The sequence below is a fragment of the Oncorhynchus tshawytscha genome, linkage group LG30 (genome assembly GCF_018296145.1).
Source record: "Oncorhynchus tshawytscha isolate Ot180627B linkage group LG30, Otsh_v2.0, whole genome shotgun sequence".
NCBI classification, from domain to species: domain Eukaryota; kingdom Metazoa; phylum Chordata; class Actinopteri; order Salmoniformes; family Salmonidae; genus Oncorhynchus; species Oncorhynchus tshawytscha.
In genome coordinates this window covers 20,028,535-20,100,623 of record NC_056458.1, presented here as the reverse complement: position 1 = coordinate 20,100,623, position 72,089 = coordinate 20,028,535, and the positions used below count along the sequence as shown (strand labels likewise).

The 72,089-nt window shown below is 41.8% G+C and overlaps 1 protein-coding gene across 1 annotated transcript; it reads right to left on the bottom strand.

Moving 5' to 3' along the window:
* Positions 1–40,537: 40,537 nt before the first annotated feature.
* Positions 40,538–67,006, bottom strand: LOC112245093 (protein Wnt-11-like). The gene is made up of 6 exons (XM_024413038.2): positions 66,786–67,006; positions 64,308–64,503; positions 61,749–61,993; positions 59,401–59,678; positions 55,997–56,289; positions 40,538–41,240 (listed from the first exon to the last, which is right to left on the bottom strand). The coding sequence occupies exons 2-6, from the start codon at positions 64,388–64,390 to the stop codon at positions 41,066–41,068; spliced, it is 1,074 nt and encodes a 357-aa protein (XP_024268806.1). The 5' UTR covers positions 64,391–64,503; positions 66,786–67,006; the 3' UTR covers positions 40,538–41,065.
* Positions 67,007–72,089: the final 5,083 nt, after the last annotated feature.

Below are 72,089 nucleotides of genomic sequence, written 5' to 3'. Positions count from 1 at the left end.
CACCTTGGGGCGACCCGTCAGGAAGTCCAGGACCCAGTTGCACAGGGCGGGGTTCAGACTCAGGGCCTCATTCTTGATGATGAGCTTGGAGGATACTATGGTGTTGAGCTATAGTCAATGAACAGCATTCTTACATGGGTATCCCTCTTGTCCAGATCGGACAGGGCAGTGTGGTGGCGATTACCTCATCTGTGGATCTATTGGGGCGGTAAGAAAATTGAAGTGGGTCTAAGGTGGCAGGTAAAGTGGAGGTGATATGACCCTTGACTAGTTTCTCAAAGGACTTCATGATGACAGAGGTGAGTGCTACAGGGCGATAGTAATTTAGTTAAATTATCTTTGCTTTCTTAGTTACAGGGACAATGGTGGCCATCTTGAAGCATGTGGGGACAACAGACTGAGATGGGGAGAGATTGAATATATCTGTAAACACACCAGCCAGCTGGCCTAGATAGTATCCCTAGGATGTGGCTAGGGATACCATCTAGGCCGGCAGCCTTGCGAGGGTTAACACACTTAAATGTCTTACTCACGTCGGCCACGGAGAAGGAGAGCCCACAGACCTTGATAGCAGGCCACGTCTGTGGCACTGTATTATCCTCAAAGCGAGTGAAGAAGGTGTTCAGCTTGTCAGGAAGCAAGATGTCAGTGTCCGTGACGCGGCTGGTTTTCCTTTTCTAATCCGTGATTTTATGTAGACCCTGCCACATACGTCTCGTGTCTGAGCTGTTGAACTGGGACTCAACTTTGTCCCTATACCGACGTTTAGCCTGCTTGATTGCTTTGCGGAGGGAATAACTTCACTGTTTGTATTCTTCCATATTCCCAGTCTTTTTGCCCTGGTTAAATGCGATGGTTCACACTTTCAGTTTCGCTTGAATGCTCCCATCTATCCATCTATCTGGTTGGGGTACGTTTTAATAGTCACAGTGGGTACATCAACCCCTATGCACTTCCTGATAAACTCATTCGCCCTATCGGTATATGTGTAGATATTATTTTCTGAAGCTACTCTGAACATATCCCAGTCCGCATGATCAAAAAAATCTTGAAGTTTGGATTCCGATTGGTCAGACCAACGTTGAATAGTGCTTACTACGGGTGCTTCCTGTTTGAGTTTCTGCCTATAGCAACATCATGCTATGGGGATGCTTTTCAGCGGCAGGGACTGGGAGACAGGTAAGGATCCATACCGGTTCCCCCACACATTGACTCTGTACTGGTAACCCCCTGTATATAGCCTCACTATTGTTATTTAACTGCTGGTCTTTAATTATTTGTTACTTTCATTTCTTACTTTTTTAGGTTTTTCTTAAAACTGCATTGTTGGTTAAGGGCTTGTAAGTAAGCCTTTCACTGTAAGATCTATACCTGTTGTATTCTGCGCATGTGACAAATAACATTTGATTTGATAGATTGAACAATGAGTGGAGCCAAATATAGGCAAATACTTGATAAGAACATGCTTCAAAGTGCAAAAGACCTTGGACTGGGGGCTTTGGAAAGACTTGAAGATTGCTGTTCCCTGCCACTCCCCATAATCCCCAAATCCAGATGTGTAAAGTTTATACAGACATACCCAAGATGCTATAATCACAGCCAAAGGTGCTTCTACAAAGTATTGACTCAGTGGTGTGAATAGTTACGTACTTTCTGTATTGAATTTTCAATCAATTAGCAAACATTTCTAAAAACATGTTTTCACCTTGTCATTATAGGGTATTGTTTGTGAGAAAAAATATATATATTTAGTCCATTTTGAATTTAGGCTGTACTCAACGAAGTATGGAATAAGTCTTAGTTCATGATTACTTTCTTAAGGCACTGTACATAGGATGAGCCATGACTAGAATACAGTTTAAACATATTAAGTGGGTAACCATTATTAAAGTGACCAGTGTTTTAATGGCTCTATGTACATTGGACAGCAGTCTCTAAGGTGCAGGGTAGAGTACTGAGTGGAAGCCTGCTAGTGATGACTGTTTAACAGTGTGATGGTCTGGAGATAGACGCTGTTTATCAGTCTCTCAGTCCCAGCTTTGATGCACCTGCACTGTCTCCGCCCGGTAGGAGGATGAACAGACCGTGGCTCGAGTGGCTGAGGTCCATGATGATATTCTTGGCCTTCTTGTGACAATGGTATGTGTAGATGTCCTGGAAGGTAGGCAGTATGCCCCCAATGAGGCGTTGGGCTGATCGCACCACCCTTTGAATAGCCCTACGGTTGCGGGCGGTGGGAAGGGTCAACCTAGGGGAGTTTACAGGGAATTTACCCTTGGTGCAGTTTTAGCCAACCTAGCTAGCACAGCCAATGGGAAATTTGAGTATAACAAATGATCTGATAGTGTTTTGGCTGTTCATGTTGATTATAGGTTTGCCAGTATCTGTGTGCTACCACAGGAGGCTAGAACTATTGAAATGCAACTATTCAGCCCCACTGGCTCTCCATCTGATCATTAGGTCAACCTAGCAACCTAGCCTCTGTGCCCAGACACCAAGGGTCTGCTGAGTTTTCCCAGGCCCTGTGGATGGACACACAGCCCCCATCCCCTGGCCTGTTGATGTTGAGGGAGGTAATTCAAAGTGACTGATAGAAAACAGAACTCTGGTGTGGTTTGGGCATCCTCCACACAGAACAGGGCTGCAGAGGGGATGGGCCTTCAGCAACCATCCTGACTGGCTGCCTCTGGCTGCCTCTGACCCACACAAAAAATCCTTGAGATGTTTGTGTTTGTAACCACCTTCACAAGCACATGACCGCTGTTCATTCTAGAAGAGATATAGTTAAAACACCTGTTCTTACTACTGAATACCACATGTGGGTACTTCCGTGTTTCAATGTATTGTGTATGCGGGATGGCCTTGATGTGACCCTCTGTGATCAGAGTTAACCACAGAGGCTACAGCTAAATTTCAGGGCTGAATGTGGCTGTCTGTCTGACTCTGACACCAGGTCACCTCCCTTTGCAAGTAAAAATAAGTCACTAATTCACCGTGTATGATGTAACAGTGCAGTCAAGTGCTGCTAGAGAGACTGAAATTCTAGCCCCATTTATACTTGGTGCTAACATGAGTCCTTTGTTCTGATCTTGTGGGCACATTCAGAATGTGCCCACATTTTCAGAAATGTGTCTACAGATGGTATTAAAATGTGTCTGTTAACCATCCACTGTGTCTGCATTGTTTACCTCCCTTTTGTATGTTATATCACAGCAATTCTTTCAAAATAATATTTAATTATTGTAAAACACATATTGATGTAATCAGTCAATGGTGCCACCTGTCAATTATTTTAGAGAATGGAATAATTATGATTTACACTTGTAAGATATCCAAACACAATGCGTGTCTGACTACCTCCAGAGGTGGGCACGATAATCTGATCACAATCAGATCACAATGTATCTTTTGATTGTTTACACCTGTCTAAAAATGTGGACACAATCAGAATGTGTACAAGATCAGGACAAAAGACGCAAGTTAGAACCAGGTATGAATGGGGCTTAAATGAATGATTTTCTTAATGCCATTGACCAAAATGTCGAGGAGTTGCTGATATGTTGCTTGTTCCATTGTCTGGCAGAGTCTCTCTCTCTCTCGCTCTCTCTCTCTCACACACACAGACACACGCATACATACACATACACACCCTGACACACACACACTCAACCCCTGACATATACACACATACACACACACATATATGCTGTGTTTGTTTCAAGTAAATCTGTATTCAGCTGACAAACTCACACCTGGGTTTTTCTGAGCGTCTCAATGTGACTCTGCTGCCTCTCTCATGCTGTGTGCCATGGACAGGCCTGACTGGGGACCAGACCTGACTTTGATCAGTAACCAGAGATGGTTACTCTCAGCCACAACCCCAGCCAATAGAACCCAACTAAGAGGAATGTGTTGGCCTACCACTGTGCCACCCTGCTGGGTAGGACTGACCCCTCAGAGCCTGTTGGGTTAGGGTTAGGTTAGCAGAGCAGCCCTCACCTTGTAACTACAACAGGACAAAAGGACAGTGGCCAGACCAGCTAATCTCAACTCTCCCAATATAAAAGGAGAAACTCCCTGCAGGGAGGTGACTCCAATAAAGCCTCTTTGTTGTGAGGGGAGTTGACCACTAGGCTAAGGCTACATCTCAGGCCAACATTAAAGGCTATGACTCTTGGTCACAGGGAAACAATCCCCCCTGTGGCTGGCTGTCCTCGAATTGCTGTTAGGAAAGAAAAGAGGAAATGGGCGAGACAAATTGGGAAATATTTAGTCGATTTAAAATGATTTTGTGAACTCCCTATGAAATGAGGCCTTATTCTTTATTCCAGTGAAGTGTACAAACACTTGAAAGGAAACTATTTAGAAGAAGAAGTGTTATGGAGTTGAAGTGTTATGTTTTGCTCAGAAGTAGATGAGATCTCTGTTTGTTTTGTTCAGAATGGTCCCACCAGTATAATTCTTCCTGGCATTTAATGATCCCATTGCACTCTTTACAATCATTGATGCAATCGCAAAGAAAAAATAGAAACCAAATTCTTCTAGATTTGACTTGAGTTGAGTCCAGAATTGAGTGCAGGCATTTTAGAATAGGGTTCATGTAAATGTTTCTCGAGCAATTGACACATCTGAAAATGCCAGAATAGTCTGTGTATTTCCTGTGTTCGCTGCAATATTTGGTGGCAGTAATGTCCTCTGATGTGCCCAGCTTTCAGAGCACTCTTCAGGATGAGGGTCTTTGAGGAGAGGTGGTCATGGCAGGTCATGTAATTATGAATTCTCCTTACTGAATGGCCATCTTGAAATGTTTCAGTTGCCATGGAGATGACATGTTTTATACATCCCTACCAACAGTCTGGGTTTTTCTATCAATTCTATGTCTCTTTTCGGAAAACCCTTCCAATTAGCATTTCTGCAATACTTGGAAACAGATTTGATACTTGGAAACTGGAGAATAATTAGTTTAGTGAAGATAAATTATGCTATAACATTTCTCCTCTCGGTTAAGCTGTTTTCTTCTATTATGCCAACTCTCTCAAACATAGTGGTATCTATGTATGAATGTATGAATATTTTGAACTGGATAACAACAGCAATACACAGTTTTAACATCAACACCATTGAACTGGAAGTACAGTTATAAGAGGGGTTATGACGTAAAGTGAATAAAAACACAAGGAAAGGAGTCGAGCAAGCACTCTTGCTGATGATTCCCGAAATAAACCTATGATTCCCTCCTGCTGAGAGAGAGTCAGAGGAGAGGAGGAGGAGGCCACCACAAGGAACAATAAGGAGAGTAAATATTTGGTCCATCTTTTTGCGGCGCTGAGTTTAGCTGTCACAGCAGATGGATGAAGAGACGGGGAAGATTGCATGGATTGGTGTGTGACTCCAGCATTACCCACCATAAACAAATCGTGTGTGAAGTGAAGTATGGTTTTAATTGGCGGTTTAAATGTTTACAGCATAGGCTATATCAAAGCCTCTATCGAATCTCTCTGTGTACATTACGTGGATGCTATTAGAAAAAAGGACAAGGTTTACATTAAAACATGGATACAGATGTAGGATCTTAATTTGATCACTATTTTGTTGCTGAGCATAGCAGGAAATGCGAACTTGTAGTTTATTCAAGGTTTAAAAAGGCCTCAAGTTGGCAATTTCCACTTTAAAATGTCAGTCGTGATTTGCCCTAACATAAAATGTATCAACTCCTACAAAAAATGTTGATTAATTATAATCCACATAATAATTAACATTTCCTGTTACTGCAGGATTATTTTCCTGCTGTAGCAAACTGGCTCAAATTAAGATCCTGCGTGTGTACTTCAATAATTCATTGTTGTATTTCGAACACAAACAAACACATTTCTTTGACCTTGCCATCTGTCAGCGTTCAGAGGCCCAACGTCCTTATTTCATTGATCAACTACCCAAAGTAAACAAACAAGCTCATCTAGAATAGCCATGTGTTGGCTCTAGGCACCTGACACCAGCCTAATGCATTACAGTAGGGGAACTCTGCCACTGCTGACCAGTGTCAGTGTTCTCTTAGATGAAGAGAGAGAGTGAGGAGAAGAAGAGGAAAGGGGAACAGGGTTAGGGTGCATCCCAGGCCCGCCTTGAGTCTCTCTTTGAGCTCTGCTCCACATTAGGGTGGCAGTAAATCAGGCATTGTACCGCACCCTGCCGCCCCATGCTGGGGAAACCCTCTCTCACTGAGAGGGAAGGGAGCTGCTGTAGCATTAACATGTCACTGTAGATTAGCCTATACAGAGTGCATGTGTTTCTGTACCAGGTTGTACTGTTTGCGTATACTAGTTAACTGTGAATCAGATCACATTTTTTAGGGGTGGTGTTCATGGGCTAAGAGAGGAGATCTCCCTCTGGGAGATGTTGTGTCTTGCTCACCTAGAAAACAGGAGGATTCCATGTTCTTTAGCAGATCCATACACTTTTTCAGTTGAACCTAAGTGACCGAAGAGGCAAAGAGGGCTGTACAGAGACGAGAGTACAATGGAATGTGCAGACCCTGATTCTCTTTAGTTTAACCCTCTCTCTCTTTCTCTCTCTTTCACCCACACATACATACACATACACAGATAACAGAACCACATCCTAATGGGTACATTTTTCCTGCTCACCCACTGTTAGTGTTACATCTGCTTCTGCCACGCCCTCTACTGCTCATCCTGTGTCTCCTTGACCTTCCGCCACTCCCCCAGTGCTCTCTCCCTCTCCCTCTCTCTGTGTGTGTGTGTGTGTGTGTGTGTGTGTGTGTGTGTGTGTGTGTGTGTGTGTGTGTGTGTGATTGTGTGGGCGGAGACCGGTGTGCTGAGTTAGAGCAGATCCCCCGCCAGCTGTAATCTGTTCCATAATCAAGACCTGGTTAAAGCTACACAACCCACAGATTGACTGGACTGCTGGAAAGGTAAGCGCTTGGAGTTCATTTCGTTACTCTGCCCCTGCCTTGTTTGTTCTCCAGTTCATTCCAGAATCTCCAGACCTGTCATCAGTTCCTCCCGAGTATCACGATCTAGCTCCTGTGTTCAACAAGCACCGCGCCCCATCGCTGCCACCTCATCAGCCGTATGACTGCGCCATTGACCTCCAGCCTGGAGCTCCTTTTTCCAGTAGCCGGTTATTAAACCTCTCTATCCCCGCGCAAGAGGCTATGGAGAGGTACATCCAAGGATTCTCTGGCTGCAGGACTTATCAAGCCATCTTCCTCCTCGGTGGGTGCTGGGTTTTTCTTTGTGAAGAAAAAGGATGGGTCACTGAGGCCGTGCATAGACTTCTGTGCGCTGAATAATATCACAGTAAAGAACAAGTACCCCTTGCCACTCATCAGCTCTGCTTTTGCCCCCCTCAATGGTGCCACGGTGTTCACCAAACTCGACCTCCAGAATGCCTATCACCTTGTCCGGATAAGAGAGGGGGACGCGTGGAAGACTGTGTTCAACACACCACTGAGTATTTGGTCATGCCTTTTGGTCTTACTAACACCCCTGCTGTTTTCCAGAACCTAGTCAATGATGTGCTGAGGGATGTGATTGGACGCTTTGTTTTTGTCTATTTAGATTTTTTTCCAAGGACCCTGAGGTTCATCAGCAACACGTTCACCAAGTTCTTCAATTGCTTTTGGAGAAAAGGCTTTTTTTTTTAAAGCTGAAAAGTGTGAGTTCCATGCTGCCACTGTCTTTCCTGGGTTATATTATTGCTCAGGGACAGTTACATATGGACCCCGCCAAGGTCATGGCAGTCACAGAGTGGCCTGCGCCCTTCAACCTGAAGCAGCTACAGCGTTTCCTGGGGTTTGCACATTTTTATAGATGTTTCATCCACAACTACAACCGTCTGGCTACACCTCTCACCACTGTCACCTCCACCTCCGTTCCACTGGACTCCTGAGGCAGAGGCAGCATTCTTGGAACTCAAGTGTCAAGCTTCACCTCCGCTCCGGTCCTTAATCAGCCCAACCCAGGACTCCAGTTCACCGTGGAGGTGGATGCCTCTGACACCGGGGTAGGTGCTGTTCTGTCTCAACGTTCCCCCTCTACATCCAGACCACCAAACATCTGAACTCCCAGCGAGCCAGGTGGGTCTTGTTCTTCGGTAGATTCAATTTAACACTCACTTATTGCCCCGGTTCTAAGAATCCCAAGCCTGATGCCCTCGCCCGCCAGTTCACCACGACAACACAGGAACCAAGCCAGAAACCATTGTGCCATCCACCTGCATCATTGCCGCCATCGCCTGGGAGATCAATTCCTGTATCCGCCAGGCTCAGCAGAACCAGCCTGACTGGTGTAATGGTCCTAGGAATGCTCTGTTTGTTCCAGATTGTGTTGTCTCTGAGGTTCTTCAGTGGGGCCATTCTACTCACCTCACCTGTCACACTGGTATGAACCGGACCCTCACCTTCCTGCATCAGCGCCACTGGTGGTCCACCATAGAGGGATGTCCTGGAGTTTGTCTCAGCCTGCTTGGTTTGTTCTTGGAACAAAACCTCCACTAAACCCACTTCCGGACTGCTGTGCCCTCTTCCATACCAGTCGCCCCTGGCCACACATAGCTCTGGACTTCGTCACAGGCCTTCCCCATCTAACGGTAACTCTGTAATCCTCACCATTATTGACAGGTTTTCCAAAGTGTCTCACTTCATTCCCCTCTCCAAGCTCCCGTCCTTCAGGGAGACTGCGGACCTGCTAGTATGCCATGTGTTTCGTCGGCATGGCATTCCCACTGACATCGTTTCCGACAGGGGACCCCAGGTAAGGAGATCCTTCTGTTCAGCTCTTGGTATCAATGTCAGTCTTTCTTCTGGATATCACCCCCAGACCAACGGCCAGACCAAATGGGCCAACCAAGAGATTGAGACTGCCATACGCTGCGTGACTTCTGCTAACCTTTCCTCCTGGAGCGCTCAGCTACCCTGGGTTGAATATGCCCACAACACCCTCACCAATGCCTCGTCAGGTATGTCACCATTCGAGTGTGCTCTGAGTTATCTACCCCTCTTGTTCCCTGCCAAATAGGTTGCGGTTCCCTCTGTCCAGGACCATCTGCGCCGTTGTCATCGTACCTGGAGGAAGGCTCGGGCTGCCCTTTGCGCCTCCGGCAGGACCCAGTCCCAAGCCAACTGTTGCCGGGTCTCAGCCCCAGTCTACACCCCAGGTCAAAAGGTATGGCTCTCATTAAAGGACCTGCCATTGAAGGTGGCATCGAAGAAACCTTCCCTCCGATTTCATTGGTCCCTTTGAAAGTGTCATTAACCCCTCTGCTGTGAGCCTGAAACTCCCAGCCTCTCTCAGGATCCATCCTACCTTTCATGTATCCCTGATTAAACCTGTCTGCTCCAGTCCCCTGTCTCATCCTGCAGCAGCTCCTCCACCCCCTCAGCTCATTGATGACCATCCTGCCTATACCATTCGGCGGATTTTGGATGTGCACCGTCGGGGTCGTGGCTGGCAGAAGGATACGGACCGGAGGAGCGCTGCTGGGTGCGTGATTTCTATACCTCACACCCAGATAAGCCAAGTGGCGCTGGTAGAAGGGGGTTACTGTTACATCTGCTCCTGTCATGCCCTCAACTGCTCATCCTGTGTCTCCTTGACCTGCTGCCACTCCCCCAGTGCTCTCTCCCTCCCTCTGATTGTGTGGGCGGAGACAGGTGTGCTCAGTCAGAGCAGATCCCCACCAGCTACAACCTGTCCATAATCAAGACCTCTACAAATACTCAGTCCTGCCACTTCCACACGGCCAGATCGTAATCTCTGCTCAGTCAGTCTACATTTCTAGCCGTTTGTTACTATTAGATCTGGTTGTGCCTGTTTTCCTTGCCTGACACGGTTTTCCTCTCTGCTACAGTTCTGCCTGCTCTGACTCTTGTCCCTGTCTCCAGTCCCACGTCTCCTCATCCTGCTACTCTGCCCTGGATTCCCCACTCTACTGCTCCCTTGGATTCCCCTCCGGACCTGCTTACCATGTCCCAACTCCTCTCACTCCAGCCTCAGCCTCCGCACCTGGTTTCCTGCAACCCGCCCGAGCTTCCCCTGGCCTGCACTCCATCTTCCCCCTGTGTTTCAATACATGTCTTGATTACTTCATTACTTCATCTCCATCCCACTTCATCCCTCGTCTGAGTCTGCTCTTGGGTTTCCCTGTTCCACTCCACATAACAGTTGGGTTGACGGGGGCTGGGTCCGGGTGTAGGCAGTGGTTATTTCCAGCTGGAAATAAATGTGGATACCTGGCAAAGGGGGTTGGGGCTGGGGCAGAGTGATAGGGCCGGCACTGGAGCTGCAGTATGTAGCCAAGGGGATTAGAGGCACTGTCAGACAAAGGGCCGAGAGGTCCACAGGAAATGATCTATGTGCATAAAGGCAGGAGGCAGTGCAGCGAGTCCAGCTCCAATACCAACCCAGCACTGGGGGAAAAAAGGAAAGTGCAAGGTCAGTAGAGCGTAAGTGAGAGCACAAAGGAACAATAGAAAAAGATCTAGCAGAGGCCATCACATGGAGAGGAAGGGAAACAACTGCTCTAGGTAAAAATATATATTTGAAAAAAATAAATGGATTGCTTCCTTGTTCCCTACAGTACCTTTTGAATGACCAAGCTCAGTTGTCTTCCCTCTAGGGTATTTTCATTGAGAGACTTGGAATGCCTGTGGATTTGATGTCTGTCAGACATTTCCTCTTGGCTGTGTTTGGCAGGCAGGAGGTGGGGGCATTTGGTGGGTGGAGGGGAGCTGCGCATGAATGGTTCTTAGCAATATGTGCTGGCGGAGGAAAGACATTGCTCAGGCATGTGTTGTAGGAAATGCGGCAGTTTGGCGATGAGGCCCATCCTGTGAAGTCAGTTTTAAAAAGGTGTTTTCCGAGTCATTGCTCTTTCTATTAGCAACAACAATCATAAGTCTGGTAATTGGTTCTGGCAGAAGAGATTTGCCTCACAATTAGACCAAGCTTTTAACCAAAACAAATGGAGTGCCAGTGCTTGCTGACCATCAGTAATACTTACCTGATAATGTTATGAAAAGGATCAGTGCCACTCCAATAATAGAGATCATAAGAGGTGGCAGGGTAGCCTAGTGGTTAGAGAGTTGGACTAGTAACCGGAAGGTTGCGAGTTCAAACCCCCGAGCTGACAAGGTACAAATCTGTCCCTGAACAGACCAAGCTTTGAACCAAAACAAACTGTTCCTAGGCCGTCATTGAAAATAAGAATTTGTTCTTAACTGACTTGCCTAGTTAAATAAAGTTGAAATAAAAAAGAGACTCCTGTATTTTCTTCTTCTTCCAATCTAAACACTCCATTCAAGCACGTCATGTCGGAGGAGAGATGAGAAATAACAGCCACAAGCAAACTCGAGCCAAAAATCAAACAAATAAACACGGCATATCAAAAGTGATATTCAGAAAGAGCTGACGATGATAGAACAACTAGATCCTTTCATGTGGGACAAGGACCATCATGTGCCCTCTGCAGCTTTCTCTCTCTCTCTCTGATGGCAGAGGATCAAATGCCCAATGCTCTTCCCTTTCTTTCCACTGGTGTGCGTGGCCAAAGAGCTCTATTTTCATGTCATCAAACGAATGCAAACGCCTACCGTTGGCTAAACGGCGTTGGCACTTGGATTAGAAATAGTGCTTTGGTCAGATTTCATGAAAATAGATATCTTTGGCCACACACACCAGTGGTGGGTTTGGCGTCAAAATTAGAATGCATAAGCAGAAAAGAATCCCATACCTTCTGTAAAATGTAGTGGTGGATCATTGATGCTATGTGGCTATTTTGCTTCCATTGGTCCTGGGGCCCTTGTTAAGGTCAACAGCTTAATGAACTTTACCCAGTACCTAGGACATTTTAGCCAGAAACCGGGTTGCCTCTACCAGAAGGCTGATACTTGATCTTCCAGCAAGACAATAACCCCAAGAAAAAATCGAAATTAATTGTTAATTGGCCACAAAAATCAACATTTTGCAATGGCCATCTCAGTTTCGACTTGAAACCCATTGAAAATCTATGGTTTGAATTGAAGAGGGCAGTCCATATGCGCAGATGAAGGATATTAAGGATCTGGAAGCATTCTGTATGGAGGAATGGTCCTTCATCCCTCCCAATGTGTTCTCCAGGAAAATGCTCAGTGCCGCTATCCTTGCAAGGTATTGAAACAGGGGTGTCAATAATTTTGACCCCTACTTTTTGAGAAATAAATATATTACTTGTTGAAACATTAGTATAAAATAATATAATTTCAGAATTTATTTGATCGAACAAATAGCTCAGTATTTAAATGATTTATTTTATATAGTAATTTTTGCTCATCTTTATCAAGGGTGTCAATCATTTCCGACCCCACTGTACATATACAGTAAGTAAACAACAGTATATTAACAGTATATGAAGTGACCAGTGTTCAATGTCTTTATATACATTGGGCATTAGTCTCAAGGTGCAGGGCAGAGTACCGGGCAGGTAGCCGGCTAGTGATGGCTGTTCAACAGTCTGATAGCCTCTCACTCTCTTGGTCCCGGCTCTGATGCACCTCTGTCTGATAGATGGTAGCAGAGTGAACAGACCGTGGCTTGGGTGACTTAGGCCCTTAATGATCTTCTTGGCCTACCTTCGACACCAGATGCTGCAAATGTCCTGAAGGGCAGGCAGCGTGCCCCCGGTGATGTGTTGGGCTGACCGTACCACCCTATGGAGAGCCAAGCGGTCGATGGGCGGTGCAGTTGCCGTACCAGGCAGGGATGCAGGCTGACAGAATGTTCTCAATGGTGCATCTGTAGAAGTTTGTGCGTCTTCTTCACCACGGTGTTGGTGTGGTGTGGTGAGAAGATTTCATGTCCTCGGTGATGTGTGCACCTAGGAACTTGAAGCTTTTTACCCTCTCCACTGCGACCCCAATGATGTAGCCATGTGCCATCAGTCTCTCGCAGTGCGCTCAATAACCTGCCTGCACTCCTCTGGGAGGTTGGGGAGAGAAAACATTCTGTGAGCAATTGAACCCTTGGCGCTAACAGTACTATTAACAGGGAGGACATTAGTTTGGCTTGATTTTATTTGCCTCCAGGCTGAAGGTCTTGATTTCTCTGGCATTGCTAAACAAAATGAACCGTAGTCACACATTTACCAAATCTGAATAATCTCTTATTCTTAAAATGTAAAACAAAATGCACATTGACACAGCACGAGCTGAGAGTCGAATGTGGATATATTCCAAGAACAACAGAGCAACTACAAATTCATTAGCTATCTCATATGGAAGACGGTACCATTGAAAAGGCTTGGAAATGTATGCATGAATGCAGCCCAGGATTCTCCCCCTCGTTCTATCAACAGGGTCCAAATCATCTCCAGACCCCTTTTTTGTTCGCTGCTAATCAGGCTTTCTTAAGGCCATTTAACTGGCATCTGTGCTCTGACACCCATCCAATGCAAACCAGGTGACAGAATAGAGAGAGAGAGGGGATAGAGAGAAGTGTGTGAGTGTACATAGCACATTCCACCACCCTCCTCCAAAATGCCATAGAGGTCAACAACACAAGCAAACCATTTGAGATGTCTGGCAGAGAGCTCTTATCTTTGTCTGGCTGATAATAACATATCTGAAACCTATTTCTGCTGTAGTTTCATTATTTCTGATCACACATTACTTCGCTAAAAAAATAGATGGGGCATTGAAGTCTTTCTTAGGAATCTGTCCTCAATATTTGGATAGAATCCTACCCTAGATATTCTCTGTCAGTCTATGTTGCCTTCCCTTAAACAGGTCCCTTGTAGAAGCAGCACTACATCTCCCTCATAGATCATCCTGACCTGAGCAGCAGCCGGTCATTACCAGAGCTGTCTCCCTGTCCTCTCAGATAACCCAGTCTGATTCCCAGTCAGGTTAAAGGCCCGGACACGCAGCTACACTTCATTGTGGAGTTGATGTAGACTGTTCTAAACATGAACTCATTTCCTAATGAGGCCCTTGTTTCAGACGATCATACTTATCTCAAAGCTTTGGCCCTGACGTACCTAACAGGGCGGACAAAGACATCTCCAAGTGTTGCTTAATGTAATTGATTGATAGCCGTGATCTCAATTTGTTATATAGACTAGAGTGAACTGGCTGTGGAGCCAGGCCCAACGGGAGTCCTGATCCTAAGCATCCTGTCTAGTCAGTGAAGTCTGTTCTTGTCCCTCCGAATGTTCAAATCAAAGTTTATTGGTCACGTACACAGATTTGCAGGTGCTGAGAAATGGTTGTGTTTCTAGCTCCAACAGTGTAATAATACCAATCAAACATAAAAACATATTCAATACCATTGTAGCTAGATCACTGAGATCTTTATCTGCTATCCCTTACTACTTGATAGGGCCAAAATGTATCCAACATAAATCATTTAACCAAAGGTTTGCCAAGAAGACGTAGCGGACGAGTGGAGTGGTATCTGAAAGCCAGGTTAGAACAGCTATTGTTTGCGGGGTCCATTGCTGTAATTCCCCTGGTCTGTTGCACCTGTCATAGGTAGTGATTGCAGAGGCAGAGCAGCAGTGATTGCGGATCACAAGTGCCACGCTGGCATGAAAGCCTTCAGGAAATCCCTCCAACAAAACGCCCGACAGGCACCAGCCACGGGGCCCCCGAATCCCTCTGCCCAGAACAGAACCATCAGAGGGGCTGGGAGGCATGGGATGCAGAGCGGATTGTTGTAGGCTGAAGCCGAAGCTGTAGTGGTAATCCCCAATTGGCAGGCTGAAGAGATGTGAGTGACTACGTTCTGAGGCCTTCCATCACAGGCTGAAGTGGTATGGGTCTGCTCTGTCAATCTCATGTCAAAGGGCCATGGAACCTTGGTTCCAGTCTCAAGGATATTTAACGAGCGCTTTATGGTCGAGCTAGTTTATCACCCTCCAAACCACTGATACCACGGCAACCCTCTCTCCCCCATCCTCCCTCCAAACCGAACATGCTACCTCAACTATTGCCCCTTTGATGTTGCTGACCCGATCCTCAGATTTTTTTCCCTAAGTGTTAGTTTTAATGGAAGCTGTCCTCCAAAGAGGAGAACCGTGCACTTGATACCAGTCCTTGCTTGAATATAATTTTACAGGTTGGCAGTGATGAAGTCAAAACACTAAAACTGAGTTATTTCTTTATCAGTAACAATGCCAAAAATAATATTCCAGTAAGCATTAATCATATCATAAAGCTGTTGTTTCAGATCTTCGTACACAAGTCAAGACACTTCTCTGGCCTGTGGGAATGCAGTTCATTTCTTGAGTCTCTCTGCATGCAGCAAAGCTATGAATCTTATATCGAACATGACACTAATGATTCTGTGAGTATCCATGTAAATTCCAAAGGGGAAAGGAGTTCATGTTGGAATGTCCTGTGCACCAGGATCAAAACTCATTGTCAATGGGCTACAACAGCTTGCAAAAATCTGGTTCCACCACAGAAGAGGAAAGATAAGGAAGAGAAAGTGGGAAAGAAAAGATGGAGGGATGCAAAGGAAAAACAGAGGGAACGAAAAGCAGTCCTTGGTCTAAAGTGATTAATCATCTGTTTAAATCTTCATCTGTCTAACTTAACTGCAGTCAAGGGAAAAAAGAGCAGTGTCTCAGAGCGTGGTAATACACACAACACAACTCCCTCACCCTGCCCCGTCAGGACCGTACCTGGATCCTCCATGCAGCTTTTACAACTGAGGACCACTTTGGAAAGAAGTGTTTAATGTGTTATCATCTTAGATCAAATATCTTCTTGATGTATGAATTCTTTTTTACCCAATATGAAGTCCAATCCAATCTAACAGCCTCTGTAGAGAGTGGCCTTCTGCTGCTTTACCATCGATCAGACTACTCTGACCTTTGGAAAAAAGCAAATGTATTTTGTATTGCCTGTGTTTATTTAATAGCCATTGGACACAGTCAAACAGCCTTGGCTGCAGCTGACAGCCCAGCATTTTGGAGACTAGAGCTTTCTTTAATCATTGACTATCTTTAATTAAACAAAGCTTGTGTGTGACCAAATGCCACACACACACAAACTGGGTCAATGGTCAACAAAACAAAGGAGATGATTGTGGACCTCAGGAAACAGCAGAGGGAGCACCCCCCCTATCCACATCGACGGGACAATAGTGGAGAGGGTAGTACGTTTTAAGTTCCTCGGTGTACACATCACGGACAAACTGAATTGGTCCACCCACACAGATAGTGTTGTGAAGAAGGCGCAGCAGCGCCTCTTCAACCTCAGAAGGCTGAAGAAATTTGGCTTGTCACCAAAAGCACTCACAAACTTCTACAGATGCACAATCAAGAGAATCTTGTCGGGCTGTATCACCGCCTGGTACGGCAACTGCTCCGCCCACAACCGTAAGGATCTCCAGAGGGTAGTGAGGTCTGCACAACGCATGTCCTGGAGGGCAAACCACCTGCCCTCCAGGACACCTACACCACCCGATGTCACAGGAAGGCCATAAAGATCATCAAGGACAACAACCACCCAAGCCACTGCCTGTTCACCCCGCTATCACCCAGGAGGCGAGGTCAGTACAGGTGCATCAAAGCAGGGACCGAGAGACAGAAGCTGTTTTTCAATCTCAAGGCCATCAGACTGTTAAAAAGCCACAACTAACATCGAGTGGCTGCTGCCAACATACTGACTCAACTCCAGCCACTTTAATAATGGAAATTGATGTAAAAATGTATCACTAGCCACTTAATATAATGTTTACATACCCTACTCATCTCATATACTGTACTCCATATCATCTACTGCATCTTGCCATCTTTATGTAATACATGTATTTATTTTACTAGGAAAGTCAGTTAAGAACCAATTCTTATTTTCAATGACGGCCCAGGAACAGGTTAACTGCCTGTTCAGGGGTAGAACGACAGATTTGTACCTTGTCAGCCCAGGGACTCAAACTTGCAACCTTTCGGTTACTAGTCCAACGCTCTAACCACTAGGCTACCCTGCCACCACATGTATCACTAGCCACTTTAAACTATGCCACTTTTATGTTTACATACCCTACATTACTCACCTCATATGTATATACTGTACTCGATACCATCTACTGCATCTTACCTATGCCGTTCTGTACCATCACTCATTCATATATCTTTATGTACATATTCTTTATCCCTTTACACTTGTGTGTGTAAGGTAGTAGTTGTGGAATTGTTAGGTTACTCATTGGTTATTACTGCATTGTCGGAACTAGAAGCACGAGCATTTCGCTACACTCGCATTAACATCTGCTAACCATGTGTATGTGACAAATAGAATGTGATTTGATTTGGTTGTTGGTGTTAGGATCAGATCCAAATTATTTAGAGGGCTTCCACTCAGATATGTCAATACCATCAACAGCATGTAAAGTATGTGATCAGTATTCACAAACATACACATATCTGTACATGTACTGCTAAGAAGTATTCTATGCATGCATGCCAAGCTATACGGAGGGTTCCCAAGCTATACGGAGGACACTCTTGCCAACAAACAGCAGAGATTTGAGGACACCGTTCCAACCTGAAACTGAGTGAGTAGTGTTTGGTCTGATGCTATTTTGAAAGCCAAGAAGAAAAATTTAAATTAAAAAAATTAAAAATAAAGTACATTACAATGATATATTTTACTTTATGGGGTCTGAATGCTGAGTTAAGGCTCCCAGGCTTACAAGGACAGACCAGATACAAATGCAATTAGCACTAAAAGGCCTTTGGGCCCAACAAGTGTCAGGAGTCTTTGAAGTGTCCTCTGAACCCCCCCACTGCTGTTCAAAGACCATTCACTGGCATTTTATACTAGAAATCTGCCTCCAGAAATATAAGCTTCTCCCAAGTGGCTGTGACATCTACTGCCATTGCCTGCTGCACTGCTGCTTGGATCTGTTCACTGTCTGCCCTGTCCTGTCTCCACATGTCTGGTACAGGTACCTCCACCACACTCACCCCTCTCTCCCAAGCTTTCGCTCTGTTGGGGCGAGTGGCTCTGAACTTACAATGGCTAGCCCCAAGTCGTTATATATTTCATTTTTTTCTTGTGCGTTTTGCTATTTGGCTATTTGCCTCATGACTCCTGTATATTTTGTTGAATGCAAACTTTCTTTACCCAACCGTGGGACAGACTATCTGGACAAGAGGAATACCTATGTGAGAATGCTGTTCATCGACTACAGCTCGGCATTCAACACCATAGTACCCTCCAAGCTCGTCATCAAGCTCGAGACCCTGGGTCTCGACCCCGCCCTGTGCAACTGGGTACTGGACTTCCTGACGGGCCGCCCCCAGGTGGTGAGGGTAGGTAACAACATCTCCTCCCCGCTGATCCTCAACACTGGGGCCCCACAAGGGTGCGTTCTGAGCCCTCTCCTGTACTCCCTGTTCACCCACAACTGCGTGGCCACGCACGCCTCCAACTCAATCATCAAGTTTGCGGACGACACAACAGTGGTAGGCTTGATTACCAACAACGACGAGACGGCCTACAGGGAGGAGGTGAGGGCCCTCGGAGTGTGGTGTCAGGAAAATAACCTCACACTCAACGTCAACAAAACTAAGGAGATGATTGTGGACTTCAGGAAACAGCAGAGGGAACACCCCCATCCACATCGATGGAACAGTAGTGGAGAGGGTAGCAAGTTTTAAGTTCCTCGGCATACACATCACAGACAAACTGAATTGGTCCACTCACACAGACAGCATCGTGAGGAAGGCGCAGCAGCGCCTCTTCAACCTCAGGAGGCTGAAGAAATTCGGCTTGTCACCAAAAGCACTCACAAACTTCTACAGATGCACAATCGAGAGCATCCTGGCGGGCTGTATCACCGCCTGGTATGGCAACTGCACCGCCCTCAACCGTAAGGCTCTCCAGAGGGTAGTGAGGTCTGCACAATGCATCACCGGGGGCAAACTACCTGCCCTCCAGGACACCTACACCACCCGATGCTACAGGAAGGCCATAAAGATCATCAAGGACATCAACCACCCGAGCCACTGCCTGTTCACCCCGCTGTCATCCAGAAGGCGAGGTCAGTACAGGTGCATCAAAGCTGGGACCGAGAGACTGAAAAACAGCTTCTATCTCAAGGCCATCAGACTGTTAAACAGCCACCACTAACATTGAGTGGCTACTGCCAACACACTGTCAATGACACTGACTCTACTCCAGCCACTTTAATAATGGGAATTGATGGGAAATGATGTAAATATATCACTAGCCACTTTAAACAATGCTACCTTATATAATGTTACTTACCCTACATTATTCATCTCATATGCATACGTAGATACTGTACTCTATATCATCGACTGCATCCTTATGTAATACATGTATCACTAGCCACTTTAACTATGCCACTTGGTTTACATACTCATCTCATATGTATATACTCTACTCAATATCATCTTCTGTATCTTGCCTATGCTGCTCTGTACCATCACTCATTCATATATCCTTATGTACATATTCTTTATCCCCTTACACTGTGTATAAGACAGTAGTTTTTTGTAATTGTTAGTTAGATTACTTGTTCGTTATTACTGCATTGTCGGAACTAGAAGCACAAGCATTTCGCTACACTCGCATTAACATCTGCTAACCATGTGTATGTGACAAATAAAATTTGATTTGATTTGACTATGTTTGTTCCCACACTTGGGACTCTATTGGTTACACATACTTTTGGCCTCCCATCCTATTCTAACCACCTCTCACCTGCTTTTTATTCATGTTACGTGATGTAATTGCTGTACAATATGATCTTGTTGCCATATAATGCACATTCAGATGTAATAAATCAGCACTGCAGAGCTCTCCCTGTACTATGCCATGCCTTGATTGTATTACTGTTGATGACATCTGGAAATGTGTATGTAGACCATGGCCCACCTACTGTTGCTAGCCCCAATTCTGACTTGTGCTCTGATATCTGCTTCACTGATTTCTGCTCTCGTAAAAGCCTGTTTTTTTTGCACATTAACACTAGAAGCTTATTACCTAAAACGGATCAATTGAAAGGGTGTATCCTGTATCCTACCTGCCTTAAGCTCCCTCCTGGCTCCTTACACTAAGTCTGAATTTGTCCTGCTAGGTGATCTAAACTGGGAGATGCTTAAACCACCTGACCAGGTCCTATAGCAATGGGACTCCCTAAATCTTTCTCAGATTATCACCAATCCCACAAGGTATGACTCCAAACACCCAGAAAAGGCTACTCTCCTCGATGTTATCCTCACAAATAATTGTGATAGGTATCAGTCTGGTGTTTTCTGTAATGACCTTAGTGATCACTGTTTTCCAGCCTGTGTCTGTAATGGCTGCTCAGTGAAACGACCTGTACTGATTTGTCATAGACTATTGCTAAAAAACTTTAATGAGCAAGCCTTCCTTCATGAACTGGCCTCTGTAAAATGGTATAGAATCAGCTTGATCCCCTCTGTTGAAGACAAACAGGCCCCCATAAAGAAAATGTGAATTATAAACAGGTTCAGCCCCTGGTTCGACCGTGATCTGGCAGAGTTACTCCACCTCAAAAATTGCATTTGGCGAAAGGCTCGGCACGCGCATACTCAGGCTGACTGGCTATCGTTCAGGCAAATGAGAAATAAGTGCACTCAGTCTATCTGGTAGGCCAAATTTAGTAACTTTAAGGAGCAGTTCTCTCTCTTTGGGTCAAACCCCAAGAAGTTCTGGAAAATTATTAAAGACCTGGAGAATAATCCCTCCTCCTCACAGCTGCCCATGTCCCTTAATGTTGATGATGTGGTTGTTACTGACAAGAAGCACATGGCTCAGCTCTTTAATCACCACTTCATTAAGTCAGGATTCCAATTTGACTCAGCCATGCCTCCCATCTCCCACCCCTTCTAATGCAACTATCCCTGGTGCTTCTCCCTCTTTTTCCTCTGACCCGCTACAACGTTTCTCCATGCAGGCAGTCACTGAGTTCGAGGTGCTAAAGGAGCTCCTTAAACTTGACCTCAAAAAACAATCTGGGTCAGATGGTTTAGACCCTTTCTTCTTTAAGTTTGCTGCCCCATAATCGCCAAGCCTATCTCCAACCTTTTAACCTGTATCTCCGTTCTGGGAGGTTCCCATTGCTTGGAAGGCAGCCATAGTTCGTTCTTTATTTAAAGGGGAGATCAAGCTGATCCTAACTGTTATAGGCCTATTTCTGTTTTGCCCTGATTATCAAAAGTGTTGGAAAAACTTGTCAATTATCAACTGACTGGCTTTCTTGATGCCATTCTTGTGGGCCAGCTAAGGAGTATTGGTGTCTCTAAGGGGTCTTTGGTCTGGTTTGCTAACTACCTCTCTCAAAGAGTTCAGTGTATAAAGTCATACAATCTGCTGTCTCAGCCACTGCCTGTCACCAAGGGAGTACCCCAAGGCTCAATCCTAGGCCCCACGCTCTTCTCAATTTACATCAACAGTATAGCTCAGGCAGTAGGAAGCTCTCTCATCCATTTGTATGCAGATTATACAGTCTTATACTCAGCTGGCCACTCCCCGGATTTTGTGTTAAATGCTCTACAACAAAGCTTTCTTAGTGTCCAAAAAGCTTTCTCTGCCATTAACCCTGTTCTGAACACCTCCAAAACAAAGGTAATGTGGTTTGGTAAGAAGAATGCCCCTCTTCCACAGGTGTTTTTACTCCCTCTGAGGGTTTAGAGCTTGAGGTAGTCACCTCATACAAGTACTTGGGAGTATGGCTAGATGGTGCACTGTCGTTCTCTCAGTACATATCAAAGCTGCAGGCTAAAGTTAAATCTAGACTTGCTTTCCTCTATCATAATCGCTCCTTTTTCACCCCAGCTTCCAAACTAACCCTGATTCAGATGACCATCCTACCTATGCTGGATTACGGAGGCATAATTTATAGATCGGCAGGTAAGGGTGCTCTCGAGCGGCTAGATGTTCTTTACCATTCGGTCATCAGATTTGCCACCAATGCTCCTTATAGGACACATCACTGCACTCTATACTCCTCTGTAAACTGGTCATCTCTGTATACCCGTCACAAGACCCATTGGTTGATGCTTATTTATAAAACCCTCTACTGCAGCCGTCATCCTGCACATACAACACCCGTTCTGCCAGTCACATTCTTTTAAAGGTCCCCAAAGCACACACATCCCTAAGTTGCTCCTCTTTTCAGTTCTCTGCAGCTAGCGACTGGAACGAGCTGCAACAAACACTCCAACTGGACAGTTTGATCTCAATCTCTTCATTCAAAGACTCAATCATGGACACTCTTACTGACAGTTGTGGCTGCTTTGTATGATGTATTGTTGTCTCTACCTTCTTGACCTTTGTGCTGTTGTCTGTGCCCAATAATGTTTGTACCATGTTTTGTGCTGCTACCATGTTGTGTTTCTACCATGTTGTTGTTATGTTGTGTTGCTACCATGCTGTGTTGTCATGTGTTGCTGCCTTGCTATGTTGTTGTCTTTAGGTCTCTCTTTATGTTGTGTTGTGTTGTGTCTCTTGTTGCGATATGTGTTTTGTCCTTATATTGTATTTATTTTTTATTTTTAATCCCAGGCCCCCGTCCCCGCAGGAACCCTTTTGCCTTTTGGTAGACCGTCATTGTAAATAATAATTCGTTCTTAACTGACATGCCTAGTTAAATCTAGGCTAAATTTAAAATAAAGATATATAATATTGAGGTTGGTCTCCCACCACTGGCGTTACAGCTATCTCTTTGTAAGCACAGAGCTGAGGGTACTCAATCACGCACTGTGCTTCATAACATAAACAAAAACCTGGCCAATAAGCCTGCTGCTGTTAATCCACAGCTTCTCCCTTCTCCTCCTCCCTTCCCTCCCTTCCCCTCATCAAAGTCACACAGGCTTTGAAAAGACAGATGTTTGTTTCCGTCAGCAGAATTAATGAGAACATCAATTGCTCCCCCCAACAGACTGACTTCACCAGGCCAGCTCCTACTCTGCCTGGCCTGGAAAAGGGAAGTAAATATTAGGACGTACTATTTAGAAGGGGCAGGAAACATTCAGGCCATGATCGGGGCAGATAACGTTCAGGGCAGGGTGGAGACATGAGGCTGGATAGGGGGGTCAGGGAAGGCAAGCAGAATCCAGACCTCTTGCACCTCAGGATGATTAGACACTGATGGTGGGTTATGGGCATGACCGTTTGGGGGGAAATATTTGCTTGTCGTAATGAGAGGTCGATCCAAAATGAGGGAAATATTTGCTTGTCGTAATGAGAGGTCGATCCAAAATGAGGGAAATATTTGCTTATTGTAATGAGAGGTTGAGCCCAAAATGGCTTCCATGCCTCCCTGGGGGCACTGAGTAGCTGGGTAATATAGGAGCATAGAACAGAGAGGGTTGGTAAAGTCTAATCAGCCAAGGACTGGGGATGGAAACAAAGAGACACACTCAAAAGGAAGACCCTGATTTCATCTCACCATCTCCCCTTAAGCACTCTGGCCTGTACCGTCCCCTCCCCCGTCTCTCTTCAGTATCCTCTGTTCCACCCCCACCACTACACAGTAACACCCCCCCGCCTCAGCAAACACAGACCCTCTCTAGAATAACATATAGGGCCAAATTAAGATGGTGCACCGCATTCGTCATCTAGGCCTGTTATCCTCCGAAATAAAGACAAATACTCCTGCATTACATATCATGTTGCACATTATACATACCCAACCTTACAGGAAAAAACACATGAATTGCACATGTGAACCGGTGTGAAGTCTTCCAAAAACAAATGTTTTCAAGTGAACACGTGATCTTATGTGAAGTTGATGTGTTTTCCTAATGTGAACTCGTTGTTTTTCTTTAAGGGCATTCTCACCAGAGGAAAAAATGCATTTTTGTTACATTGGCCGATTCATTGCAGTGTTCAGACTCAGAAAACAGAGGGGGTTGCTGTGCGATCATAGGCACCTCTCTTTTAGGGCAGCTTAAAGGATCTGCCTTCAGTAGACAAGGAGCCAGTGTTTGGTTGGACCCTAACAAGATTTTAATCTTGGGCCATTTTGAGGGCAGCGAGCAAAGTAATGAGAGTGTGTCTGCTAGCTGCTTGGTGTGCATCTAGCTTCACCACTTTATTTGGGTTTCATTTCCAAACACTTTCAATATGGCCCAGTAAATCAGAGTCACATCAGACACAGGTATGTTATAGTGGCCTGTGAATTTCCACTAGGATGTAGGCTGAGTAAACGGATCCTAGATCTGTGCCTAAGGGCCACTTCATTCTACCACAAACTTCAGAGTCATAGAAAATTGATGATTTCAGCACCTTCACGAGACATATACTAACTAAAAATATAAACGCAACATGCAACCATTTCAAAGATTTTACTGAGTTACAGTTCATATAAGGAAATCATTCATTAGGCCCTAGTCTATGGATTTCACATGACAGAGCAAGGGTGTAGCCATGGGTGGGTCTGGGAGGGCATAGGCCCACCCACTGGGGAGTGAGGTCCAGCCAATCAGAATAAGTTTTTCCCCACAAAAGGGCTTTATTACAGATAGAAATACTCCTCAGTACCCCCCTCCCCCCTCAGACAATCCTGCAGGTGAAGAAGCCGGATGTGGAGGTCCTGGGCTGAAGTGGTTACATGTGGTCTGCGGTTGTGAGGCCGGTTGGACGTACAGCCAAATTCTCTAGAACTACGTTGAAGGCGGTTTATGGTAGAGAAATTAACATTCACTCTGGAAACAGCTCTGGTGGACATTCCTGCAGTCAGAAATGCCAATTGCACGCTCCCTCAAAACTTGAGACATCTGTGGCATTGTGTTGTGTGACAAAAATGCACATTTTAGTGGCCTTTTATTGTCCCCCAGCACAAGGTGCACCTGTGTAATGATCATGCTGTTTAATTAGCTTTTTGATATGCCACACCTGTCAGGTGGATGGATTATCTTGGCAAAGGAGAAATGCTCAATAACAGACATGTAAACAAATTTGTCCACAAAACTTGATAGAAATAACCTTTTTGTGCATATGGAAAATTTATGGGACCTTTTATGAAACATGGGACAAACACTTTATATGTTGTTTATATTTTTGTTCAGTGTACTACAATTTTAGTGGATTATCAGATGATTGATGTTCATATTTGGTTACCAAATCATAAAAATCTATACTGAGAGATTTGTATTTTTAGTGTGGAAAAAAATAGGAATTGCCACCTATTCCCAGTGCATGTCTCTAATCAGACAATTCACAAGATCCTCAGTAGAAATCACTACTGCAAACACTCATTATCACACATAATGGCTTCACAGACTGCAATTTCTACTCAATCTTCACTAAATAGATGGCATTACCTCATCCACTGAAATAAACATGGAAGCAATTAAAGTAGCAGGGAATCTGGCTACTCAAACTTACCCATACATTGGATGGGAAGATATATTTAAATAAATGTGTGTGTGTGTTTATATATTTAATTTCCCCCTAATCACTTAAAATCCTTTATTTTTATTACTCTACAAAAGATCATGAAAACAGAGCACAGGTTGAAAGATTTGGAGGGCAGGTTGATTAAATTACCGTGATGCACTTGATTTGCAGTTAGGAAGGGGGACGTCTTAATTCTATATCTCAGCCATTCATTTGGGAACCAGAGAAAGTGGCCAGATATAACCTGATCGAAGAGGAATGCGACTGACTGGGTCATATAGTGAGCTCATGAGGGTAACCCACTTTGAGTCATATATAGTCTTCTAAAAGGTTGTTAGAACTGGAAAGCACCCTTATTGTTCAGCAGTGTAAAGGATTCGTACCAAGGCCGTGGCAGTTAGAGTATGGTTCCTTACCTATCCAATTAGCTACTCCAGACAGTAAAATTCCTATCATGCAATATGAAGGTATTAGCCTGACGAACATAGCAACGTATGAACATCGAAAACGAGTAAGGGAAAAATTTTACATCTGTGTTTCAGCCCAAGAATTCCTGAGAGCAGTAGGCTTGTGCCAGTCTTAACATTAAAGACCCCTTCCATCTGTGTATCACATTATAATACCATCAGGATAAGTACATCACACATGGTGCTGAAATGACAGTGTTGTGTTGGAAGAATGAGATTTTGTTCTTAATAAACGGCTCGGTTTCTTAGCTATCACTCTAACGTGCTCACGTTACTGAAATAGCATAACAACAATGCTTAGCCAAACTACGGTGGCCCTTCAGGATAAAAATAAGGTGAGTCAAAAGACACACAGCAAACTCACAGGGGCTATATAACTGTGTGTGTGGTTGGGTATGTGTGTGTGTGTATGTGTGTGTGTGTGTGCGTGCGTGCGTGCCTGCGTGTGTGTGTCAGTAATGTCAATTAGTTAGCCATTTTCCCACTGGGTTTATTGACTCCTCAGGGTGCAGACTTCTCTGTAGGCCCTCTGTTCAGATCCACTGTGATTACACGGCTCGCTGTTAACCTTTCCCAAAGCACTTAGCTCTCTGTGCCTCTTTCGTCCTCGCTCCCTCTCTTTTCGTCTTGCTATCTTTCTTTCTCTTCACTCTGTTTTGGTAAAACACCATTGACTCACCCCTTTAAAAAGACACGGATGTTCTCAATGCATGGAGATTTATGTTCACTTTTTAAGTTGAATCGTAACAGTGTCAAAAAGCAGTATCATAAAACGAGGCAATACATGGTTGTCAGCTTAAGTTAGTTTTGTGTAATGAAAATCTGTTTCCATTATAGAAACACCCTGACTGAAAAATCACATGAATTATACGTGAACACGTGAAGTGTTCCAAAAACACATACTTTCATGTGATGTAAGTGATCTTACAGAGCATTCAAAAAGTATTCAGACCCCTTCCCTTTTTTCACATTTTGTTACGTTACAGACTTATTCTAAAATGGATTAAATAAATGTTTTTTTGTTAGGTTATTTAGAGGTTAATGCAATTGGAACAAGTATCTAAAGACATCAATTAACATGAATAGTGTCCTTTTATCTAAATCACATGGCATGTTTCGTAACTACTTCCTTTAGTGCTGAGACTTTGTCAATAATGACTGCTCTCTATGTCAAGAATCTTGATCTTCGATATTATGAGAGCATCTGTATTGTATCTATGATGATCGTTGACTGACTTGATTTTGGGTGGAAAGCACCATAGAAATAGAATAACCTGTAATTGTATCTCTCTGGAAAGTACCCATTATATCTACATATTTCTCCACTAAACCGACCTCCATAACCTTCCTTCACCAGTTCCCCCGATCCCCCATCTCACCCATCTTACCAGTTAGTCTTTATCTGGGATGTTCCTGTGCTATCTCCCAGGCAAGATGCCTCAGGACACATCCTAACTGCCCTGGAGCACCAGCCAGCTGCCTGATCTCAGAAAACAACAAAAGCAGCATTTAACAGCACATATTGCTGTGCCCTATTTACAAAGGGCTGAAGGGTGGGTGGGGAGTGGCTCACAAAAGACATTTACAGTATGGGTCAGTACATCTCAAAGCCTTTACTACTCCAGTCAAATTCTTTGTCTCCTTCGTTCACAGCAAGTATCTAGACCATAGGGTACACAAAGGTGATGGTCATTATTATGGTCTTGGCTGACATCAACCCCTAGAGATTTTCACTGCTGCCCATTAAACTCTCCTTTCCCCTGTCGATTACAGGCCAATTCACGCAGAGCCAGGGTCATACCAACTCCACTACCATCGCTCTGGCTAAACATATATCTCTGGAAAATACATAGAAACGTTAACTTTAGCGACAATCAGTTTGTGTTGATTTTTAATGTCTTGGGACTATGGGTGTTCTAAAGCTGCTGTGGTGGTGAAAGGCTGAGCAACAAAACTGCCTGGCCATTCTGTTCACATTAGCTCACAGCTCCTCGTCCGCTTCTCTCTGGTCTTTGTGTAGAATGAAAGTGAACAGACAGAATGTGCAACAAGTTTATTTTCTTTTAGCCACTAGTGGTCCTCTCTAAAATGGATACCCACATGAAAAAATACTACAGTTTACTAGAGAATACTATAGTACTTACTAATAGTATTCTACAGTAAACTACACAGTACCCCTCGATATGTGTAGTACTTACTATAGAATTTTGTAGTATAATTTAGAATACCATGGTAAATACTACAGTATACTACAGTCTGTAAAAACACTAGAGTGTGCTTAAACACTACCGTTTAACTATAGTAATAAACTATAGTATTTATTCATGTGGGTAGAATCAACCACACTTTCATGGATTATCTGAATTGTTTCACAGAGTGAAAGTATTTGTCAAGTCTTCTTAATTTCTGTTATTCTGTGAGATATTTCAACCATATTGTTCAATTAGACGTAGTAAGGTCAGATAGGGCCTCCTGAGTAGAGCATTGGTCTAAGGCACTGCATCGGGGTGCTAGCTGTGCCACTAGAGATTCTGGGTCCAGGCGCTGTCGCAGCTGGCCGTGACCAGGAGACCCATGATGTGGCGCACAATTGGCCCAGCGTCATCCGGGTTAGGGGAGGGTTTGGCTGGCAGGGATATCCTTGTCCCATCTCGCACTAGCGACTCCCATAGCGGGGCGGGCGCAGTGCACGCTGACACATTCAAATCAAATCAAATGTTATTTGTCACATACACATGGTTAGCAGATGTTAATGCGAGTGTAGCGAAATGCTTGCATTCGCCAGGTGTATGGTGTTTCCTCCGACACATTGATGCGGATGGCTTCCGGGTTAAGTGGGCATTGTGTCAAGAAGCAGAGCTTCTTGGCTGGGTTGTGTTTCGTGGGACGCACGGCTCTCGGCCTTCGCCTCTCCCGAGTCCATACGGGAGTTGCAGCGATGAGACAAGACTGTAACTACCAACTGGATACCACGCAATTTGGGAGAAAAAAGAGGTACAAAAAAAATAGAAACAAGAAAGGTCAGATAGAGGTCAGTGGAATTGAAGCATGCTGACAGAACTCACAAGTGATTCTAAGGCATTGTAAATCTTTGGTAAAAAATGTCAGAGAATGATTTTCAGCAAGACTATTATTAGATTGAATTCATTATTGTGTTCACATATTGTTGTTTTTTATATTGCGTATACATTTAGGGGATTTATAGACTTATTAGAGTAAATATTTTGTTACAATGGAAACAACCTAGTCTCAGGGTAATTCTGTCAGGTGTGTGCGTACTGGTAGCGAAGTCAGGTGCAGGAGAGCAGAGAGTTGTGAACAGGCACACACTTTATTGAGGCAGGAGAAACCAACAGATGGACACAACTGCGTCAAAACATCCAGCCCATAGGCAAAAGTGCAAAACGCACAAAACCGTCACAATAATATATGTTTAACAATAAACAACCTCGTGAACAACACGGTATAAGCAAACCAGTCTGGCGCGTCAACAATTAACCTTTCTAGCGCACGGAAACCCTCGTCAACATTCCGCTGAACAGGCAGTGTGCGAAATTCAAAGATATTTTTTGGAAATATGTAACTTTCACACATTAACAAGTCCAATACAGCATATGAAAGATAAACATCTTGTTAATCTACCCATCGTGTACGGTTTCAAAAATGCTTTACAGCGAAAGCACAACATATAATTGTTAGGTCATAGCCAAGTCAAAAAAACACAGCCATTTTTCCAGCCAAAGATAGGAGTCACAAAAAGCAGAATTATAGATCAAATTAATCACTAACCTTTGATGATCTTCATCAGATGACACCCATAGGACATCATGTTACACAATACATGTATGTTTTGTTCGATAATGTGCATATTATATCCAAAAATCTCAGTTTACATTGGCACCTTACGTGCAGTAATGTTTTGATTCCAAAACATCCTGTGTTTAAGCAGAAATGCTCATAATAAACACTGATAAAAGATACAAGTGTTATTCACAGAATTAAAGATAGACTTCTCCTTAATGCAACCGCAGTGTCAGATTTCAAAAAAACTTTACGGAAAAAGCATAATCTGAGAACGGCGCTCAAAACCCAAAACAGCCAGAGGAATATCCGCCATTTTGGAGTCAACAAAGTTAGAAACAACACCATAAATATTCACTTACCTTTGATGATCTTCATCAGAAGGCACTCCCAGGAATCCCAGTTCGACAATAAATGACTGATTTGTTCCATAAAGTTCCATAAAGTCCATCATTTATGTCCAAATAGCCACTTGTTGTTAGCGTGTTCAGCCCAGTAATCCATCTTCATGAGGCGCAGGTACTTCATCCAGACAAAAACTCGAAAAGTTTGGTTACAGTCCTTTAGAAACATGTCAAACAATGTATGGAATCAATCTTTAGGATGTTTTTAACATAAAACCTCAATAATGTTCCAACAGGAGAATTCCTTTGTCTTCAGAATAGCACTGGAACGATAGGTAACTCTGTCGGGAGTGCGCGTCATGAGACCAAGGCACTCTGCCAGACCACTGACTCAACGAGGTCTCATGAGCCCCTCCTTTATAGTAGAATCCTCATTCAAGTTTCTAAAGACGGTTGACATCTAGTGGAAGCCGTAGGAAGTGCAACTTTATCCATATCTCACTGTGTATTCGGTAGGCCAAGCTTTGAAAAACTACAAACCCCAGATGTCCCACTTCCTGGTTGGATTTTTCTCAGGTTTTTGCCTGCCATATGAGTACTGTTATACTCACAGGCATCATTCAAACAGTTTTAGAAACTTCAGCGTGTTTTCTATCCAATACCACTAATAATATGCATATATTAGCATTTGGGACAGAGTAGGAGGCAGTTCACTCTGGGCACGCTATTCATCCAAAAGTTAAAATGATGCCCCCTATCCCAAAAAGGTTAACATGTAACACAAACAATTTCACACAAAGACATGAGGGGGAACGGAAGAATAAATACATGCAGTGTGATTGGGGAGTGTAAACCAGGTGTGCAGGGAACAAAACAAAACAAATGGATACATGAAAAATGGAGCGGCGATGGCTAGAAAACCGGTGACGTCGACCACCGAACGCCGCCCGAACAAGGAGAGGAGCCGACTTCGGCGGAAGTCATGACAAATTCGTAGGATTTATATCTGTTCCCTCCATTTAGTACAATATATTACGTTACGTTTGGCTACATTAATAGCGGTTGTATAATTTCATACGAATTAGAGGACGTATAGTATCATCCATCTTAGAGACTCTGCAGATCTTACACAATGTAATGATTCGGAGCGTAACGCAGTATATCTATATTTTTTTAATTGTCACAAAAACGGGCGGCTTCTTATGTAGTCCTGCTTATGCTGCTCACAACACAGTTTTGTTCCATTCAAATACTGTAACGGGATGGAGAGTTCCTTGCACAGCCGTGTGGGTTGTGTTGTGTGTGTGTAGGCAATGAATCTGTATTTTACCACCAAACTCGCTTGGTTCATTGATCTGATCTTTAGGCTATGCATCATAGAACAGTCTATTTTGCATTGGTAACAAATATCGACCTTTGAGCGCATTCCTATGCTTAGACGTTGCTGATGCCTGACAGCTCTTACAATGCCTGGATAGGTATTTAAGTATCAGCTAACCTAATCATATGTTATAGCTATTTGTCAGTCGATGACACATTTGATGACATGGCACACAACCATTGGTTTTTGCTTCACCATGCCTTAGCTGTGGAACGCACCCTATCTCAACGAGGCTGTATTTTACCACCAAATTCTATTGGTTGAAATGGAACCAGAAAAATGTATTTAATTCCTCTTTCTCTTTAGGTCTATTCTATCAATTTAAACTGCTCTAAAAAATAATCACCAGTGCTGCTATAAATCCATGAAAACAAAAGTGATGAAAATGTAAACGCCGTTCCTTGATCTATAGGCTATGCATCAAAGTAGCATATTATGTGTTGATACCCAAATATAAACCTAACAACTGTTCAGACAATAAACCAAACAACATTGTAGCCTTCTTAGAATCCCCACCAAAGGTATTTTGTTTAGAAATAATAACTACCCTATTTTAGGATATTTTGAAACTGTAAAAAGAGCTGCTAGCCGTGTGGATTTTATCCAGGAGCAGAGATTATGACATTTTATTTTTAGCTGATATGGGAGCGAATACATTCAGGCAGCATATTAAACTGGTATAATGCTGAAGGGTGTGCTTGAAAGGATGCACATAACTCTGCAATGTTGGGTTGTATTGGAGAGAGTCTCAGTCTTAAATCATTTTCCACACACAGTCTGTGCCTGTATTTAGTTTTCATGCTAGTGAAGGACGAGAATCCACTCTTACATAGGTACGTGGTTGCAAACGGCATCAGTGTCTTAACAACGCGATTTGCCAAGACAAGAAACGCCCTATCTAAAAATCTGTCAGTGGCTTCTGATTAAATTACATTTTCACAGAACTGCTTGTTGCAATTTCGATCAGACTCCTTGTTCAGATATCAGTAAGTGGACTGGAGGCAGGGCATGAAAGGGATAACGAATCCAATTGTTTGTGTCGTCCGTTTCGGGAAAGTACCTGCGTAATTGCGCACCCAGCTCACTCAGGTGCTTCGCTATATCACATTTGACATTGTCCGAAAAGCTTTAGTTCATTTGCACACAAAAAAACATACAATGACGGAAAGACCTGTGTGTTGTCCTTGTTAATGCAGACAGAAAAGAGCTCCAACTTCTTAATCATAGCCTCAATTTTGTACCGCACATTGAATATACGTAGTTGCAGAGAGTCCCTGTAAATCTACATTCAGATAATTCAGGTGAGAAAAAACATCACCTAGATAGGCCTGTCGTGTGAGAAACTCGTCATCAAGCTGTCAGACAAGTGAAAATTATGGTCGGTAAAGAAAACTTTGTGCTCGTCTCTCAATTTTAAAAAAAAGTCAATACTTTACCCCTTGATAACCAGCGCACTTCTGTATGTTGTAAAAGTGTTACATGTTCGCTGCTCATCATTTACTCTCTGCATAATGCAGAAAATATGTGAGACTTCAGCAGCCTTGCTGTAACAAAGTTAACCATTTTCACTGTGGTGTCCAAAACGTCTTTCAAGCTGTCAGGCATTCCCTTGGCAGCAAGAGTCTCTCGGTGGATGCTGCAGTGTAGCCAAGTGGTGTCGGAAGCAACTGCTTGCACGCGCGTTACCACTCCACTATGTCTCCCTGTCATGGCTTTTGCACCATCAGTATAGATACCAACACATCTTGACCACCAAATCCATTTGATGTCACAAAGCTGTCCAGTACTTTAAAAAATATCCTCTCATGTTGTCCTGGTTTCCAGTGGTTTGCAGAAGAGGATGTCTTCCTTAATAAACGTAAATTACATATACCAGGAGCTGTGCCAGGCCCAAAACGTCTGTTGACTCATCCAGCTGTAACGCATATAATTCACTGGCTTGTATGTGAAGCAGTAATTGTTTCAAAACATCTCCTGCCATGTCACTGATGCGTCTTGAAACAGTGTTGTTTGATGGAGGAATTGTCTGTATAGTTTTTTGGGCCTTTTCCCACAGCATTGTCTCAGCCATAACCACAGCAGCAGGAATAATGAAGTCCTCCACAATAGTATGGGGCTTGCCTCTCCTAGCCACCCGGTAGCTCACCATATAAGATGCTTCTAACCCCTTCTTATTGATGGTATCTGTTGCTTTAATACATCTTACTATTTGAAAGTCGTCTTAATTCTCGCTCAAAAAACTCCCGGGGGTTATTTTTTAAATTGTCACCTTTTGTTTCTAAATGTCTGCGCAAGAGAGATGGTTTCCCACAAGAGAGTAACGGTTAATGTGATTGGATGTTAATTATTTGACTAGGCTACCTGTATCTGACATTGTGTTGTTATTTTGCTGAACACTTTTTATTTTTGGCAGAGAAAAGGCTACTCATGTGATTAAAAAAACCTCACCCAAATGTATAGCCCCGTTGGAAAATATAAATGTACTGTTTGAAAATGTGAAGAATTTGTATTTATTTTTTGAATTAATTATTATTTTCTTTATTTTTTTAAATGTGAATCAGATTTTTATTTGGTATACCCCAGTTTGGAATACCTGGTCTACACCATTAGACCATTAGTACATTACAAATCAAATATGTCTTGGAGGTGCTCAAAAATACGTATAGTCTACTTCGTATGGCTCTAAGGCCAGGCTGTGGAAAATCCTTCATGTTACCATTAGTAAAAGGGCACTGTCTTTAGCTTTGTGTTCAAAGGGTCAAGTGGAGGCCTTGTGAAAGGATGGTGTTTACTATTGCACTCCAAGTCAAGAGTCAACATACAGCCATATACTGTCCATTCACATCACACCCACACACACCAACATGGACTCAGGGGTAGATGTAACATGGTAAACGAAAATCCAGGACATTCAAATTAGTATGATATTTTACGTTGTATTAATTTGCGGATGTCCTTCATCCATTTCGGATGATATGTTCCGAATTACAATTCATATGATATGTTCCGAATTACAGTTCATATGATATGTTACGAATTACAATATGTATGATATGTTAAGAATTGCAATTCTTACAATATGTTATGAATTTGCAATACATATGATATGTTACGAATTCTAGCTAACTTTAGCTAGGTGGCTAACATGAATGTTAGCTAGGTGGCTAACGTTAGCTAGGCTTAGGGTTAAGGGTTAAAGGTAGGGTTAGGAGTTAGGAGTTAGGTTAGGGGAAGGGTTATCGTACATGCTAAGTAGTTAAAGAGTAGTAAGTAGTTGCAAAGTTGCTAAAATGCTGAAGTTGTCCGAGATGAGATTCAAACACGCAACCTTTGTGTTGCTAGACATTCGTGTTATACGCCTACCCATCCACCCAGTCCAACCACCCTCCTTTAGTTTTTGCCCTAAGTAACCCTTCTGTCTTATGTAACCATACCAAACGTAACATATCATACTAATTTGAGCGTCCGGGTTTCCATTTTCTATGTTACATCTAGTCTATGAGACCAGAATGCACACAGTCTATGACAGCATGGCTTTAGTGGACTCACTGTTCACTATTCTACTCTAGCTCTCCACGCGCTACCCTCCTCCAACACCCATTTACCCCCCCACGCCCATTCCCCATCACGACAGCTTGTGTCCATCCTTACTTGCTGGTACTGCTTTTAGAATGCTGACAGATAGGTTCACAGGACGCCCTTTGAAGATTCTAAGTAGATAGTGTCCATTGTTCACTCCTTCTACACTGTGTTTCTATATACAGTATGTACTGTTCTAACTCAGCATGAAAAGAGGGTTATGTATCCATGACACTGGCTTGTCTGGATTACAGGAAACATTGTGGGTGCGTTTGAGCAGATCGCTTTTGTCAAAATGTTGACCAACGTTGGTCACCGCCTTTCAAAGTGTGTTGCATTATGGTATAAAAATTGTCTGACTTGCAACAACATGTCAACTGCATGACCTTTACAACAACCACGTGATCAAAGGTCATGATCTTTCGACTGCAGTTGACTGGACATTTCAACGGTTTGCTCCTCACCAACTGCAACTTGAAGTCGGAACCAAAGCATTGTTCGAGACAACCTGTTTTTTTGGAAGCAAAAGGCACTACATGCTCATAAATGGTTGATGTCGCCAACTATCATTGGTTATTATCAATGCAATGTTTACTTTATTCTTACATTCTTAGGATCTAATTACATAAGACTTACATACATAAATAAATGAAATATCCTACTGTACCTATCTAGATGTAATGTTGTGTCCCATGTTATAGTCTATAATTTGTCTTGTATGTAATATTGCTGTCACCAAACAAATGCAAAATTGTTGATTGTCTATTAAGTGTGAATAAAATAGAATGCGTATTGTAAGCTACATGTGGGTTATTTCAGGGGATTTCTACACTGGCAATTTTAGAGGCTTAATCTGTTTCCGGGAAATGGACCCTTAATGAGCAGACAAATTACCAGGATGTGTACTCAGAACATGCGCTGACCTGCTGACAAGTGTCTTCAGTGACATTTTCAACCTCTCTCTGACCCAGTCTGTATGACTTACATGTTTCAAGCAGACCACCATAGTCCCTGTGCTCAAGAACACCAAGGTAACCTGCCTAAAGGGCTATCCCCCCGTAGCACTCACATCGGTAGCCATGAAATGCTTTGAAAGGCTGGTCATGGCTCACATCAACACCATCATCCCAGACACCCTGGACCCACTCCAATTCGCATCCCTAACAAATCTGCAGATGACTCAGTCTTTATTGCACTCCACACTGCCCTTTCCCACTTGGACAAAAGGCACCTACAGTATGTGAAAATGCCGTTTATTGACTATAGCTCAGCATTCAACACTATAGTGCCCTCCAAGCTCATAACTAAGCTAAGGACCATGGGACTGAACACATCCCCCTGCAACTGGATCCTGGACTTCCTGATGGGACATCCCCAGGTGGTGAGGGTAGGCAACAACACATTTCACATTTGCCACACTGACCCTCAACACGGGTGCCCCTCAGGGGTGTGTGCTTAGTCCCCTCCTCTACTCCCTGTTCACCCATGACTGTGTAGCAGTGCACAACTCCAACGACGATGAGGCAGCCTATATGGGAGGAAGTTAGAGACCAGGTAGTGTGGTGCCTGGTCTTCTCCCTCAACGTCAGCAAGACAATGGAGCTGATCGTGGACTACAGGAAACAGAAGGCCAAGCACTCATCATCGACAGGGCGGTAGTCCACATCACTAAGGATCTATCACGGTCCAAACACACCGACACAGTCGTGGAGAGGGCACGAAAACACATCTCCCCCTCAAGACGCTGAAAAGATTTGGCATGGGTCCTCAGGTCCTCAAAATGTTTTACACCTGCCCCATTGAGAGTATCTTGACTGGGTGCATCACCGATTGGTATGGCAACCACTTGGCATCTGACCACAAGGCGCTACAGAGAGTATTGTGTACAGCCCAGTACATCACTGGGGCTGAGCTCCCTGCCATCCAGAACATCTATACTAGGCAGTGTCAGAGGAAGGCCCTAAAAATTGTGAAAGACTCCAGCCACCTAGACTATTCTCTCTTCTACCACATGGCAAGCGGTGGAACCAACAGGACCCTGAATAGCTTCTACCCCCAAGGCATAAGACTGCTAAATTAACCAAACCCTGAACAGCTTCTACCCCCAAGGCATAAGACTGCTAAATTAACCAAACCCTGAACTGCTTCTACCCCCAAGGCATAAGACTGCTAAATTAACCAAATAGCTAGCCGGACTATCTGCATTGACTTTCTTTGCACAAACTTTTTTGACTCATCAGATACGCTGCTGCTACTGTTCATTATCTGTCACTTTATTCCTAGTTATATGTACATATATAACTCAATTTCCTCGTATCACAGCACATCGACTCTGTACTGGTACCCCTTGTATAATGCCAAGTTATCGTTACTCATTGTGTATCTACTATTACGTTATTGTTACGTGTTTTATTGTTCTATTATTTCTTACTTTCTTTGTCTCTGTATTGTTGGGAAGGGCCTGTAAGTAAGCATTACACTGTTAGTCTACACCTGTTGTTTACAAAACATGTGACATATGAAATTATACTAGATTTGATTTGAAGTACCTCAGACAACAGTCGTGGGTTCAATACCAAGTGCATTTGAGTGCTTGGCATATTACTTGGCATATTGTTTACCCTGTAACTTATGTGAACTGATGTACATGTAGTGTGTAGTATAATTATTGTCATGTTTTTTACCCAGTAACTTACCCTGAGTGCTTTGTCATTCATGTGATTGAATAAAATGCTGTTCTTTACATGCTTACTGACAAAAGCAACATAAAGGTTTAGAATTAAAGAAATGCAATGCAGTCTATAGTGATGATGACATGCAATCAATTACCATACAGGAATAATCTTTGTGGACTCCATTTAATCACATCTGTTATAATTCCATGTTGCACAATCACAAATAATAATGAGGAAGGTACAAGGCATGAAGTAATGGCAAGTAACAGGGGAGGCTAGCATTTTTTGGTGGGTATGATATTTGTGCGTCTGTAACTTTCTCACTCATCATTATTGACGATTCATTTCAGGACTATCCGTAATCATGCTAGCATCCACATTAATGTACTGTTTAGAAGTGTTTAGAAACATATGCTATTCTTATTTACAATGTAAATGATTCCAAAGTGACACAATACATTATTTACCATTCATTTCTATTGGGCACAAAATAATCTGAAACACAACCAAAACAAACAGCAAATGCATCCAACAAATTTGTAGAGTCACAAGCTTGATGCAATCATTGCGTGTTAGTCAAATGTTTGGACACACCTAGTCATTCAAGGGTTTTTCTTTATTTTTTACTATTTTCTACATTGTAGAATAGTAGTGAAGACGTCAAAACTATGAAATAACACATTTGGAATCATGTAGTAACCAAAAAAGTCTTAAACAAGTATTGTATATTTCAGACACTTCAATGTATTCACCCCTTGCCTTGTTGATAGCTTTGCTGTAATTCCTAAACGGTTGACCCGATATGGATGAAAATAACCTGAAATTAAAGCTGACAGTCTGCACTTTAACCTCATCGCCGTATAATTTCAAATCTAAAGTGCTGTAGTACAGAGCCAAAAGAAGACAAAATGCTTCACTGTGCCAATAATTACGGAGGGCTCTGTATGTTCTCATTCTAGCAGCCTGTGCACTCACTACCTGCTAATATTTTGAGAAAACCATCACAAAAATACAAAACAAGTCCTGTGAATGTTAGAAAGAGCTTGGCATGGTATCTCATTTCCTTATCATCAAAATATAAATTCTTTAGAACATGTTGATCATGTTTAGCTTTGTGTAGAAGTGTAATTTTGATAACATCACCTTTATCGACAATAACAAAGGCAATTTTTATTTTATTTAACTAGGCAAGTCAGTTAACAACAAATTCTTATTTTCAATGATGGCCTAGGAACAGTGGGTTAACTGCCTGTTCAGGGGCAGAACGACAGATTTGTACCTTGTCAGCTGGGGGGTGTGAACTTGCAACCTTCCAGTTGCTAGTCCAACGCTCTAACCACTAGGCTACCCTGCCATGTCTCCCATTGTAACGTTTCCTAGAAACAGCAGAAGTTGTCCAACTTGCTGTCGGTGCATTTGTACCTCCCCTGACTTTACTGTCAACTTCCGTTTACAGTCGGCTACTTTCGCCTTACCACTCAAACACGCCAGTGTATCCACTCCGATGTACATTTCTCATAATTCCTCAAATAGAAAGCCTTTAATCAGTTAAAACATGCCTATCAACCAATTTGTTAGCAGCTATTGACCGCTGCAAACACAAACCGAGCTCATAAAAGGCCCCCAAAAAGCTCATGTAACACTGATTGCGTTCTATTAAACATACTTCCCCTGCTGTTCTATATTGCTGTAGCTGTGTTGGCAGCATCTGTGCCCCCATGGGCAGGCTAGGTCAATAGTGGTACATGTGTTCGGCTTGTGCAGGTTGGAGCCTCAATGTGTCAGAGCATTGGCCAAGATGCTTAGCTTCAAGCCCTCACTAGCTATTTGTGTCTGTTAAGAATCATGAGAACCACAAGGCAACACAACGTTTGTTCAGAGGGTAATACTTCCTTTTAGTAACAACCTAACCCTTTGTATTCAAATAAATTCGATTTATTTTGTTTTTTAATTGGAGGTTTAACCACTTCCAAGATCTCACCTAATTCATATGAGCGTTAGGCTAAACCTGTGATAGAATTAAAGCTTTCTTACAATGGTCTTAGTGACAGTGAGGAATGTCCAAACAAACAGTTTCCCAGGTATTTTGTAATTGAGAGGTTGATCCCAATTGGCCTTGAGATGAAACACTACAACACATCACAAGTGTGTTCATTTATCATAGGTTCACAGATGATTGTGTGAAATGTTTATTTTCTTAACACTTGGAGATTAAAACAGTAATGCTTCGAGGGGAAGAAATATAGCTAGTCTATTCCAAAAACATCAACTTGTGAGATTATGTAGTTCTCTTGACAAGTTTTTTCTAAATGACCAACAAGTTTTTCACCATGATGATGATGATGCTGATAATGTGCGGTCTTGGGACATTTTTAAAGAGCTTGGTAAAGATTCTTTAAGTAGTTTATAAATATTTAATTATTTAATTCAGCATACAAAAAGACAGTATGTACATCCACTCAAGAGTGGTTCATAATAACACAGGATTATATGAGACCGATGTGTTCTGTTCACATGCTCTGAGCTTTAGGCTTTGGACTACCTGCATGTCAGACATTATAGGGATGATGTGCTGTTTCTAACACTGGGAGTTATTTTTCCTTTTTCTGAGGATGCACACAGAACTTTCTGTCTGCAGGCGAGTCCCCATTCGAGTTCAAGTGTCCACAGTTCAACACCAGTTACTAAAAAAGTTCCATGACTGAAAGTACTTGAAGTTCCCTTTGTGTGTTTTGTACCTTTTTCCTCTCTTTCTTTGCGTGTCTTTCTCTCTTGAAAAAACAAGTATCATTTGAGCAATAAAAAATATGGATCCTTCAGAACCCTTTGAACTCCGTGGAAACGGTGAACGTCAACATCAGAGCGTGACCAGAAGTACAAAAAAACAAACATCCAATATAATTTATTTTAATAAAGGTATATGAAAATAGACTTTTGATATCCAAGTATAGCAAGTGTAAGGAAAGTGTAAGGAAAGTGTAAGGAAAGTGTAAGGAAAGTGTATAGAAAGTGTAAGGAAAGTGTAAGGAAAGTGTAAGGAAAGTGTATAGAAAGTGTAAGGAAAGTGTAAGGAAAGTGTAAGGAAAGTGTAAGGAAAGTGTATAGAAAGTGTAAGGAAAGTGTAAGGAAAGTGTAAGGAAAGTGTAAGGAAAGAAAAAACCCTTGAGGACGGTGGTCTTCACGTAAACCGATAGGCATTGTCACAACACCCATTTGTCCACGTTCGTAAAAATGTTTAACTTTTTAGTCCAGCTTGTGGGTCAGAGTTTAATAAAGAATTATGAACAAAAATAAACAGTTTCTTGTCAAAATATACATGCTAAAGCTTAAGACAAAAGTAAGCCATCTTGGAAACGTAGTGCTTTGGTTATCTGTGGCCCCAGCCCAGAGACTGGATGGATGAAGTAGACAACATGGACTCATTTGCAGACGTATCTCTCCACAATCCTCTCACACTTCTTACATGTGACATAGCAGCACCAGTGGTACTTGCAGTGGCAGCGTTCCACCAGCTTCTCTGTGTAGGGGTTGTAGCCTCGCCCACAGCACATCAGGTCGCAGCTGTCGCTGCCAATGGACGTCTTGTTGCACTGCCTGGAATGGACAGAGAAAGCAAGTTAAAATTATGTTTAATCCTTTTTTGCATCCATAAATGACACTGTCTGCCCCAAAACAAATGACAGAGAAACAAACCATTCTATACACCGGTAATACATTTTGGCCAATGGAAAGCCCTCAAGGTCCCTAACATATTTACACACACACAGATACACACGGTCTCTCCAATGAATTCCCTGCTCAAAAAAACCCATTGATCTTAGAATAGTTCCTCTCTCAAATATCAACCTCAAAAAGTCCAACCCAAGCCTCACAAATGTATTTAAAAGGGAGAGCTTGACAAATGCTTATTGTGCATTCACCCAAACATTCTCCCACGTGTTTTGTCTGAGGGCAGCAGTTGCTTGGGACCCTTTAATTTCTTAAGCCCAGGGGCATCTTAAGTGAGCAGAGAATAGCTCTATCATAAATCAGAGTGAATACACAGGGGAGCCCTCCCTCTATTTAACCCTCTCCACATAATTGCATTGATTTATAATAGCAGAGTGTTAATGGCCAGCGTGGTGGGAGACAGAGACACTGAGAGGATGGCTGAAGGCTGCTGACACAGAGGGAAAAGGAGGGAAGGGGTGGTGGGTAGGGAGGGGGGAGGGAAGGAGGGAGGGAGGGAGGGAGGGTGAGTCATTGGAATACGTAGGACAGACTCCTTTATTTATTTTCTTTTTACCTTTTTCTTTTTTGTTTATTTTTAGGGGGTGGATCAGCTTTCATATTGAGGATAGATTGTTGCTTCCATCAATGTAACTGTCTAAATAATTTCCAATCCCCCATATAATTGTTGGGTAAATATATATATATATATCCATATACATACATACAGCACATACAGTACATACACATACATACCCAAATATATATATATGTAAACATTCATACATATACACATACAGTTGAAGTCGGAAGTTTACATACACTTAGCTTGGAGTCATTAAATCTAGTTTTTCAACCACTCCACAAAATTCTTGTTAACAAACTATAGTTTGGCAAGTCGGTTAGGACATCTACTTTGTGCATGACACAAGTCATTTTTCCAACAATTGTTTGCAGACAGATTATTTATTTATCACAATTCCAGTGGGTTAGAAGTTAACATACACTAAGTGAACTGGGCCTTTAAACAGCTTGGAAAATTCCAGAAAATTATGTCATGGCTTTAGATGCTTCTGATAGGCTACTTGACATCATTTCAGTCAATTGGAGGTGTACCTGTGGATGTATTTCAAGGCCTACCTTCAAACTCAGTGACTCTGCTTGACATCATGGGAAAATCAAAAGAAATCAACCAAGACCTCAGAAAAATAAATTGTAGACCTCCACAAGTCTGGTTCATCCTTGGGAGCAATTTCCAATCGCCTGGAGGTACAACGTTCATCTGTACAAACAATAGCACGAAAGTATAAACACCATGGGACCACACAGCCATCATACCACTCAGGAAGGAGACGCGTTCTGTCTCCTAGAGATGAACATACTTTGGTGCAAAAAGTGCAAATCAATCGTAGAACAACAGCAAAGGACCTTGTGAAGATGCTGGAGGAAACAGGTAAAAAAGTATCTATATCCACAGTAAAACGAGTCTTATATCGACATAACCTCAAAGGCCGTTCAGCAAGGAAGAAGCCACTGCTCCAAAACCAGCATAAAAAAGCCAGACTACGGTTTGCAACTGCACATGGGGGCAAAGATCGTACTTTTTGGAGAAATGTCCTCTGGTCCTCTGATGAAACAAAAATGGAACTGTTTGGCCATAATGACCATCATTATGTTTGGAGGAAAAAAGGGGGATGCTTGCAAGCCGAAGAACACCATCCCAACTGTGAAGCACAGGGGTGGCAGCATCATGTTGTGGGGGTGCATTGCTGCAGGAGGGACTGGTGCACTTCACAAAATAGATGGCAACATGAGCAAAGACAATTATGTGGATATATTGAAGCAACATCTCAAGACATCAGTCAGGAAGTTAAAGCTTGGTCCCAAATGGGTCTTCCAAATGAACAATGACCCCAAGCATACCTCCAAAGTTGTGGCAAAATGGTTTAAATACAACTAAGTCAAGATATTGGAGTGTCCATCACAAAGCCCTGACCTCAATCCTATAGAAAATGTGTGGGCAGAACTGAAAAAACGTGTGCGAGCAAGGAGGCCTACAAACCTGACTCAGTTACACCAGCTCTGTCAGGAGGAATGGACCAAAATTCACCCAACTTATTGTGGGAAGCTTGTGGAAGAACACCCAAACCATTTGACCAAAGTTAAACCATTTAAAGGCAATGCTACCAAATACTAATTGAGTGCATTTAAACTTCTGACTCACTGGGAATGTGATGAAAGAAATAGAAGCTGAAATTAATCATTCTCTCTACTATTATTCTGACATTTCACATTCTTAAAATAAAGTGGTGATCCTAATTGGCCTAAGACAGGTCATTTTTATGAGGATTAAATGTCAGGAATTGTGAAAAACTGAGTTAACATGTTTTTGGCTAAGGTGTATGTAAACTTCTGACTTCATCTGTACATACATACACATTCATATACACATACATACATATGCACACTTTTTTTAGAATATACCTTTATTATTCCCCGCAAACCCTACCACCCCTCCCACAATTGAAGTAAACTAATAAACAATAACACTTAGGCTTCTACCTTCAGTTTATACGTATCATACACATTTACAGACACAATCTATTTTACAATAGTTATATATATATATATTTTTAGTCCTTCCTCTATTTCTGATGTCCATCCAGTTCTATTTGTAACTGTGCTATTTCAAAATTTCTGAACCTATACACATTTTACAGACCCTGTATGTTTTACATTGGTTATCTTGTTGTTATTAGTCCCAACCTTCAGCTTCATTCAACCCCTTCCATCTTTCTCTTAACACCATCCATTTTGGATTTCTATTTGCCATATATTTTTCAACTGTGCTGTGATTCTTCAGAAAAGTACTGAACCTTTCTAATCTCATAGCTTCTACAGACTGTAAATTAAAGATAAACATTTTTGCTAAAATAATTATTGTATTATTGATCGATTGACTATGACTTTTCAAATCACCCAGTATTGCGATCTGCAGCGTTAGTTCTAGGTAAATGTTGCAATTCTTCAGCCATTCCTGGACCTGTGACCAAAAACGAGCTACAAATGGACAGTACCAAAATAAATTATCTAATGACTGCCTCCTCGCAGCAAAATCTGCAGAACTGGGAAGATTGTATCCCCCATGTATATAACATTATATTGGTTGCAAGAATTTTGAATAATAATTTAAATTTGAAGTTGTGAATCCGACGTTGTTTTCATGAACCATGTGAATTCATGAACCATGTGCCATGGAATCGGTACATCGAATATCTCTCCCAAACTATTTTGCAATTTATATGGCACAGCTGTCAATTTCTTGGTCCTTAAATGAAATTGGTATATATTTTTATTTATCACAATTTTCTTTAACCATTTATGGTCTTTAATGCAGGGTCGACAGACAAGTTCCTTACTCTTTCCCCCTTCTACTTGCCTCTTCCATTTTTGTGGTATTGCTGCAATTAGTTAGTTGTAATTTTGGGTAGAGCAGACATTTCCATATGTCTGTGTTAGCTGCATGTGTGACATAACTCCACCAGTCCTGTTAATGATATAATTTACAAAAAGTATAACTTTTTTAATAAAAACATACATTATTTCTATCAATTAGTATATTTGAGTTTAACCACAATATTTTTTGTATTATTTGTTCTGTCCTTTCAGGTGGATTAAACTGAAAATGCAACCAACTTTCTAAGGCTTGTTTAAAAAAGAGCAATATTTTGTAGAGAGGATTTCATTTTCAAATAATCAAATGTGAGCAGTTGTAATCTGAATAAAGGGGAAAAAGGCCATTCTTGAACATGGGGTGTGACATTCTTACTAATTTACTTGAGAACCATTTCATATTTAAGTATTAATTTTGTATGACTGATGCCTTTAGTGAGAGGTCTAATGCTTTAATATTTAATCATTTCTGCCCTCCAAATTCATATTCGTTACATAAATAGACCAGTTTAATTTTGTCTGGCTTGCCATTCCAAATAAAATTGAATATTTTTTGTTCATATAATTGAAAAAGCAGGTCACTAGGTGTAGGCAAAACCATAAGCAAATAGATAAACTGTGATATGACTAAAGAGTTAATCATGGAGATTTTTCCACAAATAGACAGGTATTTTCCTTTCCATGGTAGGAAGAGCTTATCTATTTTTGCTAACTTTCCACTAAAATATAGTGGAGTGAGATTATTTCTTTCTTTCGGGATATGTACACCGAGTATGTCCACATCCCTGTCAGACCATTTTATTGGTAAACTACACAGTAATGTAAAAGTTGCATTTTTTGTGATCCAATACATAATATAGTACACTTATCATAATTTGGTTATAATCCAGAGAGGTTAGCAAAAGTATCTAGATCCTCTATGAGGCTGTGGAGGGATTCTAACTGTGGTTATAAAAGAAAACATAAATCATCAGCGTACCATGACACCTTTGTTTTTAAGCCACAGATTTCTAAACCCTTGATATTATTGTTAGATCTAATTTTAACAGCTAACATTTCGATGGCAATAATAAATAGATATGCCGATAGTGGACAACCTTGTTTTACTCCTCTTGACAGTTTAAAACTTTCTGACATGTAGTCATTATTTACTATTTTACACATAACTTTAACCAATTTTATAAGAGATTCTACAAAATTGAAATATTCTAGGCCTTTATATATAAACTCCAGTTGTACTTTATCAAAAGCCTTTTCAAAATCAGCTATGAAAACGAGGACTGGTTTCCCCAATATTTCATAGTATTCTATTGTTCCCAGTATTTGTCTTATATTATCTCCAATGTATCAACCATGTAAAAACCTGTCTGATTAGGATTAATAATATCTGACAATACCTTTTTAATTCCATGCGCCAATCATTTAGCTATATTTTTTTGCATCACAACACTGAAGTGTAAGAGGCCTCCGATTTTTTTAATGGACTGGATCTTTATACAGTATATACCACTTGAATCCTGTTTCAGTAATAATGAAATCAGACCTTCTTGTTGCGTGTCCGATAATCTACCATTTATATAGGAGTGGTTAAAACATGCTAATAATGGTCCTCTGGGTATATAAAAAAAGTTTGTTATTCTTCCACTTCTATGCCATCCAGACCTGGAGTTTTCCCAGACTTAAAGGCTTTAATTGCATCATGAAGTTCCTCCTCTGTAATTTGGCCTTCACATGAGTCTTTCTGTACAGATGTTAATTTTACATTATTAATAGGAAACAAATCCATATAATTAGCTTTGATTGGTGGAGATGGAAGAGACTGAAACAAAAACATATTCTTAAAGTACTTTACTTCTTCTTTCAAAATATTGTTCGGTGAATCATGCGTGACTCCATCATCTGTAACAAGTTTCAATACATTTTTGGGGGTAGCATTTCTATATTGAAGATTGAAAAAGAATTTGGTGCATTTATCCCCATATTCCATCCAGTTTGCTTTATTTTATAATATATATTACACTGGATCTTTCTTGAATAAGTTCCTCCATTTCTTTTTGTTTTTCCTCTAACTTATTCTGTGCCTCTATGGTACCGTTTTTATTGCTATCTGCCTGCACTGTTAGTCCCTCTATTTCCTTTGTTAATATGGACTCTTTATCTCTAAATTGCATTTGTTTTATAGATGAGTACTGAATTGCATGGCCTCTAAAGGCACATTTAAAAGTGTCCCATACAATAAAGGGATCTGCTGTACCTATGTTATGTCGGGAAAAGTCCATTATAAATTATTCTGTGCTAGTTATAAACAAGTTATCATCCAGTAGGCTTTGATTAAATTTCCAATATCCTCGCCCATGTGGAAATTCTGTAAGAGTAACATATATATGCTAATTATGTGATGATCTGACCGCATTCTGTCCCCTATCGACACTTTTTAAACTTTTGGTGCCAGAGAGAATGACATTAGAAAGTAATCAAGATGACTAGCTTGATAAAGCCTCTGCCATGTATATCTCACTAGGTCAGGGTATTTAAGCCTCCATATATTCACAAATTCCAATATATCCATGACATTCATGATTTCCTTAAGTGCCTGAGGGTGATAGTTTGTAGTGTGATTTCCTTTACGGTCCATAGAAGTATTTAAAACCGTATTAAAATCCCCCACCATAATAATATAGTCTAGTGTTGCTTGTAGAGTTGATAAATTCTTATATATATTTTCAAAGAAGATTGGATCATCATTATTCGGACTATATAGGTTAATAAGCCATATCTGTTTATTGTCCAATAACATGTTTAAAATTATCCATCTACCTTGATAATCTGTTTGGACAATTTGCACATTTAGATCAAAATGACTGTTAATTAATATCATCACCCCTTTTGAGTTTCTTTCCCATGGGAGAAATATATTTCCCCCCTTTTTCCCCAAAACTTCATCTAAAATTGTTGAATGAGTTTCCTGTAAACAATAGATATTATATTCCTTCTCTTTTAGCCAGGTAAATACTGATTGTCTTTTCGTATTATCTGCTAAGCCATTACAATTGTAACTGGCTATACTTATTTCACCACTTACCATAATGAGACGCAAGTTTCAATTCTATTTATCAAAATATATGTCTGTAAACGTACCATTAAAAACGAACATGATGATTGGGTGTCAATATAGCTGTACCAGGATATTTGCATTGCTACTAAGTAAACCTCCAATTGGTCCCCACTATTCCACCCACTAAAACCCCTCCTCATCCCGAGTTGGGTTGTCATCCCAATGCCTGGCAGACCACCCCCGCCCCTCCGGATCCCATGGCCCCGAAGACACAGGGACCCATCCTTCGAAAAGAACACACAGTGCCACCCACAGAATAGAGCAAATCAACCGCCAAATGCATTTCCATTGCCCTCACCTTGATTTGTATTATATATAGCCATTAAAAAAATGTATATACTGTATATATATTTAAAAAGCATGTTTATCTTATTTTCCATAATTAGCTATTAATATTTGTAGTAATGTAGGTAATTTATTTAGAATTTAATTTTTACCTCTCACCAGTCTCGCCATTACCAAAATTACATTATCGCAAGCAATTATTATTTTAGCAAACAATTATTGTGATTCATCCTATATTGTCCCTAACATCTTTTACTCCCTCGCAACAGTTGGGATACACACACACACACACTCATACACACTCATACACACTCATACACACTCAACCCCTTTCCCTCACAACAACCATAGACTCAACAGTTGCACTATCCTAGAGCCCAACTCAAGAAAGGTCTTGATTTACGAATGCATATACAGTTGCAGTATGAGAAGGCCTGCAAAACTGAGCAAAGAAATGGGGAGATTTGATTAACCATTGTCAGGTCCTAGGTGATGGAGGTCAGATATACTCCCTACCCCTGAAACACCCACAACATGTTCCCCCGTAGTGATCATATTCTAAGCATCTCTCCGTGCAGTCAGACCTTTGATTTTGTGCCACCATGGCCACAATAATATGCCCCCTCTCTGAATGTCCGAGTGAGACCCCCTCCCCATGTGTTACTGCAGCTAGTGTTGCCAGCACTGCCACTGCCTGGGTGGGGGCACCCCACCGGAATCCCCCCCGGCTAGGTTCAAGGTCGTCAAGGTTCTCATTAGCAGCTTTGAGAATTTCCTTGTATATTATGCTCCCCCATCCTTACAATAATGGCCTTTGGGATGGAACAATTAACAATAGCTCTACACAGATTTGTTTTGTCAGGGAAAATCTGCCCTATCTGGTGCAAGTTAATGGATCAAAAGGACAGTACAGTCTGTTAACTCCACATCACTCTCACACAGCTGTCACTCACAGTCAGAGCTACTAATCTCATTCTGAATTAAAACACATCCTTCGATGGTGCCGTCACACGAAAGACCCACAGTGCTTGTTGCATTTGAGACACTGATCATCCCTCAGCTCCGGGGATATTATTGAAATGTAATTTGTTATGCATTTCCTATTATTACAGAACACATTCTAATCCCACAAACAACATCACTATAGGACATTTGTAAAAGACAGCTTTCTACAGAAGAGGCGTCCAACATTTCTGTCCCTAACTGAGTAGGCTTCGAGTTTGCTGCTACTCCACTCCAGGTATTATCAAAGGGCAGTGGTGGAAAAAGTACCCAACGGTCATACTTAATAAGAGATACCGTAATAGAAAATGACTCAAGTAAAAGTAAAAGTCACCCAGTAAAATTCTACTTGAATAAAAGTCTAAGTAATTGGTTTAAAATATATTTAAGTATCAAAGGTAAAAGTATAAATCATTTCAATTTCCTAATATTAAGCAAAACAGATGGCACATTTTATTTTTTATTTTTTTATTTACGGAAAGCCACGGGCACACTCCAACATTCAGACATAATTTACAAATGAAGCATGTGTGTTTAGTGAGTCCACCAGATCAAAGGCAGTAGGGATGACCAGGGATGTCCGGTTGATAAGTGCGTGAATTTGACTATTTTGACTATTTGTCCTGCTAAGTGTTCAAAATGTAACGAGTACTTTTTGGTGTCAAGGACAATGTATGGAGAAAAAAGTACAATATTTTCTTAAGCGAAGTAAAAGTAGTAAATGATATAAATAGTAAACTACTTAAATAGTACTTTAAAGTATTTATACTTAAGTACTTTACACAACTGTCAATGGGGTCAAAGCTATCCATGGCGAGGAGTAGTGAGATTAGAATTCACTTGAAGAGTAAACACAGATAAGGCCATCCTGAAGTGTGCACCACTGAACATGGCTCCGTCGGGGTATCCCACTAGCTCTTGTGGAGTGTCTAGGGATTGTGTGGGTGAGGAGTATGGTGCTGTGATGAGGCCATGTGATGGCGAGGAGGAGGTGTGGGGTAGGGCGGTTAAAACATCCCTAGACCTCTGGGACCCTCTTGGAAGCACACACCACACGGCACATCAGTGTCACACGTCCCCTTGCAGACTGCCACCAACGATTGCAGGAGTCAGAGGCTGAGCCTTCTCTTGTCTCTACTCCTCCTGTTACGGGGTCTGAGACGCCGCAGCTTCCCGCCATTAGCTCTGACAAATTGAAAACTCTAGTCATTGGCGACTTCATTACCCGCAGTATTAGACTTAAAACAAATCATCCAGCGATCATACACTGTTTACCAGGGGGCAGGGCTACCGACGTTAAGGCTAATCTGAAGATGGTGCTGGCTAAAGCTAAAACTGGCGAGTGTAGAGAGTATAGAGATATTGTTATCCACGTCGGTACCAGCGATGTTAGGATGAAACAGTCAGAGATCACCAAGCGCAACATAGCTTCAGCGTGTAAATCAGCTAGAAAGATGTGTCGGCATCGAGTAATTGTCTCAAATCAAATCAAATCCAATTTTATTTGGCCCCCTCCCAGTTAGGGGGAGTGATGAGCTCTACAGCAGAGTCTCACAACTCAATCGCTGGTTGAAAACTGTTTTCTGCCCCTCCCAAAAGATAGAATTTGTAGATAATTGGCCCTCTTTCTGGGACTCACCCACAAATAGGACCAAGCCTGACCTGCTGAGGAGTGACGGACTCCATCCTAGCTGGAGGAGTGCTCTCATCTTATCTACCAACATAGACAGGGCTCTAACTCCTATAGCTCCACAATGAAATAGGGTGCAGGCCAGGCAGCAGGCTGTTGGCCAGCCTACCCAGCATAGTGGAGTCTGCCACTAGCACAGTCAGTGTAGTCAGCTCTGCTATCCCCATTGAGACCGTGTCTGTGCCTCGACCTAGGTTGGGCAAAATTAAACATGGCGGTGTTCGCCTTAGCAATCTCACTAGGATAAAGACCTCCTCCATTCCTGTCATTATTGATACCTCACATCTCAAAATAGGGCTACTTAATGTTAGATCCCTTACTTCAAAGGCAATTATAGTCAATGAACTAATCACTGATCATAATCTTGATGTGATTGGCCTGACTGAAACATAGCTTAAGCCTGATGAATTTACTGTGTTAAATGAGGCCTCACCTCCTGGCTACACTAGTGAACATATCCCCCGTGCATCGTCTTTTGAGCTTCTAGTCATGAAATCTATACAGCCTACTCAATCACTTTTTATAGCTACTGTTTACAGGCCTCCTGGGCCATATACAGCGTTCCTCATTGAGTTTCCTCAATTCCTATCGGACCTTGTAGTCATAGCAGATAATATTCTAATCTTTGGTGACTTTAATATTCACATGGAAAAGTCCACAGACCCACTCCAAAAGGCTTTCGGAGCCATAATCGACTCAGTGGGTTTTGTCCAACATGTCTCTGGACCTACTCACTGTCACAGTCATACTCTGGACCTAGTTTTGTCCCATGGAATAAATGTTGTGGATCTTAATGTTTTTCCTCATAATCCTGGACTATCGGAGCACCATTTTATTACGTTTGCAATTGCAAATTGGAATTGCAAATAATCTGCTCAGACCCCAACCAAGGAATATCAAAAGTCGTGCTATAAATTCACAGACAACACAAAGATTCCTTGATGTCCTTCCAGACTCCCTCTGTCTACCCAAGGACGCCAGAGGACAAAAATCAGTTAACCACCTAACTGAGGAACTCAATTTAACCTTGCGCAATACCCTAGATGCAGTTGCACCCCTAAAAACTAAAAACATTTCTCATAAGAAACTAGCTCCCTGGTATACAGAAAAGAGCCGAGCTCTGAAGCAAGCTTTCAGAAAATTGGAACGGAAATGGCGTCACACCAAACTGGAAGTCCTCCGACTAGCTTGGAAAGACAGTACCGTGCAGTATCGAAGAGCCCTTACTGCTGCTCGATCATCCTATTTTTCCAACTTAATTGCTTTTTGATACTGTCACAAAGCTAACTAAAAAGCAGCATTCCCCAAGAGAGGATGCAGTAATAAATTCATGAACTTCTTTGAGGAAAAGATCATGATTATTAGAAAACAAATTACGGACTCCTCTTTAAATCTGCGTATTCCTTCAAAGCTCAGTTGTCCTGAGTCTGCACAACCCTTCCAGGACCTAGGATCAAGAGAGACACTCAAGTGTTTTAGTATTATATCTATTGACACAATGATGAAAATAATCATGGCCTCTAAACCTTCAAGCTGCATACTGGACCCTATTCCAACTAAACTACTGAAAGAGCTGCTTCCTGTGCTTGGCCCTCCTATGTTGAACATAATAAACGGCTCTCTATCCAAACTCCCTAAAAGTACCAAACTCCCTAAAAGTGGCAGTAATAAAGCCTCTCTTGAAAAAGCCAAACCTTGACCCAGAATTTTTTTTTTTAAACTATCAGCCTATATCGAATCTTCCATTACTCTCAAAAATTTTAGAAAAGGCTGTTGCGCAGCAACTTACTGCCTTCCTGAAGACAAACAATGTATACAAAATGCTTCAGTCTGGTTTTAGACCCCATCATAGCACTGAGACTGCACTTGTGAAGGTGGTAAATTACCTTTTAATGGCATGAGACCGAGGCTCTGCATCTGTCCTCGTGCTCCTAGACCTTAGTGCTGCTTTTGATACCATCGATCACCACATTCTTTTGGAGAAATTGGAAACCCAAATTGGTCTACATGGACAAGTTCTGGCCTGGTTTAGATCTTATCTGTCGGAAAGATATCCGTTTGTCTCTGTGAATGGTTTATCCTCTGACAAATCAACTGTAAATTTCGGTGTTCCTCAAGGTTCCGTTTTAGGACCACTATTGTTTTCACTATATATTTTACCTCTTGGGGATGTCATTCGAAAACATAATGTTAACTTTCACTGCTATGCGGACGACACACAGCTGTACATTTCAATGAAACATGGTGAAGCCCCAAAATTGCCCTCGCTAGAAGCATGTGTTTCAGACATGCTTTAGTCACTTCTAGGTTAGACTACTGCAATGCTCTAATTTCCGGATACCCAGATAAAGCACTAAATAAACTTCAGTTAGTGCTAAATACGGCTGCTAGAATCCTGACTAGAACCAAAAATATTGATCATATTACTACAGTGCTAGCCTCTCTACACTGGCTTCCTGTCAAAGCAAGGGCTGATTTCAAGGTTTTACTGCTAACCTACAAAGCATTACATGGGCTTGCTCCTACCTATCTCTCTGATTTGGTCCTGCCGTACATACCTACACGTACGCTACGGTCACAAGACGCAGGCCTCCTAATTGTCCCTAGAATTTCTAAGCAAACAGCTGGAGGCAGGGCTTTCTCCTAAAGAGCTCCATTTTTATGGAACGGTCTGCCTACCCATGTCAGAGACGCAAACTCGGTCTCAACCTTTAAGTATTTACTGAAGACTCATCTCTTCAGTGGGTCATATGATTGAGTGTAGTCTGGCCAAGGAGTGGGAAGGTGAACGGAAAGGTTCTGGAGCAACGAACCGCCCTTTCTGTCTCTGCCTGGCCGGTTCCCCTCTTTCCACTGGGATTCTCTGCCTCTAACCCTATTACAGGGGCTGAGTCACATGGCTTACTGGGGCTCTCTCATACCGTCCCTGGGAGGGGTGCGTCCCCTGAGTGGGTTGAGTCACCGATATGATCATCTTGTCTGGGTTGTGCCGTGGCGGAGATCTTTGTGGGCTATACTCAGCCTTGTCTCAGGATGGTAAGTTGGTGGTTGAAGATATCCCTCTAGTGGTGTGGGGGCTGTGCTTTGGCAAAGTGGGTGGGGTTATATCCTTCCTGTTTGGCCCTGTCCGGGGGTGTCCTCAGGTGGGGCCACAGTGTCTCCTGACCCCTCCTGTCTCAGCCTCCAGTATTTATGCTGCAGTAGTTTATGTGTTGGGGGGTCAGTTTGTTATATCTGGAGTACTTCTCCTGTCCTATTCGGTGTCCTGTGTGAATTTAAGTGTGCTCTCTCTAATTATCTCTTTCTCTCTTTCTTTCTCTCTCTCGGAGGACCTGAGCCCTAGGACCATGCCTCAGGACTAACTGACATGATGACTCCTTCTCTCTTTCTCCTTCCCAGTCCACCTGGCCGTGCTGCTGCTCCAGTTTCAACTGTTCTGCCTTATTATTATTTGACCATACTGGTCATTTATGAACATTTGAACATCTTGGCCATGTTCTGTTATAATCTCCACCCGGCACAGCCAGAAGAGGACTGGCCACCCCACATAGCCTGGTTCCTCTCTAGGTTTCTTCCTAGGTTTTGGCCTTTCTAGGGAGTTTTTCCTAGCCACCGTGCTTCTACACCTGCATTGCTTGCTGTTTGGGGTTTTAGGCTGGGTTTCTGTACAGCACTTTGAGATATCAGCTGATGTACGAAGGGCTATATAAATCAATTTGATTTGATTTGATTTGGCTGATGGTGCCTTAAGACTCGGCATAAAGGACTAAATAGTGTACATGCTTTAGGCCACGTGTGGTGGGACCCTTATCAGGTTGGGGGCAGCAAATGCATGGAGCACAGTGAGTGTACCTGACGCGCAATATGTCTTCAGGTTACAGTATCTGTTAAGTGGCCTGCTGCTCAGTAGCTCAGGGCTAGGCACATGACACTTGACATTTGGACTATAGCTGGCTCCAGGAACAGTAAAGACACATTTGCATTAACTGTTTTCAATGGTCCACATATGTTAGTCTGCATTTCCAGCTCCAAGAGCTGCAGACCACAAAACCCTACTCCTTTTTTACATTTGTAATACGTCTTCTGCAGTCCAAAACCAAATAGCAGAGATTCAGGAATGCTGCTAAAATGGATACACTTGCGAAAGGCAGAAAATGCGAAAGGCAGAAAATCCACTAGGCTGCCAAAGATGGCTAGCACATTTTTGTAGAAGGGGGGTGGCCAGACCTCTCTCTATATCTGGCCCTTACCTCAGACAAAGAAAACGTCCGTTACTTTCCGCTAAGTTCTCACAGTTGTCAGACCAACAACATGCAACATATATTTAAGCAATAAAGCCTGAGGGGGTGTGGTATATGGCCATGGCCTTAGCCGTGGTATATTGGCCACTTACCACAAACCCCCGAGGTGCCTTATTGCTATTATAAACTGGTTACCAACGTAATTAGAGTCGTATAAATAAATGTTTTGTCATACCTGTGGAATATGGTCTGATATATCACAGCTGTCAGCCAATCAGCATTCAGGACTCAGACCAACCAGTTTCTAATTCCTAATATAACACTTAAGATGAATAGAGAGTCTTATTCTATCTTTGGGGACCATTACCTCTCATATCGATATCAGCTGAATGCACTCAGGCCCTAAGAATAACCGCATTACTCACCCCTGTCTGATTGCAACACAAGGGCCCAAGTCACAACGGTCATGTCAGGGACACGTGCTCAGACATACCACAGACAGGCTAATCTCCGGGACCACTTTCTTTGTCAGAGATTCTTAAAACAAAATGGTGTCTGCCACCAGAGTGGGTGGTAGCTAATTAAATCAACATCCTGGACAAACTACCCTCTTGAGAAAACAAACAGGATTGGTCCAGACAGAGCCAGGCCAGTAAACTGAGTATTTCTAGAGTTTTGCAAAAGAGGACCTCTGATACGGTATATACTTCCGCAATGTGCCACCCATTACACCCTGCTTTTATGAACATAAGGCACACACACACACACACACACACACACACACACACACACACACACACACACACACACACACACACACACACACACACACACACACACACTGTAACAGTCTCACCTGTCCTGGGTGCCAATGGAGCCGAGCTTGTCGTTCTTGGCGCAGAAGTCTGGGGAGCTCTGCAAGTAAACCAGCTCATTCTCCCTAACGGGCCTGATGTCGATGTCCTTGGGGACCAGCTGCTTGCGCGTACCCATGGGTCTGTGCACCACCTTGGTGGCTGACAGGTACTTGGTCTTCAGGTCCATGGCGATATCCTTCAGATCCTGCAGGCCTCTCCAGCAGGTCCGTATGGAGCAAGAGCCAGACACACCATGACACTTACATTTCATCACCAGCGCATCCCTCAGGGCCTGGGGGAGAAATAGAGGATGTGAATGTCAAACACTGTTACTACTGAGGCTGATGCTATGGCAGAAAATACGTAAAATATTCTACAAAGGCATTGTAAATTACAAGAGTTATAAATGTACATGCTCATATGTAGGGCTGTTACGGTGACCGTATTACCACCACACCGCTGGTCAGGAGTCATGACGGCAGTCCAATTCCACCTGACCGTTTAGTCAGGGTAACTTGGCTTTTCCAAGCTCTGATGCTGCTGATGGTCATTAGTAGCCTACCAAACTTGCTAACTGCCTGGTACTCCGCACTCTATTGTCCCTCTAATCACTCTGACATCAATGCAAATGTAATCGAAAATCTAATCAAACACTTCATTAGAGCCCATTAGCTCATGTTGAGCCACATTTCTATTAAAAAGAGGAGGATCCTATCAGCTTTCTATAGGTATGGCATACTATATTCATTTCTCTACTTTCCTAGTATTAAGCACATTGTTTATCTTTACAACAGGAGTATAGCCTACCTGGCTGGCATGAAAATGAACCACGTGAAAAGCGTCCTCCAGTCTCTATTTAAGTGCAAAGATGACATGTATTTTTTTCTGCAGCCCCTGTTTCGAGACAGGTGCATGATAATGGTCCATTCTAAATCAAAACACATTTCACACATATATATTATTTAGTATATGTAAAGACAAGATTAAATCAAGAATAGTGTGATGGGTGACAATGTTAGCCTATCACTTATGAATTATATATTATCACGTGTGAATGAATCCCATCTTAAGGCAAGCAATGCATACATTTTTTTGCGACTTTTTCAAATCATAGTCGCACACTACATGTAGCCTAGCCCATATGCCTATATATTTTGATAAGGTTTGTATCACAACTAAAGTGGCCAAATAACTTCTTAAAATAAACCACATTAATCCGCTTTATAACGGGTGTAGAGCCTAAATGGAATACGTACGCAGCGGGTGAGTTTCAAGTTTGGGGAAGATAACTTTCACCATAAAAATGCACCTTTATAATGAAATAAATACATACATTATCACATTTGTGGTCACTTTTGAGAATGGTGTTTTCCTGCTAATGGAACATTCGCGCTTATAGCCTACTGCAGTGTGAGCATTGCTGAGCTTATAATGTTTAGAAATAGCCTAATAGTTGATCAACATTTTAAGCTAAACATTCTCATCTGTTGCATCAGGCTCATTGCTTAAAACAGTTTTTTTGACGGTAGTGGTTATATTAATTTGGGATCTATCGCATCCCACAACTGTCTCAGACTATATTTGGAATATTTATTTATCACACTGAATAGAATAGGTCAACTTTTGTACTATGGGGGATAGTAGATTGACATAGGCTAGTACTTTTACTGTTCATTAGGCCTACTCATCTTGTTGGCTGACAAAAAATAAATGTGGACAGTTCTTCCAATATCTTTGATATGCGCCTGGGAATTGTATAAGGACGCATGCAGTTGTGTCCCGCATGTGTCTGTCTTCACTTGTAGCCTGTGAGAAATCACGGCCACGTGATGGAGAGCCATGTGAGTGAGAGGTGGAAGAAAGGAATTATAATTATCATATTCAGCCCAAGAGCACAACGGCCATTGGCCGCAAAAGGCATGGATCGAGCCGGGAAATTTGAGGCATTATCAAGTGCTTGTCAAATTGTGAATAAGAGACTGATAAAGTGTGAACAGCCTGCGGAAAAAACAAAGCAGAGCTTATGCCTTTCATGCAATATTTTTTAAATCATCATTAGAGTCGCATCATGCAGCCTTAGAATGTATTAAAAATCAAAACATATATAGCCCAACATTTGTATCACAACTAAAGTTACATAAATAACTCTAAATGAAGCTTATAGTAGTACCTGTTTCTTTGTTAACCACTCAACACAGAATGGCCACATGTGCATTCCCTCAAATCGTTTGGAGAAAATATACTTTCTATTTCATTCAGCTATGTTCAATTGTATTCTTCATACTATAAAATAAAATAAAGCCACGGAATTCTAAGCAAATCTTGTCTGCAAATTTTTTTATTTGACCTTTATTTAACTAGGCATGTCAGTTAATTAAGAACAAATTCTTATTTTCAATGACGGCCTATGAACAGTGGGTTAACTGCCTTGTTCAGGGGCAGAACGACAGAATTGTACCTTGTCAGCTTGGGGATTCGAACCTGCGTGTAGCCCATAGCCATATGGCATATCCAGATCAGGGCCTAACATAAGGACAACTCAGAGTATGCTACTCTGTTCTTCTGAAATAGACTACATTTTCTTCATATAATGTTTCTTAGACCTGTCTAAAATAAATAATGGATTTATTACATGGATTTATTAGACTTTTTAAAATGTAGAAGTTCACAAGGTCTGCATAAGGGCTTGTAGGCTATGCGTGGAAGCCAGGAGATGCTAAATGTGTTTATGATCATTTACGGTAAATTAGTGTGAGACAGCAGTTATTTTCTTTATCATCACCTGTTGACAAAATGGCATGACCGCCAGAGCCCTACTCATATGTCCACCCGTATATTCATATATCCCTCTTTCAATTCAGACTGCTGTTACTACTACTACTATTACTACCACCGCTACCACTACCACCACTACAACTAAAACCACTATCACTACTCCAACTACCACCACCACTACCACTACCACTAACACTACTCCAACTACCACCACCACCACTAACACTACTACCACTACCACTACCACCGCTACCACTACCACCACTACAACTAAAACCACTATCACTACTCCAACTACCACCACCACTACCACTACCACTAACACTACTCCAACTACCACCACCACCACTAACACTACTACCACTACCACTAATACCACTACCACTACTACCACTACTTCTACCACTACTACCATTACTACCACTACCACTACTACCACTACCACTACTACTACTACCACTAAGACTACTACTACCATTACTAATACCACTACTACTACCACTACCCCTACTTCTACTACTACTACCACTACCACTACCACTACCACTACCACTACCACTAATACTACTACTACTATATCTGATTAGCATAAACAGTGAGTATATCCGTCATCTGCGTGTGTAACTACCTGTCTCCCCACTTCACTGTTGTGCAGGTGCATCAGCTTGTTGGCGTGGGAGCCTGCCTTCTTCATCTTCATGGGGGCGTCAGAGAACTTGGAGCCCATGACCAGGCCGTAGTGCAGGTTGTCTGCACAGCCACCCCAGCGGTAGCCTGGCTCAGGGATCTCTCCGGGGATGGGGCCACATGAACACAGCCGCAGGTCCCCCGATGTGCACGCCCGCGCGATGGTGTGGCTGATGGCTGCCGCGGACAGGGCGTACACGAACGCTGACTCCCTCGTGCCTGTTGAAAACAACAAGACAAATCCTTGTAAGTGAGGGAACTGACTTCTGTAGATTAACTGTTATTGTTTTTCATTCATGTAACCTTCATTTAACCCTAACCTGTACCCTTAGTGAGGGTAACATGACAAAGTCACTAGACATATATGGTTATACAGCCAGAGTGAATAATATGGATGTTATAAAGTGAGTGGACAAAACATTAGGAACATGCTCTTTCCATGACAGACTGACCAGGTGAATCCAGGTGAAAGCTATGATCCCTTATTGATATCACTTGTAAAATCCACTTCAATCAATGTAGATGAAGGGGAGGAGACAGGTTAAAGAATGATTTTTAAGCCTTCAGACAATTGAGATATAGATTATGTATGTGTGTCATTCAGAGTGGCTTTAAACAGAGTACCGGTTTGAGTGTGTCAGGAACTGAACCGCTGCTGGGTTTTTCAAATCAACAGTTTCCCGTGTGTATCAAGAATGGTCCACCACCCAAAGCACATCCAGCCAACTTAACACAACTGTGAGAAGCATTGGAGTCAACATGGGCCAGCATTCCTGTGGAACACTTTCGACGCCTTGTAGAGTCCATCCCCCGGATGAACTGAGGCTGTTCTGAGGCCAAAGGGGGGGGGTGCAACTTAATATTAGGAAGGTGTTCCTAATGTTTCGTACACTCAGTGTATAGGTAATGAAGTGTGTACACACAGATGGCATATATGTCAATGCTGGATGATGGAGGTAGGAGACAGGAAGAAAGAACCATTCAGGCCATCAAAGACATCCCTGTATGAAGAAGAGCATTCGTCTAGAGTCTGCCAGGGGCTTCTTAAGACTGGTCTAACAGTTGACAGATGGAGCCTGTCTTCTCCTGAGGCGCATCATCGTGGAGCTATCTCACTAAACCTTTGATTAGAAGCCAGCTCTTTGTTGTGAGGTTTTTACATCTTCACCCAAACTCAGTAAAACTGGAACTGGCATTGGTTCTGTCTGGCTCAGCAAAGATCCTTTTGGCAATGGAAATGAACCCATCAAGGTACAAGTCCAGAACACGGAAAGACTCTCAAAACACTGCAAGGAGTGTGCATTTAATGAAACAAGGATCGATAGAAAAAATATAGGCACATTACTAATGCTTTGTACTGAAGGGAGCAACTAAGAGCCTGCCTATTCATAAGAAGTATGTTCCGCAGAGATCGCTGGCAATATTTCACATCATGCTTTACTATAGAAAGACAGATGCATTTAGGTAATGTATGCCGTAAAAAGGATTTAAAACTGAGAAGGATGAGATGCCACAAAAAAGATATCTAGATCCCTTCTAATAGTCACTGTCCAACTCAATACTATCTCTTACATAGTGGAATCTATTGTGCAACAGAAAAGGCACTACTATTTTTATTTTTTTAAATGAACCTTTATTTAACCAGTTAAGATCCATTGAGGTTAAAACCTATTTTGTGAGGGGGCGACCTGGCAAGAAGGAAATACAGGGAAAGTGTGTACATAAAGTGTACACAAAATATTATAACAAAAAAAAATACAAAATACACACAAAAGACAAAGTGTCACAAGTTACAGATACGTTTGAAGATTATCTGTATCTAAGCTATGAAGACAACCACATCAAGTACTTGGAATTTAAAGAGATGGATATTATGGAGGTGAGTGGGTAGGGTGATAGCTGATGATTTTCTTTCTTTCAAGGGGACACAAAGAAGAATGGTATCCTTTGCTTGTCACAGTGAGCTCTGCCCTCAGAGCACAAAAGACCACCAAGGACGATAATTAAAGCTTTAAAGTCTCTCTTGTAAATAATCTCCAGCGACATTTAGGTTAGATTCCTGAATCCCACCAAGGACACAGAGTTTCTGCTGTGCTAATCATTTGGTCAGAGAAGATCACTCCTAGTTCGTTTGAAAAAAACGTATAGTTTGCACACCGAGCACAATGGATCACACCATTTCAGTCAATAGATCTTCACATAGTTTACTCCAGTATTCTGGAGTTGATTTCCGTATTTTACGCCTAGTTCTAACCACCATAAATAATAGATTGTGACCAGTAGGCCTACCTCTGTCAAGGTCCGGTCGATACCTCGAGGAGTCACTGGGGATATCAATAGAGGAACAGTTCCAGCGCATGTCAGCGAAGGTCTTCTGGCAGGTCTTCTTGACCTCGCGAGCTGCAGCGATGATGGTCTGCATGAGCTCCAGGTTGCTCCGACACAGCTGGGCTTGTGAGGACACCAGGCCCGGCAGCAGCTTGCAGTGGTGGGTCTGGTTTATGTGTAAGGACACAGGTGTGTGTGATAGGGCCCTGGAACAGAAACAGACATGCAAAAGCCAATACAAGGTCATTTTCTTACTTGTGCCATATACTGAGCCACATGTTTTCAACCATTCAAACACAATGAGAGCTGTTTGGAATGGGGAACATTTTTGGCATTTGAACCATTTGACTTAGGAGATACAATGGAAATGCCAATGGAAATCCCTCAAAAAGTCACGAACAGGTAAAACATAATAGACCACAGCTTGGCATCAGGTTATTCTCCTGATTCAGTTCACTAGAGGAGGTTCCAGAACATGCCAAACAATTTATTCATCATAGGCAAAAAGCCAAATCTGATGGCGCTACATCTATTAATCTATCATCATTTACATTCTTCATTGGTTTAAAGGATTTTATTCCACCCGAGACTTTACTCTGACATAAGTCATCTGAATATGAAAATCTAAAAGGGGGGCACACATACTTTGTTTTCACTTAGACTGAATAGAAGATTAGTTCAGAGAAAATCCACCAGAGAACCTAGTCAGTCAGTTCCTGATCTCTGTTTTCTATGTCTTGCAGGAGCACTGCGAGGGAGAGAGAGTTCTGTGAGAACCAGCCAATGCCTCATGCACCTTGGCCTGTTTGGGATTAGGAGGAAGGGGCGGCCACTCCATGCCTAATGGTAAACTGCGACACCCCTGTGCTCCTAGTAACCCAGCGCTCACAAGTCTTTATGGTCCCATCTGGTTCACATCCAGGCCCTGTAGCAATATCAAGGCTGGGAGAGACCCTTTCTACGATAGGATTTAGTACAATGTCATGCAATCCCCAATCTCACTCTCTCTCTCTCTCTCTGAGGCACATTTTCTGCTCAACGGTTATAGCCTAGAGAAATATTAACAACTTACTCATATAGGTTTCAGATGCTACAGATGCTAAATAACCATTCCAAATCATGTGCAGGCTTAAAATGGCCATTCATCTATGAACAGAATACAAATATGTACCAAAATCACTTAAGGAGAGTGTGCAAAGCTGTCATCAAGGCAAAGGGTTTGAAGAATCTTAAATATAAAATATATTTTGAATTGTTTTAACACTTTTTTGGTTATTATATGATTCCATATGTGTTATTTCATAGTTTTGATAAAGAAACACCCTGGAATGAGTAGGTGTGCCAAAACTTTTGACTGGTACAGTATATATATACAAAGGTATGTGGACGCCCCTTCAAATGAGTGGATTCGGTTATTTCAGCCACACCCGTTGCTGACAGGTGTATAAAATTGAGCACACAGCCATGTAATATTCACAGACAAACACTGGCATTAGAAAGGCCTTACTGAAGAGCTCAGTGACTTTCAACGTGGCAAAAGTCATAGGATGCCACCTTTCCCTGGTCAACTGTAAGTGCTGTTATTATGAAGTGGAAACGTCTAGGAGCAACAATGGCTCAGCTGTAAAGTGGTACGCCACACAAGCTCACAAAACGGAACCGGCGAGTGCTTTGTGGCAACAGTTTGGGGAAGGCCCTTTCCTGTTTCAGCATAACATTCTGACTAGACCGGGCGCGCATGTGCTTCAATGTGCATGTTAATTTTGTCCACCCACACCAGACGCGATCAGGACACACAGGTTGAAATATCTAAACGAACTCTGAGGGTAAACCGAGTTTGTTTCTAATATATCCTCGTTCAGGCTTCTTCTTTGGACTTTATATGGCGGTTGGAAACTTTAAGGTGCATTACCACCACTGACTGGACTGGAGTGTGGACCTCAGTTCATCTTTCAATCACCCACATGGATATATGCTCCTAAAAACCAATGAGGAGATGGGAGAGGTGGGACTTGCAGTGCGTCAAGCGTCACAAATAGAACTTAGTTATATTTTAGTGCCTGGCTATGCAGACCAACTCCATATTAATTCAACGAGCAGGTGTCCACATACTTTTGGTCATGTAGTGTATATATACATATATATATTTTTTTCATTTTTGGAAATTGATCCGCCAGTTGCCCATCCCTGCTGTAAAGCATTAATTTTCCAATCTCTAATTCCAGTTAAAATCTTCTTATTAACATTCACCAGGCAACAAATTGAGAACCTCATTTAATCTCAGTACTCAAACTAAAACACACAACCTGTCTTTCTTTTTACCCACATAGACAATATGGCAAAAAATGTCATCTTCAGATGGACAATAAAGTTAAATTATATTCTGTTATTTTCTATAACAGTTTAAGAAGCAATAAAGTAAAAAACGAGAAGGATTAGGAGAGCCCCATCTTCTGTACAACATTGTGCACAATAAAGGAAAAATGCAGACACAAAAATAAGGAAAGAAAAGGTCCTTACAGCCATTTGATACCGGAGCAGATCTGGGACAACAGCAGAATGGTAAGCAGACAGAGCGGGAGGGTGTTAGACATTTTCTTCATGATGATAATGTTCCAACTTAGAGATGACGGTAATGCAGGTGAATGTTGGCTTCTAGGCTCTTCTAGATGCAATCACAAGTCAACTGTCATGGCACCGTCTCACCCTCTATCCCCTGTTTGGTGGAATAGAAAAATGCACCATTAAAATGCACCTCCAGTGAGAATCTCACATTTAAAAGTTAATATTCTGTTAACTCATATCCAAATAATGTTGTTGACTCCTATACTCATATATGTGGCCAAAGCATAAATTGGAGAAGAAGAAAAAACACCTCAAACTTGTATCTCGACCAGACATAATATTGTTCTATTTCCTCATTGAGGATTATGTCATCCTCCTGAGGAGGATGAGCTGGCCTATCAGCGGTCTATTTGCGTGAATATTTTGAATGACCAGAATATGCCCACACCATTCCCACACAGAAAAACTTCATTTTAACATAATTAATGACAAAAAATTCGGAGGGAAAACTCTTTTACTCATATTGTCATTAATTATAGGTCATATTTATACAAATCTGGAAACACTGGACAGTTACTTTAAAGCAACATTCCACAGCAAATATTCAAAACAAAATGTCAAAAGATAATCTATACTATATTGGTTTTATTTATTGTCACATTTTTAAAAATATAGTGTAAAAGTAATAGAGAAATCTAAAACTCTATTTCAATAAATGTATTAATTGTGGAAGGCTCTTTCCCACTGCAACAACACCAATACACATATTCAGCATAGCAAAGTTTATAGCAGCACATAAACTTTGCTGAGTTTGCTCATAAATTTCAATGATCCTTTTGGGAAACGCTGATCATGTAAATTACATAAACTCTCCCGAAAGTTGACAGAATCTCAAAAATTCTCTGAAAAATTCTCACAAAATTCTCACAATTGATAAAAGGTTACCTTCCCAAAAGTGTTACCCTCCCACAAATAATGCCCAACTGCGACCAATTCTGCACTAAATATCCTGTATATATATGTTTTGTTTGGTTTGTTTTTACAAATGAGCAATTAAAATGTAACTTAGGCTAGGTAGGATATAACCACAAACTGACTGTAATTTCTACTTAACTTTGGAGAAATCTCAGAAGGAATTTTAGATATTAGGATGATCAGTGGAAGGCTACAACAAACCAGCACAGTAGACCTATAGCCTCCAGCAGACACGGTTTTTGGGCCTACATGGCATTACCTGTATCAGATAGGGCCTTTTATTGTCCATGTGAATCTCAGAGCTTTACATCTATGCATAAAACAAAACACTACTGATTGTAGTGATATTTACAGTGGGAAGAGTAGTTGCTTAATAATTCTTATACCCACAAACAATAAGATATATGTCAATATTATCACCAGGGCCAAATATTCACAAGCATCATTAACCATGTGTGTAATGATGATCCATCCAAGTTTATAGACCCGTTTCGTGTTGTCATCTAAATTGGGTTAGGACTATATGAGGTACAGGAGCGTAACAAGACACGTAGGAAATTTAAACTAAAACGCATGTGGTAGCCTATACGCGCTAGCAATCAACCATACATTTAGACGAGAGAAGAAAATCCGATTCTATATTGTTAACATTTCTTTAACATTGACATTAACATTTCACTACCCGACCCCTACAGTTGTGGTAGCTAGTTAGTAGCCTAGTTATATGAATCCCGAGCTCCCATTAAATGTTTACATAAAGTGCATTGGGTTTATGCGAGGGAAACTTCTCTATACATACAGAGTTTAAATTGGGGTTTGTGTGGGGTGAACTGTCAATTAAATTATTTGTTTTTCCATGATTATCTTCAACAAATATCAATTAAATTCCCTCTATTAGCCATGTCAGCCACTCAACCTAAAGCGGTGGAACTTTTTTCCACATGAATGCATGTTTGAAGCTGTCTTCTTGTTTCTAAGCCTTCTATTCAGTCCCTGTGGGGACGGGAGGAAAATTCAAAAAGGCACTTGCACAGCTGAGTTATCTTTGTTGCAGGTGCATGTTAACAATTGAATTAACATGGAAGGAAAGAGAAACCCGCACACTGCTCTTGCTAGTATCACTGTTCTTTATTAAGCTTTACTTATCGGCCTCAAGGCCTTCGTCATAGCTTTTTCGTCTGAGCTTTTTTTGCGAGGCAAATAAAATGAAGTTAAAGTTAAAATGCAAATACTTTGAGTCACGTTCAACATCATGAAGTGGCCTGTCGAGTCGTTATTCCAACAATATATTGGATACAATCTATCCAAACTACAAGAGTAGAACTTGATAAAATATAAGCTTTAAATAGCCTAACTTGTGTTAAAACAAGCTTTAAAACAACAACAAAAATAAGCATGTTATCGATAACTTTAGACTATGATAGTCATGTGATGAAAAAGTATGTCATTGCTCCTCACCTTTAATGATGATTAAGTATCAATTCCGTGTAGCCTAATATCCTTTTGAATTCAATATCTTCCACAAACACGTATACATCCACAATTTCGTAATTCGAATGAATCCCAAAAAGAGGAAAGCATCGTTTACTCCCCAGCAGCAGCGGCTCTCTTCTCTCGCAGGTTCTTCGGTGTGGTGTGTCTCGAGCTGCTGAATGTGTCTGACTCTTGGCAGTTGGGCAGCCTCAACTCATAAGTACTCCTGCACGGCTTTGATCTCACTGGTGATGTCAGGCACACTTAGCATAACAAAGCGCATTGGATTTGGAATTCCAAGGTAAGGGGTAAGAAACTCATTGTCCAATCTTGTTCTACACATGATAGACATTTTTGTTATTGTTGATGTTTGTTATATATATATATTTTTGCAGTATTATTTTCGAGGTTGCCCACAACAATAGCAATAGCCAACAATAGCCTAACGCTCACAATAATTATGCTAATATATAATATAAATCGGGAATAATAACATGTAGGCTATTTTTATTATGGTTATTATAATTATGATTATTATGGTTATTGTTATGTGTTTTATTATTATTATTGTTGCTGTTATTGTTATTATTATCATTATTTTTATTTATTAATTAGCCCATTATTATTATATTGTATTATACTATACTATCATTACCTTCATTGGGCCTATTGATGCTGTTTTCTTATCAGCATCATCTATCTAATTAAACACGGATTTTAATTTATTATTTAACTATGCTGAGTTTTCTTAAATATATTCGATAATAATAAACAAAATATTGAAAATATGTAACGCACATATGATTCCACCATGGTCACCTCGTAATTGTTTACAAGCAAGACAGGTAACTATTGCTTTATAGTTTCTCTTCACAGCTTCATGTTCCCATGCATCGCCATGTACATGTTATATACCTAGCTCTCTCTGCTCACTTCGCCACCTGCAGAGAATTCCGTAACGCTCAGTGCTCTCCCCGCAGTAAAACAACCACATTACCCACGATCCTTAATAACCATGCATTTAAGACACATTCATTAAGAATGTTTCCACTGTTAACACTGTTCCAGTGTGTTGTCTGACAGAGCGGGAACCCCCGCCGGTAATTAGTGCGGGTGTTTGCTTTTATGAGGAAAAAAACTTTATGAGAGAAAGGAGAGGATGACAAAGTATAGGCTACCTATAGGCTACAATTCAAGTTCAGAAAGCCTGGTCCTAATGACTCAGATTAAAAAGAGGGATGGTATTTTATTAAACTGGCATAACCAGCCCATAATTAAATTAATTCATTTATAATTGAACATTTATATTAAACGTTATTATTCTTTCAATTACTGGACAGCAGTTATGTTATGGGACACTTTGCCAAATAGTGTTTCGGCCTTAAACAATGTTGAACCCCTGATACAGTCTTTGTAAAAACAAAAGACAAGCTGGAAAAGTATTTTTATGATAAATATTAATTAAAGCAAGACCACAGTTATTCAGATTTTACAATGCAGTGCTTTCTGTTTCACTGGGGTATAAAAATGAGGTAACAAGCATGAAAAATCCCTGTGTCACTCATCACCATTGGAAAAGGCAAAGTGTTCAAAAACGAAACAGACAAACGGTTGTTGACCTTCATAAATTAGGCAATGGGTACAACAAATAGCTCAAAAATTAAATATGCCACTTACCACTATTAGGGCAAACTTTAAAAAGTTTAAAACCATTGGAACAGTGTTACACTTGCCTGGTAGGTCTATCTTGTCCCCACACACTATGAGGAAGATGGTTCAGGAGGAAAATAAAAATCCAAGGGCCAAGGTTTGAGAATTACAGAACTTGGTCGCATATTCGGGTCACCAAGTCTCAAAATCTACAGTTAGATGCTATCTTCTTGCCAATATGCTCTCTGGAAGAGTTGCCTGAAAAAATCCTTTATGCAACTGACAAATGTAAATGCACAGAGCTTGCCTAACGGCATTGTCACTTGGATTGAAACCGGTGCTAGAGTCAGATGAGACAAAAATAGAGCTCTTTGGCTATGCTCACCAGTGGTGAGTTTATTTTACTAAAGAAGGGTGCATATGCAGAAAAGTACCTCATACCTACTGTACAATATGAATGTTATGGGGCTGTTTTGCTTCCTGGGGCCCTTGTGAAGGTCAATAGCATCATGAACTCTACCAAGTATCAGAACATTTTACAGTCCCTCCAGCATTTCACAGCGTTTTATGTTGTGGTAATTCTGAAATATTTAATGGAAATATGCAATGATTTTGTCAAATTGTACATGAAAATGCGCTGACGAGGGGAAAAAGTTTGACCTGTGGCTTGATTGAACCCTATGATGCTGTAAATGTGTGATGATTGGTTGAAACTGAAAGCCCTTTTTTAGTACTGTGGTGAGTTAGTTTGGTTAGTTTTATTCAATAATAGTGCGATGATTGCTCAAATTTGCAAGCCCTCACACAACATTATCACAGACACTTTTTCTCACTCCATGTTGTTTTTACTCTACAGGAGTCCTCTAAGGATATATTCTGTCTTTTATGGTCGGATATCATGAAACTTGTTTAAAAGGCAGCTATATGAAAGCAAATAAATGGATTGCTTCACAGAGACCCCCTCTCCACCCCACACACACACATACCACACACCCACACACACACACACACACACACACACACACACACACACACACACACACACACACACACACACACACACACACACACACACACACACACAAAGCAGATGTTACACAAAACTGTCTGTTCTACAACCAGTAAGATCCTGTGTAGATTGGGCTGGGCTCCAGATGGGCATGCATGTTTTAAACCACTGACTTTGCTACCCGCCCGCGCCAAACATGCTAGCAGATCCTCTACTGGCTGCTCCAGAGGGAAGGGAGGATTAACCCCCGGTTTCTTACCACCGGTTTCATCAAGTGGGGTAGACACATTTATGAACCAGAACATGCTCACTTCCCCTCTGTACAGGACGATTCTTTGGCCCAAATCTGTTTGGCAAACGGTACAATCCAAGGTTGTTCTTTGACAGTCACATATATCTAGCCAACAGTTGGAGTTTGAATTAAAGGCTCAATGCAGCTGTTCATATCTCAATAATAAATAATTTCTGGGTAACAATTAAGTATCTTTGTACAATTTTTTAAAAGTTAAAATGGTCCAAAAAGAAACAAAAATAGCAAAGAGCAATTCTTCAAGCAAGAATTTTGCTAGGATTGTCTGGGAGTGGTCTGAGTGAGGATGATAATTGGATAAGCCTAATGGGAGGGATATGTAACCTGAATAATAGCTGTTATTGAAAGAGAGGTTTGAACCCCTAATTTATATTAACTTACTGTCTATATATATACTGAACAGAAATATAAACTCAACATGTAAAGTGTTGGTCCCATGTTTCATGAGCTGAAATAAAATATCCCAGAAATGTTCAATATGCACAAAAAGCTTATTTCTCTCAAATGTTGTCCACAAATTTGTTTACATCCCTGTTAGTGAGAAATTCTCCTTTGCCAAGATAATCCATCCACCTGACAGGTGTGACATATCAAGAAGCTGATTAAACAGCATGATCATCAGCATGCTGGGGACAATAAAAGGTGACTCTAAAATGTGTAGTTTTGTCACACAACACAATGCCACAGATGTCTTAAGTTTTGTGGGAGCATGCAATTGGCATGCTGACTGCAGGAATGTCCACCAGAGCTGTTGCCAGAGAACTGAATGTTAATTTCTCTACCATAAGCCTCCTCCAATGTCGTTTTAGGGAATTTGGCAGTACAACCAACTGGCCTCACAACTACAGACCACGTGTAACCACGTCAGCACAGGACCTACACATCCAGCTTCTTCACCTGCGGGATCATCTGAAACCAGCTACCTGGGTAGCTGATGAAGTTGAGGAGTATTTATGTCAGTAATAAAGCCCTTTTGTGGGGAAAAACTAATTCTGATTGGCTTGGTCTCACTCCCCAGTGGGTGGGCCAGGCTCCCAAGTGGGTGGGCCTATGCCCTCCCAAGCCCACCCATGGCTACGCCCTTGTCCAGTCATGTGAAATCCATAGACTAGACTGATTTCCTTATATGAACTGTAACTAATTTTCAAAATTTACAGCATCATATGGTTCAATAATAGTGATGACATCAAAACTTTGAAATAACACATATGGAATCATGTAGTAACCAAAAAAGTGTTAAACAAATAAAAATACATTTAATATTTTAGACTCTTCAACGTAACCACCCTTTGCCTTGATGACTGCTTTGCACACTGTCTACTCTATATATACTTATACTACCTGTTGATGTCGCCAGACAGGCCAAAACTCCATCCCACCAAAACAGACAGAAATTTCAGGCGGTCTTTTCAAACAGCTTTTACACTAAAATGGCATTATCATAATTTTCACAGTTTCATAGTATTATTCCAACCTCATCATGTGGAAATATATATAAAACACAGGAAATCATGTTGTTGATCCCAATGGGCCTTTAAGCATGTAGTGTGACTGCACTATGCCATGTTTCTGGTTCTGACAGAGTGGGCAAAATGTGTTTTATTGTAGTCAACTGTGAATGGGCATGGGTTGTACTGTGTGTGGGGAAGGAGGGGGCTTCAGCAGAGCATACTGTCCCTGGAGCACTATAGCAGCGTCTCAGGGTTGACTGTTTTACACAGAGGCTCTCCATTCCTGTGTAAGGCAGGATCAACACACAGGCCTTTTATCTCCCATCTCACCTTTTAACCAACACACAGTGGAAATGAAACCTTTTGGCTGTTCTGATTGGACACAAATTAAATAGCTCTTCGTTTTTTACCAGATAATAGTCAGCAAAGCTTAGATTTAGTACCTGCAAACCAGAATGGTGAGAGAGCATTACTTTTGTTTTACCAATTAGCTACTCGTAGTTAGTTAACATCATGCTATTTAATGTTGAAGCAACTTGCCAACTGTGCACACACTGGTTGAATCAATGTTGTTTCCACACAATTTCAATTAAATTATCTTAAACCAACGTGGAATAGACATTGAATTGACGTCTGTGACCAGTGGGTTGCCTTTGTACAATTATTCTCTGTATATGTATAACAAACTCACAATGTCTTGTTCTACCCAAGAAAAAGAGCCTAAAGTGATCTGAATACAGTGCTTAATCATTTGGGAGGGGAAAATGCTTAAATGTTTGATAGGAATGGCTCTTCCAGCTCACAATGTTGTCCCATTGTCTCCCCTATCTCAAGAGTATCACATATATCAAGAGGCTGGAGGCTGGCCA

Coding starts and splice junctions, on each gene's coding strand:
- LOC112245093 (XM_024413038.2), bottom strand. CDS start 64,390: ATGAAGAAAATGTCTAACACCCTCCCGCTCTGTCTGCTTACCATTCTG. Junction 56,290..59,400: donor ACAGTGAAGTGGGGAGACAG/GTAGTTACACAC, acceptor TTTCTCCCCCAG/GCCCTGAGGGATGCGCTGGT. Junction 41,241..55,996: donor TCCATTGGCACCCAGGACAG/GTGAGACTGTTA, acceptor TGTCCATTCCAG/GCAGTGCAACAAGACGTCCA.